The sequence below is a fragment of the Pinus tabuliformis genome, chromosome 6, assembly GCF_031772625.1.
Source record: "Pinus tabuliformis cultivar Carrire ecotype Pingquan chromosome 6, CPIR1, whole genome shotgun sequence".
Taxonomy (NCBI): domain Eukaryota; kingdom Viridiplantae; phylum Streptophyta; class Pinopsida; order Pinales; family Pinaceae; genus Pinus; species Pinus tabuliformis.
The window spans coordinates 58,363,179-58,435,267 of NC_142292.1; the positions used below are offsets into that span (position 1 = coordinate 58,363,179).

General features: G+C 38.4%; 1 protein-coding gene across 1 annotated transcript; it reads left to right on the top strand.

The window, feature by feature from the left end:
- The first annotated feature begins 2,482 nt into the window (after positions 1-2,482).
- On the top strand, positions 2,483-47,422 carry LOC149257209 (glutathione S-transferase L3-like). Its single transcript, XM_089460424.1, has 11 exons — positions 2,483-2,697; positions 2,798-2,852; positions 38,390-38,531; positions 44,850-45,012; positions 45,128-45,188; positions 45,287-45,370; positions 46,368-46,466; positions 46,697-46,808; positions 46,917-46,993; positions 47,084-47,191; positions 47,327-47,422. The coding sequence occupies exons 1-11, from the start codon at positions 2,483-2,485 to the stop codon at positions 47,420-47,422; spliced, it is 1,212 nt and encodes a 403-aa protein (XP_089316550.1).
- The last annotated feature ends 24,667 nt before the right edge of the window (positions 47,423-72,089 follow it).

The window sequence follows — 72,089 nt, forward strand, 5'->3', positions numbered from 1 at the left end:
AGAATTTTTGAGTTGGAAATAATTAATTCCTACTTGTCTATGGTTGTACTTTTCTATTTGAGGAGTTTGTTCCTATGTAATAGCAATTTAGTTTCTCCTAGTTTACTGTGTGGGTGAGAGAATCTCTCAACCACACTACTGTACGTCTAAGATAGCATTCCTATCTTGAGACTATTGATTGTATAAATATGTGTGTAAACAATTAATAGAATACATTTTTATTGAGTGACTGTATTTTATCTTGGTATCAGAGCCTGTGAGGGCCTGGCCCCTCCTAGGTTTGGCCCCTCCTGGGCTGAGGGAAAATAAAGAGTTTAGTATTTGTTTGTCCATCATCCGCTGTTGAGACCTGTGGATGTGTTGAGCGAATAGGCAGACTTGCGGCGAAGAAGGATTTGTTTGCTTCCATTTGATTATCTCGGCTTGGCGACTTCGGCCTCGCGCGCTGGCTCGAGCATGCCATCGATCAGGGTTTCGAATTCCATGGAGACGCGCCGGGAAATAAAAGATATAATAACAGTTCCAACATCGAAAGTTGTGTGGGTAATGAGCGAAGGGTGCAGATCGCTGCCAGCTTGCGTGAAGAAAAGTTTTGGGCTTAGCAGGTTAGCAGCCATCGGATCGAATCACATGTCGGTCTGCACAGGAGGCTCGTGAATTCGGTGAGGTTAACTCATTGAAACCTGCATTATTGGTGGAAGGAGCTAGTGGTGAAGTGCCAGTTGTCGCCTCGGAGAAGATGAGACGAACTTCTTGTACAATGACTTGTTGAGCGAAGAAGGTTGGAGTCAGAGAAACGTATTCGAAATATCCATCCGTTCGTCGAGTCGATTCTATTCCAGCTTGTGGACGAGTGGATTTAGTTTTCAATTAAAATTGTCATGGATCTACTGAGATCTGTGGCATGGGAAAGGACGCCAAGCGGATTGTTGTTGAAGATGAGGTGGTGCCCAAGAAGGATCTTCCCACCATAATTTTGAACTCTTCATTGTTCAAAGTCAAAGTCATTATGAAGCTGCCTATTATCTTTATGCTAGTGCGTGTTTTGCAGAGCGTTGGTGTTGGGAGAGGTCGTCGACTTAATGGGTTTGATAATCCAGCTGCGGCTGATGCTGAGAGGAGAGAAGCCTGTCAAGAAAGTAACAGTGTGCCAGTATGTCGAGCTTACGCGGGTTCCCGTTTCGGAGATCTGCGTGGAGCTGCCGGGTAGAGAGGTCTGAGATTGGCCTCAAGAGCCAAGTATTGAAGCTCTCGGTACACGCATCCACACTGAGCGCAAGAAGCAACAGATCGATGGGTTTTCTGGTGCACCTGGAAAACTCACATCTGCTGAGAGTCGAGACGACTAGACATGATATGGTGTATTGGGAGAGAAAAATGGAGTCGACGAGTTTGGTGTCAATCTCTTTGGCACAGTAAACATCAGGTTGAGCGTTCGATTTCCCCATCAACATGGGAGTCAGGCCGCTGAAGATCTCGCCAGATGTATTTCATTTCAATTCTTATGGAAGAGATCCTAGTTGTGTTGGACGAGGGGTGAATTCTTGGCCTGCTGCCAATGGGGATGCGGCTGTGGCCCTTCCTGGACCGAGGGAGTATGTGTGTTTGTTCTACCTTATGCACAGTGCTGTGGAGGCCAAGTGACTACTTCAGATATGTGCCTTTTTGGTTGGTGGTTTTCAAATGGATTTCCTCGTCCTTTAGCTACAGATCAGGTGCTGAGGGGACTCGATCTTGGGACTCATCGGCTAGTTCATGGTCCTTTCCCCGCAACAGATCAATGGAGGAAGGAAACAGAGAGACCTCGTTCTGGAAATGGTGGGACTGGAGTTGGGGATGGATCGCCTCTGCAAAGAAAACAATTTGCAGAAAAATGGTGAATGCTCGGGAAGAGGATCTGGTTTTGGGGTACGATACTTCCAGCTGGAGACATTCATTCCGGAAGCTGAGGGCGCATCTGAGGAAAATGGCAGACAAAGGGCCAGCATCGGCCGTGACCCAGAAATTGAAATTCAGGTACGATGCTCTGAGCTATGCCCAGAATTTCGATGATGGCGGATGGCCAGATCAAGAAGCTCAGCCCCAGAGCAAGAAAGGGTCAGATCCCCCTGGCAAGCAGTCCTCTTAGTCTCTAGATCTGTATATTTGGTACACAGTTTTATCTGCTATTGTGGGCGCTCTTATTGGAGCAAAACAAAGACTTGGAGAGATACAGTCATTAGAGACAGTCCGTAAGCGTTTTGAAAGCTTTCCAGAAGCTCATCAGTGGTGCCTTCGCTTGGGACGCAGAGTCGTGGTGAACCCGCTTGCCTTCGTGGGTACGTGAGAGAGATGATTTCTGTGTCAGGAGTGCTAGCTGCGTGAGATTTGTGGGCAGTGTTCTGTTGAGTAAGTTTGGAGCAGCCTGTGGTGAGCTGCGTGTTCGTGAAGAAGCGTGGAGCGATCTGTTGTCAGTAATCTTACATGGATCAGATCGAACGCAATGTGTTGTGATCTTGGATCTTCCCACAACAACAGTGTGGACAAGGTTTTGGGTGAGCTGCTCAGAAGCGGGGGATTCGGTCGGGTTTACAAGGCAGTTTTTCCCAGCGATGGCTCTATTGTGGCCGTGAAATGTCTTTCCGAGAACGGCGAGCACAGCAGCCTGGAGAAGACCTTTGAGGCCGAGCTCGCGGCTGGTGGGCAAGCGCTGGGCAAGTGCCGACTGTTTTAGACCATGTGGTGGCTGCATAGGTGGCTTGGAAGCTGCGTGGGTGCAGCAAAATTCCGTGGACCTGTTTTTTGTTGGGTTTTGCAGCTTGAAGAACGCTGCAAGAACGCCGTTGAGAGGAGCCGGTGAATGTGGAGCACAGGTCTGACTCCTGGTGGCTCTGCATGGCTGCTAGTGTTTTGACCACGGAAGAAAAGGATTGGATCGTGAAAGGCGGTCATTAGAGTCGATCTGAGAGATCGTGATTGTGGCATGTATGCGCCCAGCGTGGTGAAAATTGCGTGGAGGAGGCCGCGTGGTTGAAACCGGCGAACCTTCCCGAAGTCTATGCTGCAGCGATTCAATGGACGATCGCGGGCTAAGTGGTTTGCTGGTGTGGTGGTCAACCCGCAGTGGAAGTGTGACTGCGGGACTGCCGAGAGATCAGTGAGTGCAGCGTTGATGTGTCGACAGAGGTTGTGTTTCCACTGTGTCGCCGGAGAGTACTGTTCAGACGCGCCGGTGTCCGAGTCAACGATCTTCATCTAAGCATTCTGAACGAGAGGCAGATTTCTTTTTCGTAGGTCTTGGAGTGGCGGTGCTGCTGCTGTGTTTATGGAGTGGCAGCCCAGCGTGGAGAAGATCTTTGGGTCCAGAACACTAGAGAAATTAAATTTGAAAAGTTTATGTTGTATTTTCTTGGAATCATGTTTAAATATTATTGAGCCTTATTGAGCCTAGCTAACTCAATGTAGGCAAAGTTATTTTGTTAGAATTCGCGACTCTAACGAATGACAGGTTAAGCATGGAGTTCCAAGAAGCTAGTTGACAAGGATGCCCAAGATGTGAACAATGAACAGATGAGGCAAAGCAGCGGCAACAACGTTTATGGTGGACAACAAAGTGGATGTTTGTTTGAATTAGTGTGGTTTGTGGAATAGACTCCCTAGCATGATTTTGTAATAGTCATTGTATGTACCCAGAAACTCCAAAATGTGGAATCAGATGTAAGATTTTTAAAGGCATCTGAAAGTTCGTGGTGATCTTAAAACCACTTTGTAATGGTTTATGGTTAGCCTGAAACCATCTTTTGTCACTTGAAAGTGAGGGTTGGTGGTGAGCCAGAAACCATCTATATAGTCTTTGTGACTGAAGTGCCTTTGTGGCCAGCTTGCCTTTGTGGCTGAATGGTTGGTGGTGAGCCAGAAACCATCTATATGGTCTTTGAGGCTGAAGTGCCTTTTGAAGCTAGCTTGCCTGTGTGGCGGAATTGCCTGTGTGGCTTAAAGTGCCTTTGTGGCTGTGTGTACACGAGAGCTTTGTGCTCGTAGGAGCAGGTGGACTGCAGAACACCTGGCTCAGACTCAGATGATTTTCTCTGAGTAGAAGGGGATTGGCATTTTTCGCGCTAACAACAATGCCAGGAAGGCCAACTGGCGCGTCTGTTAGGCCATTAATCGCGCCAATGGGTGCGGGTTTTTTCGTTCAGGATCGCGTCAATTCACCTTCAAGGGGATCCGTGGGATCGGAGAAGTTGTGGATCTGTCCTAGGGTGGCAGATTATGCTTTTGGAGGTTTTGTACATGCAATTCATGTGATGATGGTGGATTTGACTATCATGACAAGTAGTCATTAAGGGGGGAGTTGGAAATAATTAATTCCTACTTGTCTATGGTTGTACTTTTCTATTTGAGGAGTTTGTTCCTATGTAATAGGAATTTAGTTTCTCCTAGTTTACTGTGTGGGTGAGAGAATCTCTCAACCACACTACTGTACGTCTAAGATAGCATTCCTATCTTGAGACTATTGATTGTATAAATATGTGTGTAAACAATTAATAGAATACATTTTTATTGAGTGATTGTATTTTATCTTTTTGTTCAGAGTCTAACAGGTGAAGTGATAACTTGGTTCAGATCACTCGCTGCAAATTCCATAACCACTCCTGATGAGATTTACCTATCCTTTACCAATAGATGGGAGAAAAAGAAAGATCCCTTGCACATAATAGCTTAATATGATACAATTAAACGAGGTCCTCAAGAGACCGTTTTAGAATACTGTGTGAGATTCAACAATGCATATAATGCGATACCACAAAACTTAAGGCCTCCACCCAACCTTGCCTTGTACAAATTTCCTGATGGTTTTGACCCTGATATGGCATATCAGTTGAAAGAAAGAGCTCCTGAAACCCTTGAAGACGCGCAAAAGGTTGCTGTCACGGTAGAAGCCAACTTAATTGCCAAAAGAAATAGAGCCCGAATGGAAAAGAGAACCACCTTTAAGGAAGAACCCTCAGCCTTCGACCAGAAGCTTGATGCTATCATCAATGGCCTGCAAAGACTAGGAGAGAGGGTAGAAAATGTGGAGAGAAAGGCATCATGGGAAGGACAGCAGTCTAATCCCATAAGAAACCCAAATTTCAGAAAAACGCAGAACACAAATGCTGGTAGGTCTAACCAAGACCATGACATAAGACCCCCTTTTCAAGATAACTATGTAGAAGGATCTACTTCTAGTCAACCCATAGAAGACGATCATATGAATTTAATGGATCTAAAGGGTGAACATCAAACTTTCCTGACACAAGAAGACCAAAATGAGCATGACTGCAATCAATTTCAGACTAAATTTGGTGAGTCTTTTGATTTTAAACAAGGTTATGATACTGCTGTGTATGAAGTACACAAACAGTATAAGCTCAGAACTAGGACCATTGACATCTCTGAGCCTAGCAAGACAAAGGAAAGTAAACAGCCCAACAAGATTAGAAACACAGCTGTTGTAACCCAACCAGCTGATACAACTGCCTCAAACTCAAATCAAGTGACTGTAGAGGACATAACAGACACGCAGCCTGCTGTTGAGTAGCCTCAGCCACCTCCTCTCTCAAAACAAAATTCAAACAGCGTCCCAAGAAGTACTCCTGAAGTTGCGAAACCGCAAGCAAATATTTCCCGTAACACTGATAAACAAGAGCAAGTCGCTGAAAATTCAAGTGAAAAGGAAAAAATTGCCAATGCCAATACTAAGACTCCTTTGGAGAAGCCTTTTAGTTTAGAAACAGAGATTGGAAAACTCAAGATAGCCATTCCTCTTTCAGAATTGGCTAGACACGATGTATATAGGCAACAGATTCAAAGGTCACTGCAACTCCCAGAAAACAAAGATGATGTAAATATTTTGGATGATTTCCCTGAACTATTGTTTGGGCCAGAAGTTAATGGAAAGTTAACACAAGGACCTGTCCCACCCTTTTATGTCAGTCTTCATATACATGACAAAGTTTTACACAACGCTATGTTTGACTCAGGGGCATCGCACAATATTATGCCCAAAGCAGTTATGGAAAAACTGAATCTCGACATCACAAGACCTTACAAAGATTTATACTCATTTGACTCCAGTCAAGTGAAATGTTTAGGTCTCATTAAAGATCTATGTGTCTCCTTAGTTCAATATCCCAACAAGACCATCCTCATGGATGTAGTAGTGGCTGACATCCCACCAAAGTATGGTATGCTCCTCTCGAGATCATGGGGAGAAAAGCTCCAAGGATCCCTTCAATTAGACCTTTCCTACGCTACCATTTCAGTCTTTGGGCAACCAAAGAGACTGTACAGAGAAACGCTGATGAAATATGTAGTAAGTAGTGAAAGCAAGCCTGAAAATTTTCCCATTTATTCAATTCATTCCGATATGGATTCTTTCATTTTATTCAATGATGATTCAAATCTGCCCACTAATAAGGAGCCTTTGGCTCTAGAACAACAAGTGCACATCAATGAAGAAATGGTTGCCCATAATATAGAAATTGTCAAAACAGTAAATGCAACGAGCATGTTACAAGAACCTCCCCAAACAGAAATTTTAAATCTGCCCAACCCTGATTCAGATGACACTCCTAGCATTGTCAACAAGCAAGAAATCACATGGTTCTTAGAGTTTGATGGTTCTGTCAACAAGTTAGGAGCAGGGGTAGGTGTCTGGATTCACAATACACATGATAACCATGCAGAAGGACATGCCTATAGACTGAATTTCAAATGCACAAATAACATGGCAGAGTATGAGGCTCTGCTTTTACGCCTTAAACTGCTAAAAACTCTAGGTGCTGTAAAAGTGTCTATCTTAGGTGACTCTAATCTAGTTATTCAACAGATGAAAGGTAACTTTGTTACCAATGACAGCAGAATGAAAGCATATAGAATTGCTGCTACTAACATACTCCAGGCATTCACTGAATTCAAGCTGGACAAGATTTCCAGAAATCACAACATTCATGCACACAGCCTAGCCACCTTCGCGAGTACATGCAAGCTCCCTTTTGACCCGAATCATCACTTCAAAGCCGAAATAAAACATAGGCCTACCATCCCAAATAATGTCAGAGACTGGCAAGTATTCGAGAATGATGCCCAAATTAATAATTTCCTTACCCTCGAGCATGAATTTTCAAATATTCACATTGACATGGATGCCATGACAGATTCTGAACAGTAGAGAAATGAAAATCAGCAAGTTCTAACCGCTGCAACAGTCAAACAGATTCTGAAGCCAACCATTTTTGACAATGAAAACATTGAACAACTGAAGCAAACACAGGCAGAAGAAGTAGACAGAACAGAGGCAGAGGTCATTGACTTGAAAGATAATTTTTTGCCTGCTGGATTAACTCCGCTAGAAGATATGTTTGACTCTAATGACGTTCCCAGAAAACCAAAACTGCAACCAATAAACACAGAAATCGAAGAACACAACATTGGGACACTAGAGAACCCAAAAATGATCAAACTGTCCAAAAATTTGCCACCTGATCAAAAGCCCAAGTATATTGACTTATTCAAAGAATTTCAAGATGTATTTGCTTGGAGCTATGAGGATTTGAAATCCTATGATACATCAGTGATTCAGCACACGATCCCATTGAAGCCCAATCAGAAGCCCTTCAAATAGAAATTGAGAAGAATCAACCCTGTGCTGCTTACCCCGATTGAAAAAGAAGTAAAAAGGATGTGGGAAGCAAGCATTATAGTCCCTATCAGATTCTCTGAGTGGGTGTCCAACCTAGTGCCTACAAGAAAAAAGACAGGTGAAATCAAACTTTGTGTAGATCTCAGAAATTTAAATCAAGTCTCCTTAAAAGACCACTATCCCTTGCCCAAAATGGACCACATATTGCAGAGAGTAGTGGGAGCATCTAGAATTTCCCTGCTAGATGGTTTTTCAGGTTTTAACCAGATACTTGTTCACCCAGACGACCAAGACAAAACTGCCTTTACCACACCCTGGGGAACATTTAAATATGTAAATATGCCATTTGGACTTAAAAATGCTGGTGCCACCTTTCAATGAGCAATGGACATTGCATTCGCCAAAGAATTACATGACTTCCTAGTTGTGTACCTTGATGATTTAACCCCATTTTCAAAATCTGATGAAGAACATCTCAAGCATCTTAGACAAATTTTCATGACATGCAGGAAATATGGCATTTCCTTGAATCCAAAGAAATCCTTATTTGGCCTGGAAGAAGGAAAATTACTCAGACATATTATATCAAAGGATGGGATCAGAATTGATCCTAAAAGAATACAGGCCATCCTCCAAATTCCACATCCGAGAAACATAAAAGAGCTACAAGCGTTCCTTGGGAAAATTAACTTTTTGAGAAGATTTATTCCAAATTTAGCTGAAATAATAAGACTGTTAAGCAACATGCTAAAGAAGGATGCCAAGGTAAGATGGTCCCTTGAGGCCAAGCAGGCATTCGAGAGTATCAAAACTGCATTAACCCAAACTCATGTTCCAACCAGTCCACAGTTTGACAAGGATTTTATCATATTTTCATTCGCATCAGACCACACAATTGTTGTTGTCCTGTTGCAAAAGGATGAGCAGGGAGCTGAAAAGCCAATTGCTTTTTTCAGCCGAGCCTTAAGAGACACCCCTCTGAAGTACCCAATAATGGAAAAGCAGGCTTACGCACTTATTAAGGCCATCAAGGATTTCAGAGTGTACATTTTATATTCACACGTGATTGCCTATGTCCCACACGCTGTTGTTAAAGATATATTGACTCAAGATGGATTAGAAGGCAAAAGAGGTAAGTCGATTGCAAGTATCCTCGAATATGACATTGAAATAAAACCAACCAAGCTGATAAAGGGACAAGGTTTAGCCAAGCTGATGTCCGAAACAAACTTTCAGGCCTTAGACATTAACCAGCTGGACAATGAACCGGAGTTGGCGACTCCACAGATCAGTGAAATATTTCTGCAATGCCCCTGGTACACTGATATTTGCTTTGTACTGTTAAACCTGTGTGCTCCCCCAGGATTGTCCAAAACAAAGAAAATATTTTTAAAAATGAAGGCTTTGAGATTTTGTGTTATAGATGGTGCATTATTTTGGAGAAATCATGAAGGTATATTGTTAAATTGTTTAACCATGAATGAAATTAACAATGTCATGAAAGAATTCCATGCAGGTGATTGTGGAGGACATCTCTACTGGAAGTCCACAACAGACAAGATCTTGAGGGCTGGTTTCTACTGGCCCACTCTTTTTGCAGATGTAAAAAAGTTTTCCATGACATGTCACAAGTGCCAAATTTTTTAAGGCAAGAGAAAATTGTTTCCCCTGCCCCTTAAACCCATCTCCACCGAAAAACCTTTTCAACAATGGGGTCTTGACTTCATTGGAGAAATTCATCCCTCTTCCTCAGGCTAGCACAAATGGATCCTAACAGCCACCGATTATTTCACCAAGTGGGTTGAAGCCATTCCCTGTAGACAGGCCAATGATACCATCATCATCCAATTCCTTGAATGCAACATCCTTTCCAGATTTGGCTGCCCTGAGAAAATCATCACTGAAAATGTCGTTGCCTTTAAGTCCAAAAAGATGATCAGTTTCTGCCATAAGTTTCATATCACCCTAGGCCACTCTACAACATATTACCCTCAAGGTAATGGATTGGCCGAATCATCTAACAAGAGCCTCATCAACATCATAAAGAAAATGATAGAAGAAAACAAGAAAATTTGGCACAAAAAACTCGTGAACGCCCTATGGGCAGACAGACTTTCAAGCAAAAGATTAATTGGAATGAGCCCTTATGAGCTGGTATATGGCATGGAAGCTAGATTTCCTTCATCCCTGGGCATTCCTACTATCAAGCTATTACAGGAAATTTAGGCTGAACCAAATGACATTCAAAGGAGAATTAATTAGACAATTCACCTTCAGCAAACTAGAGAACAAGTCTATGACAGAGCACAAATCTTACAAGAAAAGCTCAAAAGGATGTTTGATAAGAGAGCCAAAGCTGAAGATTTTAATATTGGTGACAAAGTTTTGAAGTGGGATTCAAGAAGAGAGGACAAGGGCAAACATGCCAAGTTTGACTTTCTTTGGAAAGGTCCATTTGTAATTTCTGTTGTTCAAGGAAACAACACCTATTTTCTCATATCTATGGAGGACAGCACTGTTGAAGAAGGCCTTGTGAATGGCAGGATGTTGAAACATTATCACGATCCTTGTTGTTGAAATGATGCAAGTTCTATAACTATCTTTGTACAATATTATTTGTATATATCAGCACTCAGTTTAAATTTTTGTAAACAGGCCGATTGTTAAGGAATAGCAGTAAATTTGGAAAGGACGCAGCCGATGCAAATTCTTCAATCTCAAAAGCATCAAAACAGAGCAAGAACTTTCAGTTTATATCAGCATAGTTGCTCAGGCATTGTACATAAAGATCAAGCGCGCAGAAGAAAGCAGGCGTTGTTGTGCATCTCACAGAAAGCTCTGTTGAGGAGGAGTTGTTCGTAGCTCAAAGTTAATATTTATAACAGCCAGAACAAAGAAGTTTTCCGGTCCACAGCAACAACAGAAGATCAAGGCAGTCTGACCTACTGTTCTTGACTTTTCGCAAGGAAAAGCCATCCCCAAGTGGAGCCACTGTTAGCCTCCTGTTGCAATAGGGTATCATCTTTCATGATTGACATTTTTACATGCCAAATATGTCATACTTTGCAAGCTGCAGTGTTCCATATTTCTAGAAGAGACCAAAGAAGAAGCCATGAAGTATGCTGATCCAAATGACACTGCTGCATTCCATTTTGATGAGTTGTTCCAATTTTGAAGAATTTCTTAAAGGGAGGTCCAAACAGTCTAATCCTGGTCTCCCTAAGTTTCAATTTCCTGTTGTAGAATATAGAGAATGATATCTGTCCAAACAGTCTAAGCTTGGCAGATTTGTAGTTAGGTAGAGAAACTAAGGGACCCAGCTGTTTAATCTGGGCCCTGGTAGAAATAAGTGTAGATTTAGATAGAAAAAAAAAAAGATTTTTTGCAAACATGGGTCTGCAAGTCTAAGTGCACCCAACACAAAAAGAAGAAAAAATGTTAGGACAGTAGGCTGAGTAGGTAGTTGTTTGGTGGCAAAATGATAATTGATGATCAATTTTGTATCTCACAATGTCTTATCCTTTCAGATCATAGTTATCAGGCAGTTTTGAATTTAAAGGAGGTACTCAAGCCAGAACTCACTAACCTCCCCTTCTTCTCATTTCCCCCAAGTCACTTACTAACATCCCCCAAGGGGTCAAGGTCTGCTTGAGCCCCTCAGTTTCATCATTTCCATGACATTCGCCTTGGTGAGGATCTGCTTCACTCAAGGACTGCTCACTCATCATCTCTGAGCCTTCTTTTTCCCAACATAGCCTAAGGTCTCATACCTTAGCGCCCTCTTTTCATTTCCATATTAACTATTAACTTTATTATATAACTCCCTAACAATTTTCCCCTTCCCCTATTAAAATCATGTATATAAAACTCCCCTATGTAAATACCCCTCCCTGGCAATATAGCCATATTTACATAAGTTCGGGAAATCACAGTCCATCTGGGGTTGTCTTTAGCCCATCCGAGTCATTAAGGAGCTAGTCTGACATCAGGTCAGCTAGTAACCGCTTCCCTAGCCCTAAAAACCCTCAAAAACCTTCAAAAAACCCATTTTTGCACTTTTTTCCCAAGTCTTGTGCATAAAACACTAACCCCGCTTGGCAAAAACCCATATTTCGCCCCTATCCCTAAAACCCAAGTGTAAATATGCCAACCCGCGCTCATAATATTCATACAACACGCCAATCCCGTCATTTCCCTATGTTTAAACCCACTGCCGCGATATATTAAAAAGGGAATATTCTCGCGAATATCCCACCCACTAACCCGCCGTCGCTACCCATCTACCGCCAGCCGTTAGATCTGGCCCGCCACAGATCTACGGTGGGCGGGCTTTTCTATATGCAACACGCCCGGGCTTTAGCGTCCGGGAGTTCGGCGGTTTTGCCGCCGTACTCCCGCCACGCGTCAAGCTCTGGGGTGTGGCGGAGGTCCCCCTCACGAAACCACCATCCCCGAAAAGCGGTGCGCCACAAAACCGCTTACCACCCATGACGTCACACCCCACGTCACCCCTGCACAGTCCCTGCTTACGTCACCCCTTTGTCCAGTCACCCGATGAGTCACCTGCCTGCGTGGCCTCCTGCCACGTCACTGCCACGTGTCCCTGCCACGTCATCGTCCGTACATGATGACATCATGCTGACATCATCCCGCCACGTCGCCCTGCTGACATCATGCTGACGTCACCCGCCATACAATGTCACATCATGCTGACGTCATGCTGATGTCATCAACACTTTTTGGGCGCAGAGGCGCGAAAGTCGCACTTCGGAGCCCCGGAATCCAATTCTGAGGTAGTTTTTGATGAGCGATTTGCGCGCGCAAATCGCTCATCACAGGATTTTTTAGGCCGAAATGGAGAATCTTTAGGGAATCTTCTCGTCATGCAGCCCCAGGAAGTCCAAAAAGGCGCAAAAATGACCCGTTTTCTTCACAGAGCATACCAAAAGGAGTAGAAGACAATTCCAGATGATATAGAGGCCGAACAGCGGCCATTTACTGGTGATTAGACCCACAAAACATCAGATCAGCAGTCTAGATTTTGTCAAAGAGTACCAGTGGAAGAAAAGATGCCAAAGAGTATCAGCAAAGATTTGTTTAGGGGCTCGAAGCACCTGAACATTGATGAAGCCCCCAGAAAGTCAAATCAATAAGCATCAGCCCATCCTTGCCTTCAAATCACCATTAAGGCATTCAAAGCACCAGGACAACAAGGAAGCAGAAACCCATCCATATTTATTTCAGAAGACATTGCCCCAAGGCACCCAGGACTACATCATTTATTCATTTCTTTTTACGGCTGCCCCCAGCGCAGCCTGAGACTCTTCATGCATTTATTTCAGATAGGAGTAGGTCAATAAATTATTTTTTATGACTTGATTAGGTCAAGATGTAATAAAAGCAGTAGATAGAAAGTTTTGCCCTATATATACCACCCTCTGTATAGTTTTAAGGGTTGGTAAATTGAGAATTCTTCACTAGAGACTCGCTGTGTATACCTGAATTTTTCTGTAATCAAAGATTGCCGAAATCTTGGAGAGCAAACTGTCTGTTGTTGATAAATGCTTTGGAGACTAAAGATGGAATTCTTGTGCTGCGGCCTGAAGCAATAAGTGCCTCCTATCTCTGTTTATGTGTTTGCCATTATCTAGATAGCAGGAAAAAAGAATAGCCTAGAATTAGTTTAAATACTCTCTATGCTCAATTTCTGCGGTTTCTTGATGTTTTCCTCTGAATGAATTGGTTATGAATATTGAATTCCTTCTGGGTCATTTTTACCCTAATTCACCTGTGTTGGCCAATTATCTAGGGATTCTTAACTGCCCCTAGGTAGTGCCCTGTTACTTTCTCTGCTAATCTGTTGGAGAGATTCTTAACTGCCTCTCTTTCTTTAGCATTCATTTCATCCTTTAAACCTGAAAATTGCTTCGAGCTCAGCTATCTTGCTCCATGTTCCTCACTATTATTAAGGAAACGCACCAGCAGTTCCCTTCCTCGACTCCATGCCCAATGGTTTGAAACATTCAGACTATACTCTGCCTCTCTACCTGAAAGTGTCAATTTTCCCACCAAAACAAAACAAAAAACCCTCTGGACCCGAGACCTAGCCTAAAATCCTTTCAAACAAAGCTAAATCTAAAAGAGAGAGCCCTCTGTGATTGCAGGTTGGCTAGAACCTGCAGTCCAAAGTTGGTTTGTGGTTACCTCGGCCGTATCCCTTTCTTAACCTTCAGGGACAACCTGAGTGATAACAGTAGTCACATATCCTCCCCTTCCTTGATGCTTTTTATGCTTTGAAAGAAAATTCTTTGTGAGTTGAGTTTCATGTTCTCATTTAATGTGAAATAACAATTCCATGAAGCTCAACCATTTTCAAGTCATCCAAGTCTTCCAATTATTCTAAGTCACTGACTTTGGCATCAAAGCTGTCTGGAAGTGATCTTATAATTTTTTGGAAAATTGTCTTCTCTTTAATATCTTTGCCTATTCCTTTGATAGAATTGACAACTTCATTTACCTGGAGAAAATAAGAAGCAGTGTCTTCTTCTTCATTCAATTTGAGACTCTCAAACTGCCTTCGAAAAGTTTGGAGTTTTTCCTTTTTAACTTTATCATCTCCTTCATAGATGCTAATGAGCTTATCCCACATCTCTTTAGCTATTTTAATATGAATCACTTTAGTTAATTCTGAATATGATATACCACTTGCTATATAATTCAAAGCCTTTACATTTACCACACATGCTTTCTTCCCATCAAAATTTGTTGGTAGATGAGATGGGATCTTGTATCCATTTGTCACATATTTCCAAACTTCAACTCCAAAAGGAATTAACTAAAATTCCATTATGACTTTCCAAAATGCAAAATTTATTCCATCAAATTGGGGAACCTTAACATCCTTACCGTCCATTGTGACTCAAAAATCCTTCTTCCAGTTTTTAGGTTGTTCTTTGAAGAAGTTAGCTCTAATACCAATTGTTGGAAATACTGGGGGGGGGGGTGGTGAATCACTATTTCTTTCCATTGTCATTTTATGCTAGTTAATGTTTTTATCATAAAATAGACCAAAACACAAGGGATAAAACAAAAAAAACAGTGAGGACTCCAATCCTCTACAAGATACTTCAACAAGAAAAGTTGTCTTCAACAATGTTCCAGTAGAGCTCCGTCGGCGCTTCAACAATGCCTCAAATATACCCTTAATAATGCTTCAAGGGTGCTCCAATAGATCATTAAAGGGATTCCAACATACTTCAATCAAAGCTCCAAGAAATGCTTCAAAATATTTGTCCAAGAATTAAGGTCTTCCTTCAACTTTCCATGGGTTCGGATGTCAAGATTTTCTTTAGGTCGAGAGCTACAGGACACCTATTCAATGGGTCGAGGGCTAGTTTTGTCACGTGACTAAAATACCTTTCCATAGGGCCGCAGTTATAGGTCTAGTACGAATAAGTCTAAAAAAATCCTCCACTAGTCTGAATATGTTCTCCTTTAACAAGGTCAAGGTCTCTATTATCCTTACTAGGTCGAGGTCTCTAATATCCTTACTAGGCTAAGGTCTCTAATATCCTTACCAGGCCGAGGTCTCTACTATTCTTACCAGGTCGAATATGTCTGCTCCAAGAACTGAAATGTATGCCCAAACAAGGTGTATAGTCTCAAAAAAGAAAAAAAACTCCAAAAAGGTGTTGATTTATGCTTTCAAAGAGGTTCAAATGTGATTCAAGTAGGTTGAAGAATTTTGTTCCAGAATGAATCCCCAAACCATAGAAATATATCAGCAAATACCCAAAATAAACTCCTTGATCCCTCTTCTTTTCTCCTTAGTTCATGAGGTGTGAAATCCTTCTTTATCTTGCCTCATATATGAATTCTTATATACTTTATTAACCGAGTGGATGGATGAAATGGAGAGGTTTTATGTCAGTTTATACTTGTTTAACCCTATTATGAATGGGCACATCTTTTGGGGAGCATGACTTATGTACATGTAGGCTTGACAAAATATGGGTCTTCAACATGTAAATTCATTTTCTTTCCAGTGAAGAGGAGTTATGGGGCAAGTAGATGCTTGTCGGAAAGGGCTTGAAGTCCTCTACAAGCCTATGATAATTTCATCCTCAGCTAAAGTCCCTTTGACATCAATAACAATTAATTTCTCAAATAGTAAAACCCTATTATTCATTGAAAATTGGATAGCCATGTGATCATGATGAAGAAGACTCTAGAAGAGTCAATATTGTAACTCTATTTAAGAGTTGGAGTCAAACCTAACCACCAATAGGCTATCGAGATGTGTTATGATCGGGCCACTAGGAGGAAAAGGGGTTCAATTCTTTTCAAGGGAATTTTGTTCCATAGATGAGCAGAGTAGCTAAGAGGGATAGGGAGAGAGCACACAGAGAGGATTTGTGCACTATAGTAGCCCATAGGCCATAAGCCTTACTTATTTGTACTTACAACCATTTTTTATTTAGTTAAAGAGAGAAGAGCAACCTCACCTTCTAGTTGGGTTTTCTCCTGAAGGGGTTTCTCAAGATATACCTTGTGTTAATTTTGGTTTGTGATGTTTTAATTCATTGTTCTATATTTTCTACACAATTATAATTTACATGCATATACAATAAACAATAATTTATAGATCCAGAAATCTAAAGAGAAATAAACCCTCCAAGTGTAGATTTTAGTTTTTTAACTACAATTTTATCAAATCTATTATGATAAACCATCTAGTGGAATATCCACAACATTTTATGAATCATATTTGTATTAGAGCATATTTCTTTGGATATATTGTAGATATTTGTAGGGGATATTTATTTCTTATGCCAAAAGTCATAAAACCCAAGTCATGGTTGATGGAGTTGTGAATAACCCTCCTATTCCTACAAAGGATAGGATTTTACAGCTGGAAGCACAAGTTGCAGATATAAATAATGAATGAATCTCCTCATGATGGCCTTGACCAACAAGCTTGGGATATCTGGAGAAGATGGGGGTTCAAATTCAGAGGTCTAATTAGAGAGGAGATCAGGAGACTGGGAAGAAACAAAGGAAGTGAAGAAAGAATTTGAAAAAGATCAACCTAGTTCGAGTGTTGTGAACCATTCATTGTCCTTGTTCAAAAACATAAGTGAAGGTTGATATCAAGCCATATCAAGGTGATATCAAGGCTCTGAAGCTAAATCACTCGTTGCAATAATCAAAAAATTATTTCAGTATTCATCATATAGAGGAATAACAAAAGATTTCATCTACACGGCTAAAATTAGAGGGTCATGCCCTGAACTGGTGGGAAATGCACACGTAGACCTTGAGTTTGGAGGGAGATTCTCTAATGACTAAGTGTGAGGACTTTAAAGCCCTCACAAAGTCACAACTTTACCCTATCAGGTAAGTTGAGGACTAATGGATCTAGTGGCACTACTTCAAACAAAAGTAAGAGTAAATTGTATAGGAGTACACCATAAAATTTAGAAATATGGGCATAATGTTGGGTATCTCCCCAGAGCCCATATGTACTCCTCAAGTATCTAGGGGGTCTACAAATCCAGTTGCAAAAGCAAGTGATGTTTTTCAATCTCAGATAGATGGAAAAAGCTTGTGTATGAGAACAATACTTGGAGAACATAGACCTAAATAAAGGGAAATAAAGTGGATCAAAGTAGAAGGAGCACCAGGTCACTTCTAAGAAGGGGAATAAGTGGAAAGGAGGAAAGATAAAATTATGAAGACCACAACACATTAGTGAAAATATCCTTGCAATCATTGCAACATTGATGATCATACAGAAGAGAAGTTTTGGAAGTTGCATAGAGAGCTTAACTTGAAGAACAAAAAGAAAGATTATAAGAAGAAGAATCTCATGGCCATTGATTTCGCACAACTAGGTTGAAAGCAGTGTATATGTGGATGAGAAGATATTATGTACATTAGTGTAGAAGGAGGTAAATATAAGTATCCTTCAACAATAGGAAGAGAACAAAAAGGAAATGATCTTCCATATAAATATATAGGTTAAAAAGAATAAGGTTGATGGTCTATTTGACTCAGGATCGCAATCTCTTTGTAGTAGATTTGGTCAAAAAATTGAGATTGAAATTTTGCAATCATCCAAGCCCATATCCATTGGGTTGTGTAAATAAGTATTCAAAGATAAAGGTAACCAAACATTGAAAAAACAGATTTGCTATTAGTGCTTATTTTATTGATTAAGTAGAAATATATCTTGTTCCCCTTGATGCATGTGGAGTGGTATTTGGAAGTCCCTATATGTACATGTGAGATTCAATATTCATTCAAAGAGCCAACCAGTACCACTTGATCAAGGATGGAAAATAATTCACCATTAATGTGCACAAAGGCAAGTTGAAAATGTCACTGGTAAGTGACAACCAAGCCAAGAAACTAATTAGTTCTAGCAAGAAGTATGTTTTACTAATTTTAAGAGAAAATCATTCTATAAAAGAGTCAATAAGAGCAAAGGCATCCGTGGAGGGGTGCACTAAGAAACATAAACAAAAATTGGAAGAGTTTCTGCATGAAGATAGGGATGTGTTCTAGGAGCCTAAAGGGCTAGCACCCAAGGGGGAAGTGGAGCATGAGATCCAGCTCTTACTAGACTCCCCATTAACAAACAACGGGTCGTACAGGTCATCTATTATAGAAGCAAGTTAGGTGAAGAATCAGTTGCAGAAGCTACTGAAACAAGTTTTCATTCTACTTAATACATGCCCATGTGGAACACTCATAATCATTGTGCCAAAGAAGTATGGGATTTGGTGAATGTGTATAGAGTTTAGGGAATTGAAAAAATATTCTCAAGAATAGATACCCCCTAGCTAGAATAGATGATTTGTTAAATCAGTTGCAACAAGAGAAATACCTAACCAAGTGTTGGGTGTCAAACTTGCATCTTCCCTATACACCTTTTTAGCCTTTTTTCATTTACTTGGACCTCCTAAGCTACCAAATCATTGCATATTAGTTTAAAAAGAGCATATAAAATAGTTTCCTAACTATGTCTTGTGTCCGTTGTTTGATCTAGTTTTTTTCTCATTCAGCTGTGGAATCTTGTCACTTTCCACAGCCAGTGCAATATTCCGCAGCCAGTTCAATATTCCGCAGCCTTTTTGTTGAAGTCTATGCTACAAGTGTCTTCAGGCGAATCCGACCACATGGGAAAGTTGCAATTGATGTGGACATGGACTGTGTCCTATTGGTTCAGTCGAATCCCTCACAGAAGGCCGTGGTCAAATATAGTCAATCGGTGGTCAACCTAAGAGTCTTACGGTGGCAGAACTCTGTTTTTTACCATGTGAAGACTTGCATGGCCGTTCCTAAATCTCAAGAGACATGTTAACACCTGTGGACTGCTCCACGAACTGAATCTAACAGCCACCCTCCTTGGATTTAGTTTTCACGGCTACCATAATGCTAGATTTCTGGATGTGGTTATTCACGTGTCTTTTTATCAACGCAGATTTTAGGAAAGTGGTTATGTCATCCTCTGTTATAAATAAAGCGTTCTCATATGCATATTAGCTAGCTTTTTGAATGTAATTTTGATTGTTTACGAGCCCACTGTGCCGTGAATTTATCCTTATGTTATGACTGCATTTTAATACATGAGAAGACACTGTTTATAATCTCAATTCATGGTTGATTGCTGATTGGCCAAGGTTGTGCAGAGGGCCCCTATACACACCAAGGTTTTGTTAACTACTGTATAGTTTCATGCTTTATTTCTTTACGTTCCTGATGCCATAATTGTTTACTTGTATATATTGCACTGCTTATGGTATTCATGTCGATTGTTGTCCATAGTTTTTATGCTTTCTAATGCTGTTAACTGATCAGTGTCTTTGTTTCAGGTTCTAATAGGCAGCCCGGGCATTTTCACATAGCTTTATAATGACTAATGACATGGAATTATCTTGTCCTTCTGCTGATTTATTTTCTTAGTTCTAATTCCAGCACTGTTTATTTCTTTCAGTTTTGTTCATTTACTTTTCTGCAAGATAGATATTAGATTACTCATGTCATTTTCAGTTACCTCCTAAAGCCAGAGCGAGTCAAATGGTGAGGGATTGAAGTATGAATGCGTAGTTTAATATTAGTTTATTTTTCTACAAGTTAGTTATTGAATTGCTCATGTCATTTTCAGTTACCTCCTAAAGCCAGAGCGAGTCAAATGGTGAGGGATTGAAGTATGAATGTGTAGTTTGATATTAGTTTATTTTTCTGCAATTTAGTTATTGAATTTCTCAAGTCATTTTCAGTTACCTCCTAAAGCCAGAGCTAGTCAGATAGTGAGGGATTGAAGTATGAATGCGTAGTTTGATATTAGTTTCATTTTATGCAAATTAGATGTCAGATTACGCAATTTGTTTATGATTACCTCCTAAAGCCAGAGCGAGTCGAATGGTGAGGGGTCAGAATATGAGTTGATGTAATATTTGCTTGCAGTTTTTGAATTTCTTTGAGTTCAGTTTCTTTTTATACAACAGCAAGGATACTGGGTTTCATAGTCACTAGCTCACTGTTTGGTTTAATTAGAATATTGGTACATTTTTATTTTCTCTTAGGAATTGATTTCACCATTGTAAGTTTTAAAACCTTTTTGAAAATTTTGAAGTTTGGAAATCATTTTAAAGGTCACCATTGCCTTGAACACTTATATCCATACTTGAATTTTAGAATTTCCATCTCACATTAGGGAATCAATAAAAGATAAACCCAAAAACAAACCAAAAATAAAAAACGACAAAAAGTAAGAAATCGGTTATCTTGCATATATAGTGCACCTCACTTCAGCAGTTTATGACTCCCGGATTGACAATTAATATAGCAATTTAGGACACCCTAAATTGACCAAACATTTTGGCGTTGTTGCTAGAGAAGTGAAACTAGGTAGCTAATTTCTTAAAAAAAAAACAAGAAAATTTCAAGGAAGGTAAAAATTGATAACTTCTCAAAGTATGCTCTCCTCTTGCACCTAGTGTGACCTGGAGGATCAGAAAAGAGAGTTATTGGTTCAATAATTTCTTGAGTATGCTCTCTTCTTGCACCTAGCGTGATCTGGAAGATCAGAAAGAGAATTATTAGCCCAACTTGAAGAAAAATAAAAAATGACATGCATAGAGCAAGAGATTCTAGGGGAAGGTTTATAACTAGGGCCAAGAGTTTGATTTTTACAACTCCATATACTTCAAGGTATAGACAAGATACACCTCCATCATCTCCAACTCACACTCCTAGCCTTAGGATTCCTGGAATTCAAGGGGCAGCAGCTAAATTAGGAGACTCTCCCACACTATCCACCAAACCTGAGTTAGGAAAAGAGCCTTTCTTTACTTCTATAGGAAAACAAATTGTAATCGAGGAAGTAGAATCACTTGAAGAAGAAGAGGGAGAAATTCCTCCTTGTTCGCCATTAGTAGAAGAACCAGAGGACTCTGAAATCTCTGAGGAAACTATCATGACAAAGGAAGTAGTAAACGGATTTGGAGGAGGTAGAGGTAGAGGTAGAGGTAGAGGAGGAGGAAACAATGGAGGAGGTAGAGGTAACAACGGGGGAAATAGGGATGGAGATAACTCATTTGGATTTCCTATAGTTGATGAGGAATCTCGAACAACAATGAAAAGCATCTCACCATCTGTCCTCCCAAACTTTTATGGGTTGCGAAGTGAGGATCCTCAAACATTTCTATTTGAGTTTGAAGTCGTGTGCCGAACTTATGATTATATGGAAAACTCTCAAAAACTCAAATTGTTTCCTTCAACATTGAAGGGAGCTACTCTAAAATGGTTCATGGGATTAGTCATTCAATCTATTAGGACTTGGAATGATATGAAACAAACATTTTTGGATAGATACCTGGACTATTGTATGCCCACCAATCATAAGGATGAGGTATTCAAAATGGTGCAAAAAGAAGATGAAAACTTGGAGGATTTACTTGAAAGATTTCAATACAACCTGAAAAGAGCAAAAATGAATAACCTAGATGAGGAAACCTTGAAAGCCCTTCTATTAAAAGCCATTAGAGATGAATGGATAGATATTTTGAACATGATAGGAAAAGGAGATATATCTCAGCTTCCACTTCATGATATAGCAGAGCTATATGTCCATCTCTCAAGGGGAAAAGCTAAAACTGGAAAAGGGCCTAGAGATCCTTCTCTCATTAGAGCAAAAAAATCTGCAACTGGATCAGTAAGTAGGGCTGAGATTGGTAACATGCTTGATGAGTCCAAAATTGATATTTTAGGGAGACTCAGTGAGCAACTAGACACCCTTAACATACAAAACAAGCAGAAAGTAGAAGTTGAAGATTTGGCCATCTTTTGTCCAAAATGTAGGAAGAAACATGCTCTAAGGGAATGCCCCTTGGATGCAAAAGTTGTAGAAACATGTATGATTTGTTCAGAAAGCCATGAGACCAAGGATTGTCATTTAATTCCTGGGCTCAAAGTTGTCTTTCAAGAAGACCCAAATTCAATTGAGCCTCTCTGTTTTGTTTCAAGGAGACCTTGACAGGGGCAACAAAATCAAGGGTTTAACAACCCCACAAACTTTCAACCCCCACCAAATTGGAATCCTTGGCAACAACCTTGGTCCCAACCTCAAAATCCATTTCAATCATGGGTACAAGGTATGCAAAATCCTTATGGGAGATTTGCTCAATTTTATCAATATCCTGCATCTTTTCAAAATCAACAAGCTCCACAACTTCCAAATCAAAATCCACAACTTTCATTGCCATTTCCACAACAACAACAACCTTCTCAACAAAATCCAAATTCCCAACTCTTACGTCCATTCCAACAAAAGACAAATCAACTACCTTCCCAACCATTGCCAAATCCCAATAATAAAAATCCTCAAAATGCTTACATGGTAGAAGGACAACAATTTCCTACCTATATGATTGTTCCTCTCAATGATGTACAACTCAGATCTGGTAGAGTTTTAGAAAAGCCTTCTATAGATTCTCAAAAGCAAAGCATTTCTGAGGAAGATTCTCTTGAAGCCAATAAAGGGTCTGAAGCATCTCTTCAAAACCCAAGCACTCAAAAAGAAAAATAAAAAGAGTCAACCCCCACAACTCCTATAGTTGAGCAACCTGCATCTTCATCCACACCTCCTTTTCCTGAAAGATTACAAATTGACAAAGGAGTGGAAAAACAAATCTTGTTGCCTCATTATGATTTTCTAGATGAATTAAAGAATGTCTGTATCAAGATTCCCTTGCTACAAGCCATTAGAGAGATCCATATTCTAGCAAAAACAATAAAGGAGTTGAGTCTCAAAAGACCAGGAAGGAAACCAAGAGATACAAGAAGAATCCACCTGGTAGGAAAAATTGCAAATATCATGATGGGAAAAATTACCATGCAGAAGTATGTAGATTCCGGTAGTCTAATTGTCAAAACACATACCAATGGGGTAGAAATTCCAAATACTTTGATTGATTTAGGGGTTGCTATCAACATTATGAGTAGACAGACTATGGAACAGCTAAAACTTCCTAATCTTCTTTTTACATCTACTCTACTACAACTTGCAGATCAATCAATTATCAAACCAGATGGTGTATTAGAAGACATTTCGGTCTCCTTAGATTCTTGGGAATATCTAGTAGATTTCATGATTTTAACTCCCAAGAGTAATCTAGGAGGGCACCCACTCATCTTAGGAAGACCTTGGCTAGCCACAGCTGATGCTTTTATCAGTTGTAGATCTGGGGATATGTATATTTTTTATGGTAATTCGACAAAGAAATTCAATTTGTATCCTCCAGCGAAAGAAATTACAGAAGTAGGAGATAATGAATGGGTCGATGATGAGGACACTATACAACCTGTCTTTACCATTTCTGAAATCAGTGAAGATAGTCAAATTCTGAACACATTAGAAAATTTTGAAACATCTTCAGAATATGACCACACACAATTTCAGTTAGATTCTGACATTGAGTATCTATCATCTAGACAAATGTCTCTTTATTCTATGGAAGAGTTTGGTAGTTCTGCCATTGAGATTTTTCCAGGTAAAACATTGAATATCAACAAAAAATTGGAAAAATCACAACAGGGAGAGCTAACCAAAATCTTGCAAAAAAATTCTACTGCATTTGCATGGGAGTATAGGTATTGACCCTAAGACATGCATTCATCACATCTACATTGAGGAAAACAATAGACCAATCAGACAACTGTTAGGTCGTTAATATGCCATTATTATTATCACTTTTCAACACTTATTCCACCCATTTCTACCATTCTTCATCATGTCATTTATTATAATTTATTATATAAATCCATTTTATGATGATTTATGCTCTTACATTATTTATTCTCATTTATTTCTAATAAATTAATGATTATGCATTATTTTACCAATGATAGTTCTAATAAGTTGGTTATAACATTATTCACCATTTTTAGCCTCCAAAGTAACCTCCAGATTGAAGATTTGATTTTTAAATCTGTCAACTCAGAAATTCGCTGGTTTAAGGAGTGACAGTTTTGTGGTTGAGATTCTGAGCAAATGAAGACGAATTTGGAAAATCCGGAACATGGGTTTTGTCCAGAACGGGCCTAATTAACTTCATAAGGAACAGTTTGCCCAAATTCAGCTTGTACAGGGAGAAACGCAGGGTTCTTTGAGCACGATTTTCTCAGATTTGCAGTTGCGGCTGCCCTCCAAATCTCAGCTGTAAACCCAAATTCGTCTTGCTTTTGTTGAAGAGATGAAGTTAGAATCAACCTAAATTTGTAGAAGAATCATGTTGTAATTATCTATGCTCTGATCTTCCTCTATTTAAATGAAACCAAAGATCAGAGGAAGGGGGACTGTTCTTGTAATTTCACGGTTCCAGAACAACTGTGATCATTGAGTCTCACTGAGACCTGACTTTGTTATGCTTTTGTTGATGCAATTAATATAAAATACTCGGTGTTCGTTTCGTCTCTGTGTCTGGAGTAACTTAAGGCAGTGTTCCATTGGCAGCTAAGGGCCCGGCTCCGAAGGACACTTGCCTTTGTATTATTATACGGTGATTTGCGTGTGGTTTGTTTATTTCTATTATTAAGTAATCTGATACATTCTTTATATGATACGCTATGATTCTGTTATGATCAATGAATGAACGATTTCTCCATGTAAGAACTCTGCACTATATAATTTAATTCACACGGGGTCGAATTGTATCTTTATTCAGCTATTTCTGTAACAGAGTACTGGTATGAATGTTACTGTCATTGGATTTATGTTAAAACCATATTTATGGGATTCGAGAGTAGCATCATTCTGTTTAGAAACATAGTTGCATCATTCAATACTCTCAGATTGCTATATTAATGTAAATCATGTACATACGGGTGATAGTTGTTGTTTCGTAATTCATTAAGGATTGTTGTTCCATTTGATTGTTGTTGTTCCATTTGATTATTGCTGTTTCATTTTACTGCTGTATCATTTATTGCTGTCCCATTTCCATTTCGCTGTTCCGTTTTACTTTCTGCTGATTTATTTACTTGCCTTTGTTGCTTTGGTGTGAGAGAAGGTCCAAGGCTGTCGTGAGCCTTAGCAGATGCTACCACGCTCCCAGATCCATGGTCCATACTCTATTCCATCAATTTCTAGAGGAATGAGTTATTGCTACTATATCCTCGATTGATGGGTGTTTGAATGAATGATTTAGTTTCTTGCTGCTCCAATTAGATTTTGTTTCAAGCATTCATTTACTTTTGGGTTTTAAGCTCTATACTGCAAAACATTACTCTTGAGTAAATAGCCGCCTCAGACAGAGTACACTCTTGAAATAAAAAGTCGTCCCTGGGTTGATAATTAATGTGAGGTAATTAGGAGTTCACAAGACACCTTTTTATCGCTCCACATTTTGGCGCCGTTGCCGGGGAGAGTGTAGCCATTTCTAAAGAGTAGTGTGAATCTGATGAGTGCCTGCTAGGGAAGAGTTGGATCTTAAAAACGGAAGGTAAGAACCTGCGTACGGAGCATGTAAAAGCCCTGCTCCCCCGTCCGCTTTCCAGCAGGACTGTTAAAGAACCTAGAGTAGAAATAGATGTTTGAATTTTTGTGTGAATGATTAGGAAAAAGATAGAAATTTTTAAAAAATGAATCACGCAAGTGGTGATGTAAGCACCACCCATTTCACTAACTGATTGACAGGAACATTTGAAGAAGGAGCCTCGAAGAAATACATGAAGAACATCTTAAACTATGGTAAGAAATGGCTCACGTTTCTACTTTTGAATTTCCTATCAAAGATCTAAGAGTGACACAAATGCACATAATTCCCCCATCTTTACCAAATTTTCATGGTTTAGCAAATGAAGATCCACATACATTTATGTTTGAGTTTGAAATACTTTGTAGAGGATATGATTATTATACTAATGATCAAAGATTGAAAGTGTTTCCTCTTACTCTAAAAGGAGCAGCTCTCCGATGGTTCATGAGCCTAGGTGGGAATTGCATCCAATCATGGGAGGACATGAAGAACATATTCTTGAAGAAGTACCAAGACTATTGCAAAGCCAATGAAGATATTTTCTATATGATACAAGGGGAAGATGAAAGTTTGGAGGACTATGTAGATCGATTTCATTATAACCTTCAAAAATCAAAGCATAAGCATTTGGAAAAAGAGATCTTAAAACTCCTTCTTAAAGGAATCAAAGATGAATGTTTAGAACTTTTAAATCTGATAGGAAAAGGTGATGTTTTTCAGTTATCATATGATGATGTTTGTGAGTTGTGCATAAGGTATTCAAGAGGAATCTCCAAGGCTGGTAAGAATCCTAGAGATGTTTTTTCTTTGTTTTCCAAATCTGCTACAAGAACAGGAGACATGAGAGCTGAAATCAATGATTTACTTGAACATTTTAAAATTGATTTTATTAGCTCTCTAAATGAAAAATTGGATGTTTTGCAGGTTCAGAAAAATCAAGAATTTGATGAAGTGTTTTGCCCTTATGACCGAAAGGAGCATCTCATAGATACTCACTCTTCCTTATCTAGGATGGAAGTGGCATATCAAAGAGATGGGAAAGCTGCAACAAGGCCTATAGGTATGGTTCAAAACACTTTTTCTCCATTGTCATACTTGCATAATCCATTATGGAATGCTAATGTGTTAGGGCAGCCATGTCAATTTCAATATAACCACCTATCTTGTTTACAAGTGGGGCATGGTTCATCTTATGATGGCATGACTACTCTCCCTCATCTTGTAGCACAAGCACATTCTCCATATTTTCCACCAGCTCTTTCACAACACCTTGCTTTCCCATCAAAACCATTCACACAACCCAATCAACCACATCATCAAAATGCTCCATTCCATACACATTTTCCTACTCAACTAATTCCACACCCTCACCATAATAAACCAGTACAACATGTTTACAATGTTGAGCTGGCAAATTTACACACCCTTCCCACCCATTCTATCTCACATGTGTTATTAGAGAAAACCTACAATGAGATTCAGAATGTTTCAAATGCAAAAATTGCAGAAGCTATGGAAGAAAATGAGGTTTCTTTTACTATGCATCAACAAGCTATTTTAAAAGCCCAAGAACTTCATGATATGATGGCTATGCAAGATCAAAAAAGTAAAGGATACATTGAAGATTGGTTTCACTCCATCATTTGTTTGCAACATCACTCCATGCTTCAACAATTTTTGATATCATTTTTTCAAGGGAAGATGGCTTCTTATACCCTAATTTTCATTAATATCCATTTTTCAAATTGGGGTATGTGTATACATGAAGCCTTATTTCGAAAATGGCTTCACTAGAAATACTCATACACGTAGTCATATTCATTTTTCAAATCAAAATAGGTTAGGGTAGAAAATAAAATAAAATAAGGACATAAATAAGTGCATTTTGCTCTTTTGTAAAACTAGGGTTTTTGTTGCAACATGCTATGCAAATCAACATCGGTGATAATTTTTTTATAATTTGTGTATGTAGATGAATCATAATGGAAATAATAAGTTCTACAAACACTCATTTTCATTTTTATCACCAATTTGAAAAAATGCTTGAATTTCATTTTTTTAGCTTGCGGGCTTGATGAACTTTATGGAAAAACAGTCGGGACAGTCATGTTTTGAGGGACCAAAAGTGAATATTTTTAAAACCTGTTTCTACCCTAAGTAGCCCTTGATGTCTACTTTCTAACCCAATTTGAATCACTCAATTTGGATTTGAAACGAAAAAGTTAGAACCAAAACATTGACCGGTTATCTAGCGGGCAGCTCAGGAACAGAGTTGGGACGGTCAGTTTTTGGAGGCCTAAATGACCATATTTTTAAAACCTGTTTCTATCCTAAGTAGCCCTTGATGTCTACTTTCCAATCCAATTTGAATCACTCAATTTGGATTTGAAACGAAAAAGTTAGAGCCAAAACATTGACCGGATGTCTAGTGGGCAGCTCAGGAACAGAGTTGGGACAGTCAGTTTTTGGAGGCCTAAATGAATGAATTTTTAAAACCTGTTTCTATGGTAGATTCCCCTATGAATCTAGTTTACAATGCAATTGGAATCACTCATTTTCGATATCTTATGGGGAATTTATGATTAAAATACTGACTGTCTACCGTAAATCAGCACCCTTAAAACTATGTCTTTCCGGTTGTTCCTTAAAGTATTTGACCTATCAATTCTTCTTGTCTTCAAAACCTGTTTCTATTGGAGATCAATAAATGAATCTATTTTCATTTCCAATTTGAATCATTCGAATCTGACATCAAACGAAAAAGTTATGCTTGAAATATCAACTGTTGGTCTAAGCCGGGTAATCGAAAATGACTCTATTATGCAGGTTGTTCTAAACAAATTTGACATATCATATCATTGAATTTTTAAAACCTGTTTCTACTGGAGATAAACCTTTGAATTAACTCTCATTTGGCTTTGGAATCACTCAATTTCGACAAAAAACAAAGAAGTTGTGATTAAAACACTGCAGGTTAGTATGATTGGCCACTGCTCTCCCGCAGGTAACAAATAAATTTTACTTTGTTATTTTCTCTATGGATTTGTTATACAGAATAACTACTTGTTGTTTTTTACATAATTCTTGGATTAAGGGAGCCCGTACACCTCTCTTTCTTCATGATTTAATGCTTTATTACAGGTAGATACTCGTTTTTTGCAGGTCCTGGGAAAATAAAGAAGGTCAATTTATGGACGAGTGATTTTTCAAAGAAGTTTTTATAAAACAAAGGAATTTTATCCAAATCATTATCCAACGGATTCATAATAGAACAAATAAAGAATTGATTTCAATTTCAAGATTCATGTCTTGTCACTGCTGCCAAAACATTTTTCAAAAAGATCATTTTTTTACATAATATCATAGCTGTTGTAACTCAATTTACATATTATAATTTTTTTTTTTTTTTTCTTTAAATAAAATGTTGTTTCTTTTCTAATTTCTTTTATATTTTGTGTTTCAGGTGTTGCTTCATTCAAACTGTGACCCATCCTCAGCTTCAATACAGTGAACAGCTAACTCATTCTTTGTGTGTTTGCATTTTATGGTTGTGTATTTTGCTGTTCCTTTTCTAAAGGAACAGCATTTGTGAGCATTTTTGTCGTTCCTGCTGTTCCTTTTTCAAAGGGACATCATTTTCGTTTTGCTATCTATTTTCGAAAGGAATAGCACTGTTTGGATCAGTCATTCATTTTGTTGTTCCTTTTTCACAGTTCATTTTGTTGTTCCTTTTCGAAAAGGAACAGCTGCTGTTCCTTTTCGAAATGGAACAACACTTCTGCACTTGCACATTGGGTGTGTTTTTGCTGTTCCTTTTTCAAAAGGAACAGCATTTGGCATGTTTTTGCTGTTCCTTTTTTTTCAAAAGGAACAGCAGTTCGTGTTTTTGCTGTTCCTTTTTCAAAAGGAACATCAGTTTGAGTTTTTGCTGTTCCTTTTTCAAAAGGAACATCAGTTTGAGTTTTTGATGTTCCTTTTTTTCAAAAGGAACAGCAGTGCGTGTTTTCGCTGTTCCTTTTTCAAAAGGAACAGCAGTTTGAGTTTTTGTTGTTCCTTTTTCAAAAGGAACATCAGTTTGAGTTTTTGCTGTTCCTTTTTTCAAAAGGAACAGCAGTGCGTGTTTTTGCTGTTCCTTTTTAAAAAAGAACAGCAGTTTGAGTTTTTGCTGTTCCTTTTTCAAAAGGAACAGCAGTTTGAGTTTTTGCTGTTCCTTTTTTCAAAAGGAACAGCAGTGCGTGTTTTTGCTGTTCCTTTTTCAAAAGGAACAGCAGTTTGAGTTTTTGCTGTTCCTTTTTCAAAAGGAACAGCAGTTTGAGTTTTTGCTATTCCTTTTTTTTCAAAAGGAATAGCAGTGCGTGTTTTTGCTGTTTCTTTTTTCAAAAGGAACAGCAGTTTCGCGTTTTTGTGTGTATTTTTGCTTTTTTTTTGGTATGCATTTTCTTTGTTGTTCCCTACACAGAACACCACTTTCTTTTTGAGTGTTTTTGCTGTTCCTTCAAAAAAAAGCAACACTTTGAGAGTATTTTTGAGAGCAACCCTTCCTTTCTCTTGTGGGATTATTCATAGTTCAGCTCAACCACATTCTCCTGATTCTCTTTCATGGCATGAAGTACACTATTTTTATGAGGACAGGAATTATGGATTCTTTTGAAGCGAGTTATTATCATTTACGTTATGATCTTTAACAGGACAGCTCCTTGATGTTAGATTCTTTTCAAAAAGGGACACAATTATTTATATATTACTTTACTGCATTGTTTTCTGTTGTACATGATACTGATTGATCATCTTAATATCATGTTGGTTCCACCCTTCCTGGTTATAATCTTCTCTGTCTATAATAAATGAGATTATGGGTATATTTTTTTATATATTGACATGTTCAACTTCTTCCGCCATCCCTACTCTTAAGGAGTACTGAGCCTCCCTCTTTTTATCATAAAAATGTGTAATAACAACAAAATTTTGTTCGCAGATGGAGGATAGGGGGTCTCATTACGAGCCAGCCTACCATGTTCATAAGGCTGTAACAAAGTGACATTCCCATTATGGCCACCACACCAGGGTTATGATCCATTGGATAGCCAAATTATCCTTGGAACAGGAGGTCTCATCACGAGCCGGCCTGATCACTTTTGCTACATCCTAGTGAATGGCAGTGTGGTTATCTGGTTACCACGCCAGCACACTGATCTCTTCTGTAGAACAACACTGAAACTCTCTAGTTATAAATTGAGGATTCTGGCTCATATGGGTTAAAAAGAAACCCTGCCGAGGCTATGGACGCCTGCTGGCAGCAGCGGCTCTGCTTATGGTATTGAAGTTATATCTTATCGTCAATTATTATTATAATACCCTTTTCTTATTTTTCTTTTTATCAGAGAAGTTATTTCCTTAACTTTTTCCCTGTTTTGAACCTTTATGCATGAGAAATTGTTTTATGATCAATCACATCATTTTCAGCTAGAATACCGTCAGTAAAGCATCTTTTTAGCATATTGTTGTCCTTTTTCGTTTTGTATAAACTATCATCAATCCAAAGCGTCCTATCTCTTATTCATAACTATCTTTACACACTTTGCTCTCAATATAACCATAACTTTCACCGTCCTATCATTCATAAGTGTACTCTGCCTCCCTTACTGATATATTGTTCATTCCATTGCCTTGCCGTCAGCACCACCCCCTTTCATATGCTTTATGGTTATGGAACCCATTTTCCAATTGGAGGGGGAATGTATGCATTATGGGATTGCATGCGATATGATTACTGCACTTTGCCATACCTTGTTGATTTGACAACATATTAGTATTGCATGTATACATAAGTTTTTCTAATTGCAATTTTGCATGCATCTTATCTGTTGCTATTCAACGCTAACACTATGGATTCAAGCACATTGTATGCAAAATAGTGCTTTGTTTACAGGAGAACAACAAGTATGAGCAAAATTCTATTCGTAGCATGACCACACTATTGCACTTTACAGTAGCGGCTTGTGAACGTGAACAATTCTTCAGACATGATGTGCTTCCCTGGATTCCACCTTTTGCATCACTTTCAGCACCAACTTTGCCTACATCAGCTTCAACAACTATCAATACATATATGTCATTCCACATTTTTCTTTTGGAGGTAAAACTTGAGGTAAAATTGCATAGTTTTCTAATTTATTATAAATTTAGGAGAATCTAATGAAAATCCATTTTGAGCATTATTTGTCATCCTTCATTTCATAGTTTTTACCACTTCCCATTTTTCAGCAGCATATCATTTCCGAGTGTGGGGGAGTGTTCCTTCATTTCTTTCTTCTAACCACATCATTCATATTATTTATCATCCATTTCTATTCTTATTCATTCTCAACACCTCCCTTATGCCATGTTGTTTTACACCAAGCATAGAATTCCACAGATAGTAGCTACCACCTCTATTTGTTTTCTAGCATCGCATGAGGGCATGCTAATTTTTCAAAGAGGGGGAGGAATTGCTACGCATGATGGATGTTTTCTATTTTCTTTCTCATTTAAGGCATACAATTTCACTGTAGAAATTGATTTCCCTAATATTTTTAAAACTATGAACTCCATTCTTGTGATATCTAGGAAACACAGACATACTATTAAAATACACATACCTAGATAAATTCAAAATAAATTGGTTCATAAAAATTTCAGAAATCATGCACTCTCACCTACAACCATTTTGTTTATATCTCATGATCCGTGCATCAAAACAATCCGATTTTTGGATCATAAAGGCATTCATATATTATAAATTTACTTGCCAAATTTCAACAAAAGCTGGGTTGTAGTTTTTGGGAAAATGGTTAATAAAGGTTGTTGTTATTTATATTATATTTTGCTGCAACTTAATTGTTATGCCTTCATCAAGATTCCTAAAATTGAATATTCATTAATTGAGGAAGAATTCATTTGTTCTATCCATTTCATGCACTGAGATGAACATATTTATTTTATTGCTTGGTTAACACATGGGTTTTTGTCTTTGGGTTGCATGAGGACATGCAATATATTCAGTTTTCGTTGCATGAGGACATGCAACATATTGAGTGTGGGGGTATGTTGGGTCGTTAATATGCCATTATTATTATCACTTTTCAACACTTATTCCACCCATTTCTACCATTCTTCATCATGTCATTTATTATAATTTATTATATAAATCCATTTTATGATGATTTATGCTCTTACATTATTTATTCTCCTTTATTTCTAATAAATTAATGATTATGCATTATTTTACCAATGATAGTTCTAATAAGTTGGTTATAACATTATTCACCATTTTTAGCCTCCAAAGTAACCTCCAGATTGAAGATTTGATTTTTAAATCTGCCAACTCAGAAATTCGCTGGTTTAAGGAGTGACAGTTTTGCGGTTGAGATTCTGAGCAAATGAAGACGAATTTGGAAAATCCGGAACATGGGTTTTGTCCAGAACGGGCCCAATTAACTTCATTAAGAACAGTTTTCCCAAATTCGGCTTGTACAGGGAGAAACGCAGGGTTCTTTGAGCACGATTTTCTCAGATTTGCAGTTGCGGCCGCCCTCCAAATCTCAGCTGTAAACCCAAATTCGTCTTGCTTTTGTTGAAGAGATGAAGTTAGAATCAACCTAAATTTGTAGAAGAATCATGTTGTAATTATCTATGCTCTGATCTTCCTCTATTTAAATGAAACCAAAGATCAGAGGAAGGGGGACTATTCTTGTAATTTTACGGTTCCAGAACAACTGTGATCATTGAGTCTCGCTGAGACCTGACTTTGTTATGCTTTTGTTGATGCAATTAATATAAAAGACTCGGTGTTCGTTTCGTCTCTGCATCTGGAGTAACTTAAGGCAGTGTTCCATTGGCAGCTAAGGGCCCGGCTCCGAAGGACACTTGCCTTTGTATTATTATACGGTGATTTGCGTGTGGTTTGTTTATTTCTATTATTAAGTAATCTGATACATTCTTTATATGATACGCTATGATTCTGTTATGATCAATGAATGAACGATTTCTCCATGTAAGAACTCTGCACTATATAATTGAATTCACACGGGGTCGAATTGTATCTTTATTCAGCCATTTCTGTAACAGAGTACTGGTATGAATGTTACTGTCATTGGATTTATGTTAAACCATATTTATGGGATTCGAGAGTAGCATCATTCTGTTTAGAAACATAGTTGCATCATTCGATACTCTCAGATTGCTATATTAATGTAAATCATGTACATACGGGTGATAGTTGTTGTTTCGTAATTCATTAAGGATTGCTGTTCCATTTGATTGTTGTTGTTCCATTTGATTATTGCTGTTCCATTTTACTGCTGTATCATTTATTGCTGTCCCATTTCCATTTCGCTGTTCCGTTTTACTTTCTGCTGATTTATTTACTTGCCTTTGTTGCTTTGGTGTGAGAGAAGGTCCAAGGCTGTCGTGAGCCTCAGCAGACGCTACCACGCTCCCAGATCCATGGTCCATACTCTATTCCATCAATTTCTAGAGGAATGAGTTATTGCTACTATATCCTCGATTGATGGGTGTTTGAATGAATGATTTAGTTTCTTGCTGCTCCAATTAGATTTTGTTTCAAGCATTCATTTACTTTTGGGTTTTAAGCACTACACTGCAAAACATTACTCTTGAGTAAATAGCCACCTCAGACAGAGTACACTCTTGAAATAAAAAGTCGTCCCTGGGTTGATAATTAATGTGAGGTAATTAGGAGTTCACAAGACACCTTTTTATCGCTCCACAACAACCTCAGAGAAGGACGAATCCAGACCTTAGGGAGATAGTGAAAGAAGAGCTCCAAAAACTACTCAATGTAAACTTCATTTATCCAATTTCAGATAGTCGATGGGTTTCTCCTTTGGTTGTAGTACCTAAAAAGAATGGTAAATGGAGAGTCTGCATTGATTACAGGGAATTGAATAAAGCAACTTTGAAGGATCACTTTCCTTTGCCCTTTATAGATTAGGTATTAGATACTCTAGCAGGCAAAAAGTACTTTTCATTTTTGGATGGTTTTAGTGTCTATAATCAAATTCAGGTATCACCTGAAGATCAAGATAAGACCACATTTACTTGTCCATGGGAACTTTTGCTTACCGAGTGCTTCCTTTTGGATTATGTAATGCACCCGCAACATTTCAAAGAGCAGTACTAGGAATTTTTTCTGATCTAATCCAAGATTGTGCAGAGGTTTATATGGATGATTTTACAGTTTATGGTAATTCATTTGAAGAGGCATTAGAGAATTTGGAAAAAGTCCTTATAAGATGTAAAGAAACAAACCTTTCATTGAGTCATGAAAAATTCTTTATGATGTTTACTAAAGGTATTGTTTTGGGACATCACATTTCAGGGGATGGGATTAAAGTTGATAGATCAAAAGTTGAAGTCATCTCCAAGTTGCCTATTCCAAATTATCAAAAAGATGTTAGAAGTTTTTTGGGATTTACTGGGTACTATAGAAGATTTATAGAAATTTTCACCAAAATAGCATCTCCACTCTTCAAATTATTTACAAAAGACTGTGAATTCAAATGGGATCCTGATTGTCAATTAGCATTTGAAACTTTGAAAACACGAATATCTAAGGCACCCATTTTGAGAGGGCCAAATTGGAAACTTCCTTTCCATATTTCTACAAATGCTTTAAATACAGCTCTAGGAGCTGTGTTGGGTCAAAAGGATTTAGTTCCTTATGCCATTTATTATACCAATAAAAATTTGACTCCCACTGAGTTGAACTATACTGTGACTGAAAAAGAGTTCTTAGCTGTTGTTCATAGCAATCAATAAGTTTAGACATTATATAACAGGCTATGAAAATTTTGTCCATACTGATCATTCTGTGATTAGATATCTAATAAACAAACTTGTTACTAATGGCAGAGTTACAAGATGGCTCTTACTTTTACAGGAATTCAATATTACTGTGTTGGATAGACCAAGGAAACAAAATACAGTAGCTGATTTCTTGTCTAAGATACAAAATACTAATGAAGATTCTCCTGTAGAGGATAAGTTTCTAGATGAATATTTATTTGCAGTAACTACGAAGACTCCTTGGTATGCAAATATTGCTAACTATTTGGTTACAGGGAAACTACCTACACATCTATTTCCTAGTGAAAGAAGAAAGATTATTCAGGAGAGTTCAAATATTCATGGATTTCTAACGAATTGTTTAAAACAGGGCCAAATTTTGTGATCAGAAGATGTGTTAGGGAAGATGAAAGTGCCTGACATCCTCAAGGCATGTCATGATGAACCATGTGGTGGACACTTTGCTGACAAAAGGACGACCTATAAAATCCTTTCTTTAGGATATCATTGGCCTTCCCTCTTCAAAGATACAAAAGAATATGTCAAAAGGTGTGACAGTTGCCAAAGAGTAGGGAACCGACTCTTTCAAATGAAATGCCATTACAACCACAGGTACTCATCGAACCCTTTGAAAAATGGGCTTTAGATTTCATTGGACCCATTAATCCACCATCTAAACAAAAGAAGTATATATTGGTATATACTGATTATGTCACTAAATGGGTAGAAGCCAAAGCATTACTTTCTGCTACTGAAAATTCAGTTGTTAGTTTTCTTTATGAGGATATTTTACTTGCTTTGGTGTCCCAAGAGAAATTGTGATAGATCAAGGAAGTCAATTTACATCCAACATGATGGAGAAGCTGATGCAAGAATACAAAATCAAGCACAGAAAATCTAATCCTTACCATCCGCAAGCAAATGGCCAAGTGGAGTCTACAAACAAAGTTATTGAAAGCATCATCACCAAAACTATTCATCTACACAGAAGAGATTGGGCAGAAAGGCTTCTTGAAGCCTTATGGGCCTACAGAACTACATGGAGGAATACAACAGGACATTCTCCCTATGAACTTGCTTATGGGAAAGAAGTCCTGCTCCCCATTGAGTTTCAAGTCAAAACTTTCAAGATGGCAGTTCAGTTGGGGATGAATCTATCAGAAGCCCAAAAGCACATAATGGAGCAGTTGAATGAGCTGGATGAGATCAGATAAGAAGCAATCGTAAGAAATAATCTAGTTCAACATCAAAGAGCTAAGTGGCATGACAAATACATCAAAGAGAAAAAGTTTCAAGAGGGAGATTGGGCATTACTATTTGATTCCAAGTTTAAAGACTTCAAAGGAAAATTTCAGACTCATTGGCTTGGGCCATATGAGATTGACAAAGTCTTTAACAATGGAGCGGTAAGAATCAAGACCATCGATGAATTTCAAACTCCTCTTATTGTGAATGGCCACAGATTAAAGATTTATCATAAGCCACTCTCAAAAGAGGAATTTGTCAAAATGTTTCAAGAGAATTCTGGAATAAAGCTGGTCAAGAAGAATCATTCTTCTCCACTAGCCTAGCCTTTGTTCCTTTCTGTTAAAAAAATTAAAATGTATAAGCCTGAAAACCAATCACTGATTGGCAGTCTTATACAGAAAATATAGAGTGAAAATTAGGAACACCTGACACCCTATATTTTCCAAAAAAAAAAAATCTCTCTTCCTTTCCCATTTTCACTTCACTTTATTTTCATCCACTCCATTTCATTTTCATTCCACTCCACTCCATTTCATCCATTTCATCAATAAAAGTCTCTTTCATGACCATTTCCATTCAGTTAGTTATTATCTAAATATCTTTATTTAGCCAAGTGGTTGTTGTGTCAGTTTCCGCAACTGGAATCAGTTTCCGCAGCCATAAGCAGTTTCTGCGGCCACCACTCTGTTTTTCAAAATTGACAGTCAAGATGTTAGTTCAATAATCATGAAAATGCAGGTATGACTAAGCATATATTATGAAGACATGGAGCATCTAAAGGCATCAATAAGGAGCAGTTGATTAAGGGCTAATGGACAACAAATGGAAAAGATTCCAAGGTATGAGTAAAAATTTCTTTCAAATAGCAATCAAAGGAACAATTTTGCATAGTTATTAAACCTTAAAGCTCCACTATATGCAATTATTACCATGATAGATCCATTACCATTCCATGACATTCCTCTATGAACCATGCATTTATTCCCTAAATGGTCTCATGATTAATTTTTGGGTTTAACTCATAGTTGACTGCACTTTCACAGCACACTTGTAATCATGAGATGTCACCTATTTAATTACGGCTCGTCTCCACCGCATAATTTCCATAGCCATTTCTTAAACGTGTTAACATCTCCTATGCAGCCATTCAGTTTAAAAATTCCAGGTTCACTTCACTCCCCTGCCATTTTATTAAAGCCATGGCTACATTACCACCTCGTTCACATACGTCTTCACTCCATTTCGTGAACTCACCTCAGCTGCCTGTCCTCTGTTTCAACTTACAGTCCCTGAACACTCCCGCTACCTGTTCTCCATCTTCCATTTTCAGCCACTGTTTTCTTCTCCATAAACCCTGTAACCTAGCCGTCTTACCTCTGCTAAACCCTCACACGCAGTTGAATTTCAAACAAAGGAAAGGATGGGTCGGTTATTGAGGGCAGAATCGGAAGGGCCCAAGTTCTTAGAAGGATACCCTTAAGTAAAAGACTTGCTGAAGAAGGAAAAATGGCTACGTTTCATTCAAAAATTTAAGGGCCACAATAAGGAGATAACACAAACTTTTGCAAGGTCTTTCAACGACCAGGTGGTGGAAATTGGAGACCTTAAGTTCACAATCACCGAAGCATCCATAGCAGCTGCAACAGACCTACCCCGGGAAGGTGAATGCTGGTTTAAAAACAAGAGTTTGGACAAGCAGGCATGGAGAGTCATATTACGTAACCCAGGTATGGGCGTAACTGTATTCACAAAATGAATTCCTGTTCATGCATTTAAAAAAGAGTGGGCCACCTTACTGTTAATCATTCAAAAGTTCATTACTTGTGAAGGCCGTTTTGGAGCAATGTACATGTATCATACTCGGTTATTGATGAACTTCTTAGAGAACCAAACCCTTAATCTGCCCTACTTCTTATTGCTGAGCTTGAAAAAGATGTGCACAACAGTCCAAAAGAACATAGAAGACATAGAACCTCATTTATATCATCATGGGCTTGTGAGGATTCTAATTGAAGACCAATTGAAGAAAAACAAAGATACCTGGGAATGGTTTTTAGTAAGAAACTACTTTCAAGAGCCATCTGAGGCACCTGAAAGCAGTACACCAAAAACACCAAGAAGGAGTAGGAGAAAAGAGAAAAGTGCAATAATTCAAGACTCTCCTATTAGAAAAACTAAAGAAGTTGGTCAAAAAGAGAAGGAGGAAAGAACTAAGGATATAAAACAGAGGAAATTGAAAGGAAAAAGGAGCATAGAAGATGTCTACCAATCACCAGAACCATCTGTAGAGGAAGACTATCAAGTGTTGTCTGAGAGACTAGTGCATCTTCGAAAACAAGCTGCTACAGCCAAGAAGAAAGAAAAAGGAAAACATAGTATGGAAGAAGAGAGTACTAGCCCACAGTATTTAAGAAGAAGCAGCAGGCTTAGAGGAAAGTGGAGGAAAACAAAAGTAAAAGGACCCCACTTCATTGACTTGGGTGGGGAAACACCCGAGAAACCTCCAGCTAGCCATAGCCCACCTCATCCTTAGCCAAATATTGAAACCAGTCCTCCAGATGTTGATATAAGTCCTTCTCGGCCAGAGTTAGAAATCAGTCCTCCTCCTCAACAAGACTTTGAGGTCAACCCAAGGAAAACACCCGAAATAGATCCAAATCAGCAAGAGGTGTATGATTATCTAGAATCCTTAGAGAAGACAGCTGCAGGCCCGAGCACGTCATCCACTCTGCCTCACATAGCACAAGAAGCACAAGTCCAATCATTGAAACAAGAAGTGTTTGAATTGGAGGTTTTAAACAGGCACATTAAACAAGAAAATGAAGCATTAAAGGAGCAAAGCAAAATGGACAAAATCATTCATCATAGTACTATGTTAGATCTGGGACTGTGGCAGAAAAAGAACAAAAAATTAAAGAAAAGTGCAGGAATTTGAGTAGGGAATTAATCAATCTCAAATTCAGATGTTTGATAAGGAAGCCCAGGATGGTAGTAGCACCAAGGAAAAAGAGAAGAGGACTGGATGTACTGGCAGACACTTCAGAACACATGGACTAAAGAGGGGATGATCAAAATTTTGGTTGCATGAGGACATGCAACACCTTCACAGTGGGGGTATGTTGAGTCCCAAACTTGCATATTCCCTATACACCTTTTTAGCCTTTTTCCATTTACCTGGACCTCCTAAGCTCTCAAATCATTGCATATTAGTTTAAAAAGAGCATATAAAATGGTTTCCTAACTATGTCTTGTGTCCACTGTTTGATCTAGATTTTTGCTCATTCCGCTGCGGAATCTTGTCACTTTCCGCAGCCAATTCAACTTTCCGCAACATTTTTGTTGAAGTCTATGCTACAGGTGTCTTCAGGCGAATCCAGCCACATGGGCAAGTTGTAATTGATGTGGACATGGACCGTGTCCTATTGGTTCAGCCGAATCCCTTACAGAAGGCCGTGGTCAAAGATAGTCAAGTGGTGGTCAACTTAAGAGTCTTGCGGTGGCAGAACTCTGTTTTTCACCACGTGAAGACTTGCGTGGCCGTTCCTAAATCTCAGGAGACGTGTTAACACCTGTGGACTGCTCCATGAACCGAATCTAACAGCCACCCTCCTTGGATTTAATTTTCACAACTACCATAATGCTAGATTTCTAGACGTGGTTATTCACGTGTCTTTTTATCAGCGCAGATTTTAGGAAAGTGGTTATGTCATCCTCTGTTATAAATAAAGCGTTCTCATACGCATATTAGCTAGCTTTTTTAATGTAATTTTGACTGTTTACGAGCCCACTGTGCCGTGACTTTATCCTTATGTTATGACTGCATTTTAATACATGAGAAGACACTGTTTATAAGCTCAATTCGTGGTTGATTGCTGATTGGCCGAGGTTGTGCAGAGGGCCCCTGTACACACCAAGGTTTTGTTAACTACTGTATAGTTTCATGCTTTATTTCTTTACGTTCCTGATGCCATAATTGTTTACTTGTATATATTGCACTGCTTATGGTATTCATGTCGATTGTTGTCCATAGTTTTTATGCTTTCTAATGCTGTTAACTGATCAGTGTCTTTGTTTCAGGTTCTAATAGGTAGCCCAGGCATTTGCACATAGCTTTATAATGACTAATGACATGGAATTATCTTGTCCTTCTGCTGATTTATTTTCATAGTTCTAATTCCAGCACTGTTTATTTCTTTTAGCTTTGTTCATTTACTTTTCTGCAAGATAAATATTAGATTACTAATGTCATTTTCAATTACCTCTTAAAGCTAGAGCGAGTCAAATGGTGAGGGATTGAAGTATGAATGCGTAGTTTGATATTAGTTTATTTATTTGCAAGTTAGTTATTGAATTGCTCATGTCATTTTCAGTTACCTCCTAAAGCCAAAGCGAGTCAAATGGTGAGGGATTGAAGTATGAATGCGTAGTTTGATATTAGTTTATTTTTCTGCAAGTTAGTTATTGAATTGCTCATGTCATTTTCAGTTACCTCCTAAAGCCAGAGTGAGTCAAATGGTGAGGGATTGAAGTATGAATGCGTAGTTTGATATTAGTTTCATTTTATGCAAATTAGATATCAGATTGCTCAATTTGTTTATGATTACCTCCTAAAGCCAGAGCGAGTCAAATGGTGAGGGGTCAGAATATGAGTTGATGTAATATGATTTAGTTTACTTTGCTTGCAGTTTTTGAATTTCTTTGAGTTCAGTTTCTTTTTATACAACAGCAAGGATATTGGGTTTCATAGTCACTAGCTCACTGTTTGGTTTAATTAGAATATTGGTACATTTTTATTCTCTTAGGATTTGATTTCAACATTGTAAGTTTTAAAACCTTTTTGAAAATTTTGAAGTTTGGAAATCATTTTAAAGGTCACCATTGCCTTGAACACTTATATCCATACTTGACTTTTAGAATTGCCATCTCACATTAGGGAATCAACAAAAGATAAACCCAAAAACAAACCAAAAATCAAAAACGACAAAAAGTAAGAAATCGGTTATCTTGCATATATAGTGCACCTCACTTCAGAAGTTTACGACTCCCGGATTGACAATTAATATAGCAATTTAGGACACTCTAAATTGACCAAACACCAAGATGGACTTAAATTTTGGATATCACAAGGTTCAAGTTAGACAAGAAGATATCTGGAAGACTACCTTCAAAACCAGACAAGGTTTGTATGAGTGGTTAGTCATGCCATTAGACCTATGCAATGCACTAGATACATTTATGGGGTTAATGAATAATATAATGTGCCCTTTTATAGATTAATTTTTTATTTTATATTTAGATGATATACTATTATACAGTGCTACTTGGTGCTCCAACCACCCAAAAATTCCATAAAGAAGCAAATATTATAAGCTTCACAATAGGTGTCTTCTAATCCTAAGAAAAATAAAAAGCTACTTCTAATCATTGTTGAGTAGGTTATGAAGGCATCAAGGGAAGAAGTATTGAAGAAAGAAAATTCTGACAAGGCCACCACTATGTATGAGCAGGTAATATTACAGGAGGAATGGCTACAATTTGAAAAGGTGTGAGTAGAGAAGGAAAAATAAGCTCAACTTCAACAAAAATAGTCATTACACATCAATTATTCTATCATCAGCACTCTATCATGTCCAAACACTTCCAGGATTATCCCCTTAGGATTCCTATTCAAAACTCCTCCTGTTACAATTCTAGGGGACACCCCATCTCACATTTGACTCAACTGCTAGAAACATTGAAGAAGCACACGTTGCTAGAAAATATTATGAAGTGTGAGTTTCCACGACAGTATTTAGTGTATCTGGGATATGTGATAGGAGGAGGAGAGATAAAAAATAGATCTTGCCAAGATGGAGGCCATCATGAAATGACTAGTGCCTATTAATATTTTTGAGGTTAGGAGTTCGTTGGGGAAACACTTTACTAGAGGAAATTCATAGCCTCGGTTTTAGAGGTAATGACATCTTCCATGCCATAACAACATGTAGTAAGAGTTTCCAATGGTGAAAGGGTCAATAGAGGGCCTTTGAGGAGCTAAAGAAGAAGATCATTCAATTACTAGTTCTTGCATTACTAAAATTACAACAACCCTTTGAAGCAGACATTGTGAGTAGGTATGTTATGGGGGCATTCTTGATGTGGGGAGGGAGGCCTCTATGCTACCCTTATGAATTATTTTAGGGGGAAACTATTAACTACCTTACCTACGACAAGGAGCTCTATGCCCTGGTGCAATTTGTAGAAGTGGAAACACAATCTAATTGGAAAGGAAACAATAATGCAAACAGATCATAAACCAATACAATACCTATGTTGGGCCACTAATTTGTCATTATTAATATCACTTTTTAACGTCTATTTCATCCATTTCTACCATTCTTTATCACGTCATTTATCATAATTTATCATATAATTCCATTTTATAATTATTTATGCTCTTATGGATAAATACTATTTTTCTCTTTTATTTTTAATAAATTGATGATTATTATGCATGAAATTACCAATGATGGTTTATTAATGGATTTGTTGTAACATCACTCATGATTTTAGCATCCAATATATTTTCTAGATTGCAAATTTGATCTCCAACTCATAATTACGCCGTAAGGCGTTCCCTCTAAAATGAACTCCCCTCCATGCTACCGGGTCTCGACGTGGGCCGTTAGATGGATTGTTAGACGATTAAATAATCTCCAACCATTAGATCATCAGTGAAGAAACACCGCAACAGAGTCGTTCGCCCTGAGGTCTCAAGCGACACAACGAAATTTTATGGGTATATCGAAGTGGGTGGTGGTATTCAGACCATTTTTGGTTTGGATTCTCAGATTTTTAGAGCCCAATCCCCAGTTTTCTGATTCTGGTTCTCACATTTTCGTATCTCTATCTTCTTGTCTGATTTGGGTCAGCAACGGTTTTTGGTGTGGGAATAAAACTTCTGAAGATGAAAATCAAGGCATATATTCCTTATTTCAAACTCGCATTTGAGCGTTTCTGTATACATGTTGGAGGGGGGGTAGTCTTGGATGGGTTGGAGAAGAATACACCCTATCGGAATGGTCTACTTTGTATCTATTTCAATATTGAGGACCAGGCCCTGAACTGGATCTGTTAGGGGCATTTCCAGTGAAATTGTGGAAAAGGGTTTCATCCGGATTCGAACTCCAGACCTCCAAGATGATGCACATAATGTTTTACTGCAGGAGTTGTTGTTCGACGGCTGGAAGACTCAATCATGGCTTGGTTACTCGCTTACCCTTCTTGTTGTATTTCTTTTTTCTGTATTTCATGAGTATATTGTCAATCTGCGGTCTCGTTTCAAGGGGATTTTCCGAGTGGTAAAGCTGCCTCGGACCTCAATGCTCCTCTGATTGGAAGAAACCTTAGAGCACTTGGATTTAGGGTCATGGAATCCGCCGTTTTTGGTCTGAATGCAGGGTTGGGATATTTGCTCATGTTGGCAGTGATGTCTTTCAATGGGGTTTTTTTATAGTTGTGATCCTGGGGTTTTTTGTTGGGTATTTCTTCTTGCCATGGGGAAGGCGAAGAAGAAAACATTGAAAGTCCATGTGGGTGCTCGTGAACTTCATGATCATTGTATATTGTTGTTTTTTTTTTATGCTTTCGGTTGCGGGAGACATGACCCTATTGTTCGAGGGCTGGAAGACTCAATCATGGCTTGGTTACTCGCTTATCCTTGTTGTTGTTTTTTTTTTTTTTTTTTTGCTTCTGTATTTCATGAGTATATTGTCAATCTACGGTCTCGTTTCAAGGGGATTTCGAGTGGTAAAGCTGCCTCGGACCTTAATGCTTCTCTGATTGGAAGAAAATTGGCATCATTGATGGACTATTATGGGTTGCGGAGATTATCAGTGGAAACATCGTAACTTTGTCAATATTCCATGGTAATAGGAAGCATAGAGATCTAAAGGAAACAATCATGTATGCAGTAAGGTCTCTCAGAACACTGCAGGGGGTGGTTTGAAAACGGCTATGATGATTACCAGAACACTGCAACCAGGTTAAGATGGCAGCACTGTAAGTCACTACATTGTTTGATTATATATTTAATTTATTATATCCAAACTTGTACTCGATTTACCAAAATATTTTCTGTGGCATCGTGTTGCTCGACTGCGACTATGCAATTCCATCCATTCTCACATCCAAATTGGAGCCTCATCCATTGTTTGATGGAACAACCAGGTGGGTAGCTAAATTTTTATCATTATTGTATCTAAATCATCACTTTTTGTTGGAATGTGTATAGTATCATACTCTGTTTAGCGATTAAATACTGAAATTGATCTGGGGTTTGCAGATTGTATATCAGTGTGACATGCCCATATGCCCAGCGAGTTTGGAGTGCCAGGAACATCAAGGTTTTTATCATGCTGATCCCCTATTTTGTGAGGGTAGTTCTTCTATTGATATAAGATACCATTATGCAATTTCTGAAACGATTGAAAATAAAATGCAGGGTCTTAGTGAGATTCAGATATTTATGATTGATTTGAAAGACAGACCAGCATGGTACAAGGAGAAATTTTATCCTCCAAACAAGGTTGGCTCTTGTTTCTATGTTTATCTAATTTTATTTTATTTTTAGTTACTCAAGGGCAGTTGGATCCGCTATTTGGGTCATGGTTTGATTGCTATGTAATTAGGGCCTGTAGTGTAAAAACTTTGTTATTAGTTTATCCTCCGAACAAGGTTGGCTCTTGTTTCTATGTTTATCTAATTTTATTTTTCTTTTAGTTACTCAAGGGCAGTTGGATCCGCTATTTGGGTCATGGTTTAATTGCTATGTAATTAGGGCCTGTAGTGTAAAAACTTTGTTATTAGTTTCTTATCTTGATCCAAGTAGATGCAAAAGAGAAATTAGATGGGTTGGTCCTCGTTTTACCTTAGCTCAAGTAAAAGGGAACACGCTTGCACATTAACAAGCAGTCTAGCAACCTTTTGTTAATTGATAGAGTATTCTATTTGGCTTAGTAGATTTGATCTATAACCAAGTAAATTGGGGTGGGGATCATAGGGTTATTGCATGAGTTGGATAAGGTTATTACCTTGCCAAATTTGGGGTCTATCTTGCCACAAACCCAAATATTTTAATATATGTGCATTGTGCTGGCTACAAATTAGTATGTTGTCAGATGCAACTTGAATTAATAAGTGATTTATGAGATAACATACTATTGCTTAGGGTTCAGATGCAACTCCAAGCTTAAGATCCACACACTTCTCACTGTGTCCTGATAGGTTTGAAGCTTAGAGTTCAAATTCTACTCCAAGTTTATGAGCCATCCTCTCACTGTTGCTTGAGAGGCCGCAATGAGTTTTTGAATAAGAAATACCAACACAGATTTGGGATTGCTTTTAACATTCCTAGTCAGCTAGGAAGACCTATTTCTTGTGTGTTTTTGTGTGATCATCACTAATATTTCAAGCAAGGAACGTGCAGAAATAGAAGTGCCAGATGTCAAATGTTACAAAAGGGCCAAATGTCTTCAAGATATAGAGCAGAACTTGCAAATAACTCACTATTTTCAATTTTTTAGGTTCCTTCTCTTGAGAACAATGGCAAGGTCACAGGAGAGAGTCTGGATTTACTTGAGTATCTCGAGAACAAATTTGAAGGACCTAAACTTTTTCCCACGGTATGTGTTACCCTACCTAAATATTTTTAATTTAGGTCATTAGCTAAAACAAAGTCTCTCAATGGTCAGGCACTTCGTATTTGTCAATTTTAGTTTATAATGTTGAAGCCGTTAGAGACTTTTTCAGGGAAGTAGGGTAGGGTTGGAATTTGAGTTTTAATACCTTTACGAGTTATTGTCTAGCTTTAGTACCAGAGTCTATGCTCTATAACTTTCTTGCCATTAAACAGGATCCTGCGAAAAAAGAGGCTGCAAATGAGTTACTGAAGTATACAGATACTTTTACAAAAAATGCATTCATCGCTTTGACCAAGCCGGATTCTGAGACTGCACAAGAAGTTGGTAAGAACAATTTTTCAGAAGCCATCTCATACATTTGAATAAGATGTCTTATATTCAATGGATTATGAAGAGTGTGGATTAATATAAATGCACTTCCCATCATGACAGGGCCTGCTCTTGATTATTTGGAAAATGCTCTCGGAAAGTTTTCTGACGGGCCTTTCCTTTTGGGTCAATTCAGTGTGGTACGCCATCTTTATATGTTGTTTTCCATTTGACCTTATATTATATTATGATCCCAATTGACAATTTAGAGATGTATACCATCACTGCAGGTTGACATTGCATATGGTCCTTTCGTTGAAAGATTTCATGTTGTGTTTCCTGCATTAAAGAATTATGATACCACAGCTGGTAGGCCGAAACTATCGAAATGGATTCAGGCAAGTTAAACTTCTCTTTTATTTGCATTACTCCCTATTTCCAGCGGGGTGCAAAAATGATTGGTTTTCGATTTTTATAATAGATTTTGTGCTTATGTGATAAAAATGCTTAATAGTATTCTTCCTTGAATACAAGAATTACATAAGATTGAAGGATGTTATGCTCTTAACCTACAAAATGATACCCAAATACAGAATATGCGAAGAAAAGATACCCAGAACACAGAATAGCAATGATTTTATTATTCGGAGAGTAATGTTCACTTGCCTCTTCGAGGGGGCAACCTCCAATAGAGCAGAGCTCGACTACAAAATAAGACATGATGCTCCTCGCAGGGAGTCTCTATCCTTTATATATGACTCATACATGCAATACCATGGGCCAATACCGTGCGTTTTATTAATACCATCTATCTAGTACTACGGCCCATTTGCAACTAACTGTGGTTCCGTCATTAATTGCGGATTAACCACTTACAATTATTGATATGGGCTTTATTGACTCTTGACTATGACGTGATCCCATTACATAAATAAGGGGGTTAGGGTGGGACCCTAACATGCCCTCCCCCTTAAGACGAGCCTTGTCCTCAAGGCTGAAGCTGCGGAAACTGCTAAAGAATAGTGGCTGGTTCTCAAGTTGCATCTTCCGGAGAGGTGTCTTTCCATTTGACGAGGACTTCCTTAATCATGTGGCTGCGCAGTTGCTTGTCTCGTGTGTCTAGGACCTGTTCGGGTTGAAGCCAGATGGACCCTTCTTCGACCAATTCAGGTAGACTGGTCTGAATTCTACAATTGTTCCCAATCACTTTCTTGAGGCATGAGACATGGAAAACTGGATGGATTTTTGCAGTAGGTGGCAAGGCTAACTTGTAGGACACTTCTCCAATGCGCTGAAGTACTTGATATGGTCCGTAGAATTTGGGAGAGAGTTTCTAACACCCCTTGTCCTTGAGTGATGTTTTCTTATATGGTTGTAGCCGTAAAAAGACCTCATCCCCTTCTTGAAATTGGCGCTTTGAGCGATGCTGGTCTACCTGTTGCTTCATGCGGTTCTGAGCTTGATGAAGATTCGCTCGAAGATGGGCGAGCATGGTTGTGCGGTGTTGTAGGAGTTGATCCACTGCTTGTACTTTTGAGCATCCCTTGAGATACGAAGTAGGTGAAGGCGGGAGTTGACCATATATTGCTTCATAGGGAGTCATTTTGGTGGTGGCATGATAGTTGGTGTTATACCACCATTCAGCCAGAGGTAACCACTGTACCCAAAGGTGTTGCTTTTCTGAAGTGAAACACCTAAGGTAGGTTTCTAGACATTTGTCGACAGCTTCGGTTTGACCATCTGTTTGTGGATGATAGGAAGTACTGAGTTTGAGTTGAGTGCCTTGTATTCTAAAGAGTTCCTGCCAAAAATTACTAGTGAAGATCGGGTCGCGGTCGGACACAATAGAAGTGGGCATGCCATGCAATTTGAAGATCTGATCCATGAAAGATTGAGCAACCAAAGTTGGTGTAAACGGGTGGGGTAGGGCGCAGAAATGAGCATACTTGGACAGTCGGTCCACAACCACCATGATGACTGACTTGTTCCCTGACTTTGGAAGACCTGTAATGAAATCCATAGAAACCTTCGTCCAAATTGATGCCTGAATGGGCAATGGTTGTAATGTGCCTGGTGTGTTGACGGTTTCCCCTTTTTGGCGTTGACAGAGATCACATTCTGCTACGAAAGTAAGGATGTCCTTTTTCATGCCTGTCCAAAAAAATGATCTTCTGGTGCGAGCATATGTCTTCTGAAAGCCCGAATGTCCTGCAATGGGAGATGAGTGCAATTCTGCCAAAATGCGACTTTTGAGGGTGGATGTTGGTGATATTACGACTCTGTCCCTGTAGCGAAGAATATCATCCTGCCACGAGTAGCCCTTGGTGGAATTTGGATCTACCTGCAATTGAGAAATGAGTTGGGAGAGCCCGGGGTGTGAAAACCATTCCCTGCGAGCCTCTTCAATCCATTCTGGAATGGGGAGGGAAATTGCTAGCAGAGTACTTTCCTCCTCAAATTGGCGAGATAATGCATCTGCTACACTATTGTCTTTCCATTTCTTGTAAATGATCTCATAATCATATCCCAACATTTTGGCTAGCCATTTATTTTGTTGTGGGGAGGATAGGCGTTTCTCCAAAAAATATTTAAGACTGTGATGATCTGTGCAGATTTGGAAACGTCGCCCCAAATAAGTAAGGTCGCCAGGTCTCGACTACATGTAAGATGGCCATCATTTCCTTCTCGTAGGTAGATTGGCCTAGATTCCTCCCACTGATTTGTTGGCTTGTGAAGGCCAACGGTCACCCTTCCTGCATTAAGACTGCCCCAATACCTGTACCTGAAGCATCACATTCAATGACAAAAGATTTGGTGAAGTCAGGTAGTGCTAAGACTGGAGTGGAACACATGGCATTTTTTAGAGCTGTAAAGGCCTGTTGTGCTTCCTCATTCCAGAAGAATGAATTTTTCTTTAGGAGTTGGGTTAGGGGTTTCGCTATGCGACCATAGTTGCAGACAAATTTACAATAATAGCCTATGAGACCCAAAAATCCTCTCAAGCTCTTCAAGGTCTTAGGTTGAGGCCATTCCTACATTGCCTAGATCTTTTTTGGGGTCCACCTTGACACCTTCACGCCCCACAATGTGGCCCAAATACTCTACTTCTGCCATGCCAAATGAACACTTGGACATCTTGACAAATAATTTATGCTTGCGGAGCAATTGTAAGAGTAGATCTACATGCTGAAGATGTGCGGCCCAAGTGCAACTATAGATGAGGATGTCATCGAAGAAAACAAGGACAAATTTCCTGAGATATGGTTTGAGAATGTGGTTCATAAGGCTCTGAAAAGTAGAGGGGGCATTACAAAGACCAAATGGCATGACCAGGAATTCATAATGGCCTTCATGAGTTCTGAAAGCAGTCTTGGGGATGTCGACTTCCTTCATGCGAATTTGGTCGTAGCCTGAGCGAAGATCCAACTTAGTGAAGAATTGAGCCCCATTGAGTTCATCTAGCAAATCATCAACCACCGGGATGGGAAATTTATCTTTGACTATCAACTTGTTGAGGGCCCTGAAGTCGGGACACAACCACCACTCCCCATCTTTCTTGAGCACCATGACCACTGGGGATGAATAAGGACTAATGTTGGGACGAATGACACCTGCTTCCAAAAGTTCCTTGATGATTTTTTCTATTTCATTCTTTTGGGTGAACGGATATCTGTATGGGTGCACATTTGGGGGTCGGGCCCCTGGAACCAAGGTGATGTTATGATCATGTTCCCCTCGCGAGGTTGGAAGCTCACGAGGCTTGTCAAAGACCGACAGATGGTTATTTAAAATCTGTTGCATCTAAGGATGAATTGGTAGAGGCTTTGTTTCAACTGCCTGGATGGCATTAAATTGAGCTACAACTCCATGATTGCCCTTTTTTAACAATTTTTCCATCCTATGCGAGCTGATGATGGAGGGGGCTCCCGCCTGGAGTCCACGGAGGGTATGTGTGTAGTTGTTCTGCTTAAAACTCATATATAACTCCTGGAAATCCATTGTGATTGGCCCAAGAGTGCGGAGCCATTCCACGCCGAGGACAATGTCGCAACCCCCCATGTGTATGGAAAACATGTGGGTTTTCAACTGATAATCCCCCATTTGAAGTTTGACATTTTCACAGCGGCCTTCACATTTCATTGTGCCTCCATCCGTAATTTGAACTTGGAAGTTAGAAACTGCTCGTAAAAAACAATGCACTGCTTCTGCGACTTTCTGATGGATGAAATTATGTGTACTTCCACTATCAATCAAGACTACTACTGGGCGATGTTTAATAAAACCTCTGATTTTGAGAGTTTGAGGGGAAGAAATCCCTGCCAAAGCATACAACAAAATAACTGGTTCGTCAAAGACATTGTCCTTTTGGTTGTCTTCTTCTAGCGGCTCCTGTTCCTCCAGTGGTGGATCTTCCTCTGTTGAGCTGTAGTCAGTGGCATCAATTTGAAAAAATTTGGGCTCCTTGCATTTATGACCTGGGGAGTATTTTTCATCACAGTAGTAACATAGGCCTTACTTTCTTCTTTCGGCCATTTCCACAGGTGACACCTTTTGGACCTTAAGTGTTTGAGTCATGTTGTGAGCCTGTGGGGGGCGACCTTTAGCGGAGAAATTTGGGCGACTGTATTGGGCTGCTAATGCACGTTCCATGTTACGAGCTACCTTGCAAGCCTCCATCCATGTGGGAGGGTGGTGCAGTAGGACTTGGGCTTTGATAGCTTCTTTAAGACCGCTGATAAAACATTCCGTGTAGAACACATCTGAGAGACCCCAAGTGCGGAAGGCTAAGGCTTCAAAAGCTGTAATATATTCATCCACTGTACTAGTCTGTCGGAGCTTAGTAAGACAACCCAAAAAAGATGATTCCTAGTCAAAGCGGTCTTGAAGAGCTTTGGTGAATTTGGTCCAAGTCCTAAGAGGTCCAGTGCAACGCTGATGCCATTCCCACCATTGCCAGCTTTCATTGTCCATGTACATGCTCCCCAACATAAGCTGAGTCGCATCATCGAAGATGTGATTCAGTTTGAAATACTGCTCCATTTGTGCTATCCATGCCGACGGATGAGAACCGTAAAATTTATGCATATCCAACTTGGGAGGTCGGTGACTGGGTGGTGGGTGGGTGTGCCAGACATGAGGAGAGTGGCTAGACTCACCCTCATTGTGTTCAGTGCCATTATACTCCTCCTCGTGGGCTTGCTCCTTGCCCTTCGGGACTATTTTCTCGACCATGCTACATAGTCCGGTAAGCTGAAGGTGGAGGTTGTGCATTGATTCTTCAAGTTTGTCCATCCTTTCATTGGCCATCGCTTGAGCTCTAGTTTCTACCATACACCAACCGGATTTTTTTAAAATTGGGACCGCCTAAAATTTTTCACTAAGAAGTGAATGGTACCATTGTGCTCAGCTCATCGTCCTGATTCTGATGGGCTAGATCACCAATAAGCACCCCTTCCTTATCAATACTGCAGTGGCCAATTCCTCAAAATGTTAATGCGGCCAAAAGTCCTGTGAAAGTTATACCCCGGTATAGGAACCCTTCACAACGACTCCGATCTGGTGGATCTAAGAGATCTGAATGGTGGATCTGATGGCGGAACAGACTGCTTCTGCGGATCTGATGGATCTAATAGACCGGAATGGCTGATCCGCGAACTCGAGACTGTGGGACTGATGTCTACTGCTGCTGCACCCCTTTGCACAGGCGGATCTAGAAGAGATGCTGTGTGATCCCACGATAGAAAAGGAAACTATGGTCTTGAGGAGTGTCAGGTGCTATAGATCGCAATATACATAAGGGTCTGGCAGTAGTACTCGGCCCAATGTTTCGGGGCTTTAACTAAGGAGGATCGACCGTACCCTTAGTCGTACAACCCAACTACCCTATCGTACGGGTGAGTAATCTCCCCGAGTGTTGTTCTCGGTGCACTGTAGTCGCAAGACGGCCGACGGTTTATCTATGGCGAGGTTTCAAGGGAGCCTAGGGGGATTCCGATATATCCAGAGGGTACGTGGAAGACAATCCATGCGCGGTTCTGTCTAATGCGCTACTACTCAAAGGGGTACCCACAGGGGTTACAAGGGAGTCCAACAGACGTGGCCACCTCTTGTATTTCCTGCGTGCATGCCTCCCCAAATCCGCAGGTTTATGCGCTCAACGACAGATCCCGTGGTTTAAAGACACCGGGACATGTCTCTAACCAAAATTTTTTTTTGCTAAGAAATGGAGATCCCACCGGCCTTGGAAAGTGCTCTGATACCACTTGTTATGCTCTTAACCTGAAAAATGATACCCAAATACAGAATATGCGAAGAAAAGATACCCAGAACACAGAATAGCAATGATTTTATTATTCAAAGAGTAATGTTCACTTGCCTCTTCGAGGGGGCAACCTCCAATAGAGCAGAGCTCGACTACAAAATAAGACACGATGCTCCTCGCAGGGAGTCTCTATCCTTTATATATGACTCATACATGCAATACCATGAGCCAATACTGTGGGTTTTATTAATACCATCTATCTAATACTACGACCCATTTGTAACTAACTATGGTTCTGTCATTAATTGCGGATTAACCACTTACAATTATTAATATGGGCTTTATTGACTCTTGACTATGACGTGATCCCATTACATAAATAAGGGGGTTAGGGTGGGACCCTAACACAGCAACACTAATTTTCATGATCACTCACTCAGTGATTGATTTTTCCTCAAAACCCTGTTTTGAGGAAAAATAGAGTATTTTATATTTTTATGCATAAATCTGATGTAATTTCAATTTTTTCATATGTAAGCAACTTCAGTGGCAACCCTGGTCACCTTACCAAGCTTCTGCAACTCCATCCCCTGCAAGGAAAACAAAAATTTAAATCATTCAGTTCACCAATGGAAAAAGTAAAGCAAACTGCTTAAAAACAGAGTTTGAAAGGCAATGTCAAATGTAAACATTACAAAAGTAGGTTCTATGAGTGAAAAATCAAAATCTTTTGTATAAAAATAATTTCTTGTGTTTAAAGAACTCATTTGCATCCAAAAGAGAAAGTGGAACTTAGAGCAAAGTCGTGGAGAGAAAATCACAGCAAACGGTTCAAGTTTCAGGGGCGCGGCGCATTGAGTCGTGGGCGCGGTGCATAGAGCTGGCACGGTGCATTGGGTCACCCTCCATAGTGGAGAAAATACACTGGCACGATGCATAGAGCAGGTGCGGCGCGTTGGGTTTGTGGCACGACGTATAGAGCAGGCGCGACGCATTGGGTTTGTGGCGCGGCGCATAGAGCTGCAAGCCTAATTTCACCCACAAAATTCATCCAAACACTAAATTTTCTTGATTGCCACCTCTCCAAGTAAGTTAAACGTTCTTCTAATGCCAATGAATGTATGTCTCTAGATGTTTATAGATATTAGTGAGAAATTTTTCAAACCCTACCTCCTTGCAAATTTTTCTCAAAAATAATTGCTTAGGGTTTACATTTTGAGTTTTTGCCGTCAAGTCCATTTCATCACTCCCTGACCTTTTGATTCCTTGAGATATTTTTCACTTTCATCCACTCATTCCCTAATTCCCATATTCCAAAAGTTCCCTAATCCCCATATCCCTAATTCTCATTATCCCAAACCCTAGCTACAAATTCCTAAACCCTAATTTCTATCCCTAAGCCTACATACTATTCCCTAAACCCCCTATTCCCAAAAAACTTGCCAATATCATTCCAAAAACCCCTCATACCCTCTCCCTCCACAGTCCTTCATACATTTTCATACATTTGGCAGCAAAATCTAAAGACACCTAAAGTTAGCTAGCTAGCCTTTGAACTACTCTTGCTATGCAATTGCAAAGTAGATGAATGCTGCTTCAGTCAATCTGGGTTGGTTTATGAATTGAACATCTGACTTACAAACATTGTAAGCATCATTGTGGTAGCTCAATAACCTCTTGAGATCATACCCATATACTTTGTTTTTACTGTCCATCATAGCTCAGCTGAAATAACTGAACTTAGCTGCAAATTTTGAGCAAAAACCAAACTCAGTTTCGCTCCTTGGTCCATCGCACTGTCTGTAACTGGTAGCCTATATGAATCACACCTCCCGTGTGTTGCAGGTGAGATACATCCCTGTTTCCCTGAAGGACAGGTGCAATGACTGAGTGATATTATTTCTCTCTTTGGAATTTGGTTTTTTTCTCCTTCTTTTCAGCTTTATTCAGTATTTTTGCTCCTTATGATCAGTATATCATTGCTAAAGCCTCCTTCCTTTACATTATTCTGCCTCCATTGATTAGGATTTGTAAATGTTTTTATGTATTTTTCCATCATTTACTGTCCTCCTTTGTTGAAAGTAGCTTAATCAAACTATCATTTTTGATGCAAAAAGTGTCGTAACTGTCATTTTGAGTCAAAAAAGAAGAGTGTCGTAAAGTCTTCCTCCTCTAGATAGTCGATTGTACTTTTGTCATTGTATTTGATTTGAATTTTTAATATTTGAAGTGTCGAAAGCAGTTTTCCATTCGAAATCGAAAGTGTCGTTTTAGTCTTCCTTTCATTTTGAAAAGAAATTGTCGAAATGTCGCTTTGAAGAAAATAGTTCAGATCTGTACTTAGTTTCCTTTTGGGCATTCTCACATTAAGGAAACAAAAAACAAATACATGCATTTGCATTTGCATTTAGACTGTGTGCGAAAGATGATTTAGGAAAAGTGCATTTAGTGTGTGCTCTTTGCTCTCTGTTGAAAGAATCGTACTCTTCTTTCCTTAGTAGCTAGGATTTTCATTGATAAACAAAAATAAATGACTGTTTATCATTTTAGATTGCATATTTAGGAATTTTACATCTACATCACTTGGTGAACCTTGAAAGGAAAAATTCTAAAAAGATCAACTCTAAAATAAATCTCAATGAACATAAAAATGCTTTGGAACCTAATGCAACACGTCTAGAAGTCTAGACTAGAGACATGTTCCGGCGTCGTAAAACCTGGTAACTATCGTTTTCATTGAAGGTTGGGTGATTCCTCCTCTTTGATACGACAAGTGTCAGTATGGACTTGTGCTCCCCATATCGTCGAGTATATATTGGGAGACCACAATAGGATGATATCCTTTATCCTTAGGAAGCTATTTCTGTCGCCCTATCGATCACAATGCACTGAAAAGAGCATTTGGGAAGATTGACTGCCGTACGTAAAGTCCTTGGTAATTTCTCTTTAATTTACGACCAAGGTGTATATTGTAGTTTTGCAATTGGCTTGGTAATCCCTCTGTCTAGATTTCCAGAGTAGCCACTTTCGTTCCTTTTCGACCCCTTAAAAAAAAAGGTCCATCTGAGCACTTGTCACTTCAGGTTCATTAAAAATCGAAGGCGACTAGAGTCATCTTTAGCATTTTCTCAACTCTTAAAAATTGAACAAGCAAAGTTGTGTCAAAGCATCATAAAATTTATTTAATACGGAATAACATCCCTATTCCTTCGTTGATATTAGGTTGAGATAAGGGAATCCACCAATCAAGGAACCCCTCTTGGAGGGAATGCTAGTCCTTTCTCTTCTTGGGGAGATATTGGTGCTCCGTATATGGCTACATTGTCCCTTCCAGGAATCACAATTGGCCTGCTAGTATGGATATTCTCGATCTCTGTCGTTCAAAATACCGTGATTCCTCAGCAATAAAATCATAAACTAGATGATACTAAAGTGGTCCCTTCACCTCCTACTTCATTTGTTTCTCCCTCCCCTTCTTCCTCTTCGCTTGGTGAAACTAGTGATACTAAAAACCAAGTAGTTGAGAAGAAGAAGAAAGGGAAGGAGAAGAAGCTAGTTAAGCAAGGGGGCAACAAAGAATCATTCGGTGAAAATTCACACATTAAATCTCCTAGATATCCTTATCTAATTTTCAAAGAAAACCATTTTCATTGAGATTGTCCTTGCATTCTGTGGATCTTGAGAGAATGGTCTCCCCGTTTGCACCAACCGGTGTCATCAACCTCTGGCAATCAGGTTGATAGTGCACCATCAACTAGTGAAAATGAAAGTCCTGAACAAGAAAGAAAGGTCAAAACTCCATGTCTACTATGTGAGGGAGACCATTCACCTTTGTCTACGATGTGTAGACGAAGCAAAGGAAAGATTGTGTCCAGACAAAAGAGAGAACCATCCTACCTAATCTCAGTAGTTCCTTAGCTTTAGTGTAGTTAGCTTTGTAGTTTGGTCATTTCTAGCTTACATAAAAAGGTAATGAGCACATGTTATAGTAGAGTTCAAGCTCATTAAAAAATAAACCTACCAATGAGAGACATCTTTAAATGACTAGCATGAGCAATGTTTCTGGAAGGTTCAAGCTCGTTAAAAATAAACCTGCCACTGAGCATAGTTTCTTTCGATTCAAGCTCATTAAAAAATGAGTCCACCCTCAGTAAATAACCTTTGTGATTGCCCTACTATCAGCCTTTTGAGCCTTGGTTCTGTTCTTACCATCACCTCCATTCTTTTGGCTGATCATACACTTCCAATTGATTGTTTACCCTTTTGAGGAACAGCTGTGACGAGTGGTTCTATCAGCCACCCTCTTCACACTGCCATGTTATGAGAAGTTGAAAAATTACCTGGAACTAGTTGCTAACCAAAAACACCACTCGTTCCTAAAAAATGAGTCTCTTTTAAACTCTTTTTAGACACGTTAAATATAAAAAGATTATCGAGCTATTGGCCTTTACAGCTCGTTAAAGTAAGGGGAAGAGCCATACCTCTTGTATTTTAATCTTTTTGGACCTAAGGGATTATCCCACAAAAATATCGAGCGTTTGTCTTTTTCAGCTCGCTAAAACAATCGAAAAGTCATCCCTTTTGTATTATTTTATAATTTTTCGGACTTAAGGGATTATGCTACGAAAAAGGACTTCTGGAGTTTCCTTTTCATCCCTTTTCAAACTCTCTAAACATGAAAAGGACTGAGTTATCTTTGTCGTTAAACTCGTTAAAACAATAGCGACAAACTTGTCCACCCAGACAAGAACGAGTTTCACTATCGCTAGAATCGCTAAAACATAGTGACACATTTTCCCGAAGGGCAAATTATAGAACAAGCATATGTTATCCTCCTCAAGATTGACAAAAATAAAGAGGTATTGGTCAGCAATGACTGGGGAAAAAGGGAAGAAAACTTGAAGAATTTTATTAGTAGCAGGTCGCTCTTGAACATGACACTTTCACTCCACCATGATCGAGTCGGGTTGGGTTATTCCGTTCACCGGTCATATCACCATTGGTCCTTCATACCATCCATATTTTGGGGTTAATGCTACCAATCCATCTCAGTGTTGCCAACATGTTCAAGAGAAGTCATTCAGAGAATTCACCATCCAACAAACACCTCATCCACTGCAATACCTTCACCCATCATTTTTCATGACTGCCATTCCTGAACCTTATATCACCAGATCGTTTTCACCTCCAGAAGATCTTTTTGTTCTATTTCACATCGTAGATGTGGGATACATTAAGGCCCTCCTACGGTGAGTCACTTCTTATCGACATCAGCTCATTATCCAAGAAGTTGACTTAGAAAATACCCTTTCAGTAATTTGAATTGCATGCCTCAATGGGAAGTTTCTCACTTCCAGCGACAGGTTTACATCAATGGCCTTCGACTGAAAGATTTTGCATGGTGTTTGAAATCAGATCATATATTCACACCACGTGAATTGTACTATAGTACCTTGAGGGTCATTATCATTATCGGTGATTCCTCTTGCACTTGTTAATAGCTTACGTTATTGGCTAGTAATCAGGTGATGTCTTTCCATGTTTGACTTCAGAACATATTTTCACATGGATTTACTTGTACATCGGGTGAAGATTGAATGAGTTTGAAGACCCCGGATCTAGTTTCATCCATCCAAGCTGCAATATGTTCAGGAAAATAAAGACATCAATTGTACACAGAAGCTACACAGATATTCATCTAAGCCAGGAAACATGACTCTTTGTGTGAAGAATCACCAGTTTGCAATAGCGGACGATTGTCTGTCCTATGTACATGAAAATGAATTTATAAAGCTGAGCATGGGAATGCCCACCTCAGCTAGATCATGAAAATAATATGATGATGATGTACTGTATTATATCTTATACAGGTCACCTTCCAGTTCAAATGCCTCAGATACTCATGATAAAGCATTTCACCCGACATCAAAAGATTTACGACCTCATGCTTTAGGGGGCAACTGTTATAGACATATTTGGGCACTGCAACCCCAAACTCATATGTCCATAAACCAAGGGCTCTTTAACCCCTAAAAGTGTTGTTTCATACCCTAAAGGATCATGGTCAACTAATTACATCATTTCCCAGAAGTTCCACCTGAAAAACCACTCAGAACAGGCCAAAACTAGACCATACTAACAGCTCCAGGGTCAAGGTGTGATGCATACTGGTTGCTGCACTAGCCAGGTGCGATGCATACTAAAAGAGCCTTCTGTGGGGTGCGATGAGCGAGAATAGACAAATGGCAGAGATAGTTTGCTAAGTGGATGATCATGGAATCTTCCAGAAACTTCTCATATGACACTTGCCTCTCTGAATTCGCCCAGGGATGAGTAAGAGATCAATGAAATTTGCAAGTGGAACCAAGAACTATCAATGGAATGACACTAATCAAAAACCCAGAGCTGACTCACACCCTTGCAAGACATCTATAAATGGATCCCTCATTTGAGAGATCTAGAGGCTGGAATTTTGTATTTTGTAAGGAAGTGTTGTTGGTTTATCTGTGAGAAGAAACATTGTATTGTTGGGTGATCTTGATTTTCATGAGGTGAAGAGGGCTTTGATGCTGGGAAGATGATGCTAGATCAGACAACTAGGTTGTAATCGTCTCTTCTACTATTAATAAATTTCTCTGAGTTTTCCTCCATATAATCGTGTATTTGTGAATCTTTCTATTTGTGAATGCAATTGTATGGTCAATGTATTTTTGGTTCTCCATTGTTTATGATATTATATATTGAGATGCTTTGATGGTGTTTTGTTACTTTGACTCTACAGGTATTCTCTGGAGCGGGACAAGTAGGAGAGGAGTGGCAAGCTCTATCAAGGGAGAGAGAAATCAAGCAAGGAGCCAAGTGGAAGATCCAGGTTGGTCCCCTTTGCTTCTCTCTTATTTGTCATACATAAAGGAAATCGTAAATTGCTTTGATTGTTTGTTTCTAAGATAGCTACCCATCTTAGTGGGACTAGCAGATCGAAAAGACACTAGTTTTCCCGGAAAAAATTGTAGAAACAAAATCCTTGTTCCTTTAGTAAATGAAGTAATGGGAATTATCAACTCTTGGTTTTTTTTTTCAACACATTTATCAGGAAAAAAATGAACAAACAGACTCCCTTTCTAAGGAATTCATGTGTTGTTTGGGAAATGGAACTTTTCGGAATCCATGAAGGGAAAGTTATATGAATTCTACCACAAACCATTAATGAGTCAAGCTCAGGTGTTAGTTTTGGTTGCAGATTCTCAATCATCATAGCATATTTTTATTTTTTTTAGCAATGGTTTTTTGGATCTTTTCAAACATTCAAGGAACAAAGGGCTATGTGTCCCTATGTATTTGCTTTTGTTTATAGTTGTCCCACATGGAACAATGTAAACAATTTTTTTAGATTCACCTTAAAATTTGTAGGTTGTAGCAGACTAATCTTATTTTCTTTCAATGGGCAATTTTATCTAGTTTAGTTAGTCTATTAGTGGCATGTATATGCCCATAATAGATGCAGCAGCATGTATGTACAAAATTTATATCATAATGCTAATGAGATAACTTATGAATGTTTTCCAAGCTGAACCAAAAAAAAAAAACATCTTTAATAAATCAATCAATATAAATTGATGCATCTCATTTATAAAAATTTATACCATAAAGTTTTCAATGCAAAATCAACCAAATTTTTAACATTAATGATATGCATGTCAATTGGATCCAATTCAAATAATTGAAATGAGGAATCTCTCCACTCAAGTTAAAATTTTATTTTCTCTTCATGAATAAATTATTAACTTGAACTTCTGAGAAGATAAATTGTTGATGTGATTGAAAAGGTATCATTAATCTCATTCTTATAAAGATAAGACAAATTATACTCTAAAGAACAAAAAAAAACACAATCTAAATAAATCAATTAAAAAATTATATATATTAACCATCATTAATTAAATGTTTTAACTAACGCACTTAAATTAACTAATTGAACACTTAAATTAGAAAATTTATAATAACATTAAACATTAATTTTACAATCATTGAATGCTAAAATACAAACACTAAATAAATGATAAAATTGAAATAGAAAACAATCACAAAATAGAAACACTAAATAGATGATGAAATTGAAACTGAACACAATCACAATGGAGACATGTTTTATGATCGAACCCTCTTTACAAACTAATATTAGCATCATTTGTTAATAAATGCAATGACCCTTAATAGAAAAATGTGATGGCCTTAATTTTAGGCATTGTTTAAACAATGTACATTTTAGAGTTTTTAGCCCAAAACAAATGGTGCAAATCTTGATTTGTATTATTTAAAAATGATTATTTATTACATATGTAGAATCAAAACCTTAAAAAATATTGGGATATTTAGATTATGTAAAGCTCACAACTCAAAGCTGTGATTCCAACAAATATCTACTAGATTTTAATCAAAATAAACTAAAACATATACCTGAAAACCCTTCCAAACATATAATAAATAAACTACTAACTTAAATTTTATTCATTCATATTTTTTCTCAATTTCATGAAAAACAACATTAATATATCAATGTAATAAACTACTAGACAAATTTCGTAAATAATGGAAAATATTGGCTACAGTGAGATGTAGGCAGATGAGTACAGAAAAGTAAACACACAAAGTTGCAACACATGGTGTCCCTGCATGGTACGAATCGTGTTTACTCATGACTCATGGACATTTTGGATATAATTGGTTTAGCTTATTAACGCAAAAAATTACTTCCCAACACATTTTAACATATTCCCCTACGAAAAAGATAACAAATTCACATTTAAAAATAGCCTTTTGGTAACATCCTAAATCGAAAACAATTTATGTTTTTCACACTTCACAGAACAATATGGAGAAATAGAAATTTACCAAAACGACAAATGATATCACATACAATAGAGCGATACATATTATATGTTGGACTTGCAGTAACAAATCTATAGATATCACATATAAAGTCTCCAAAATTAAGGCATGGCCAAGGAATTTTAACACCCAACCACATACAGGTTCAAGAACAGTGCAAATAAGTACAGACACAGGTACATGAAACACGTACAAGCAGTGATACGATACCCATGATCCCTCTGCCTTTAGATAGCCTCACTAGGATATAGAAAATCAAGTTTAGCGGCCTCAGGTACAAATAAAATACATTGCTACAATAAGCTACATGAATCTAAAAAGGAAACAAATGTATACCAATTTCAATGTGATGGATCCAGAAATATCAAATCAAAATAATCTAGTCACATAAACCTTAACTCTGAAAATCTATATACATTATTAACACAATTTCATTACTTACCATACTTATGCAATTCAGATAAGAAAAGGCAACAAATCTATATGCATTGTTGGCACAATTATATTACTTACAAATTTGTTGACACAATTGAATTACTTACTTGATCTTTAAAACCTACATTTAGGGACATAACAACACCCCATCTATTTCATGTCGAAGCCATAGAAGTAATATAGAATCCCTCTTTCCACTTTTTGTTTATCCATTTAAATGTAAAAGAATCGTTGAACTTTTAAGATTGTTGTGTGTACTGAGTGCCTATAATACACACAAGATAGCTTAAAATTAAAGATGTGATCCAGGTCCGGGTGTGATGAAGGACCCTTCCAAGACCTTTTACTTTCGTGATGTGTTCAATTGCATTTAAAAGAACATAAATGAATACATCTGCATGATGTAAAGAAGAGGAACAAAACAATCATCAGCAACATAAAAACATAAACGTTGATAACGGAGTTCATCCATGAGGGACTACGTCTCTGAGCCCTGGTGTCAAGATGGTGTAGGCCGCTGAATTAAATGTTGTCAATAGTGATGATCTACACAAGAGGTGATGTCTCGATCATACAAGGAACATGCCCTCATGCAAGAGTGGCTCTAAGAGAGGTTCTGCTACAGGAACTCTCAGTCAAAAGACTCCTATCAATAAGACATAAAACTCATGCATGATGAGCATCCCGCCAACATGGCATAAAAGGGATCTCAAAAAATACATGCGTGGCGACACATGAGTATCCCATCAACATACAACAAAGGGATCTCAAAACACAACATGATGAATCATGACAACAAGTACATCACATAGGCGATTCCGCGTCACATCAAGCATGAATCATAAAAATGAGTAAGAAACAAGATCCCACATCAAACATCAACAAGGATCTATGCAACACAATGCATAAAGAAGAAGTACATGAACACAACATATACCTCACAACCAAGGGCCATCTGAAGAAGCAGATGTCAAATTGCTGAAGTTGTTCGGACCCTCGATGTCACAGCATCAATTGCATGACTGCTTGCACATGGATGTTGACACCTCCATTCCACTTAGAAAAGTGGTTGAAGAATAGAATGAGAGAATGAGAAATCTGAACACACCATCAGATTTGTGGCATTGAATACTGCAAAATCGACTGTCCAAAATCTGAATTCTGAGAAGTTGAGAATTTGGGGCTCAAGGAATATTTTAGATTCCCCCTAGATTCCTCAAAGATTCCACTCCATGGGTGGATGGGAAATCTGCAACTCCAAAGGTGAATCTTTCTTCTCCATTGTGATCCCTGCATAAAACCATGAAAAACGACTGTAAACTTGACTATATTCCGACATGGAGAAAAATTACCTCCTCAGGAAAATTGCAAGGATCATGGTTCCACTCCCTATTTTTGCAGCAATCATGGTTCCATCCTCACACTAAAAATGGCCGAAAAATGCAGAACTCTGATGGAGACACGGACAGTGCCATTGCGTTCGTGGTGTCGAGAAGCATTGAAACCATATAAAATTTGTTAAATTTTGACAAAGTGAAATTTTAGCCCACCTGAAAAATTCTCAATCATGGTTCCACTTGCATTAGAAATTAATTAAAAATTAACTCGTCTCGAAATGCATGCCCACTCCTGGTTCCTCCATCCCTGGGTGCACTAGGAAAATGACGGGTTTATATTAAAATTTCGGGCGGATATTTCAATGTGGAAGCTGTTGGCACGTTGGTTTACGATCCGTTTATTGGGGAGGAGGTCGGGCGGTCAAACCCCGCCCCTTCCCATTTTACATAACTTTTAAAATTAACTAAAAGTGGTTGGGTTGGGTCCACCCACCATACCCACTATATGATGGTTATGAGGGCGGAGGGGGTGATGGGGTTGGTGGCCCCCACCCCCTTTTTTTTATAATTTTTTTTTATTACATAACAAGAATCGTGCATTTTCTAGAAATTCGTTTTTGACCATAGGGGTCATTTTAACGAGGAATTTTTTTTTCTCGAAATCTGGCCGGAGTTGGCCAAAATCCGATGGCCGAGTTCTGTCCAAATTGTGGCCTCCTTAAGCCTTCCCAGTGATAAAAAAGTCAACCCAACTTTGATTGCTTCTAACTTCCTCATTCAGACTCGGATTGATGAATAATTCACACCACCGCGATCAGGAGGACGAGATCTACGCTCTGGTCCTAGTTCGAGCATAATCCAAAAATTTTGATTTTTGAGCTTTCCTGAGTCCTCTTTGTCCCGTGTGTGTCTCTGGAGCCACCTGGATAAATCCTTCCCACTGAGGAGATTTTGGTCATCCAAAAGCATGAAAAATAATCTGCAACTTTTGTGTACCTTGTCCACATCACAAGTGTCCTGAAAAGGTCTCGCTTCCATCTCCTTCATCTTTGTTCTTCGGAGCCTTAAGTGATGAGCCGACACCTATAACCTCTGCAACCTATAGAAAATTGTTTCGCAAATTACATGTTTGACTTTCATGACCAACTAATGACCCAAACGTCCCACACTTTCCACGAGCTTATAACACAAACTCAGTGGTCAAGTTTACAACAAGATGGATGCAATACCCCAACTAAAAAAACAAGACCAACATATCATTGTTGCTTCAACAAGTGATGGAAAACACATCATCACTACAACATATGATTTACAAATATAAGGCCAAACATTATTGTTCTTCTTTAACAAGTGATGTAAACACGACATCACTTTCACAGTGCAACATGCGACACCAAATAAGACCAGACATCATTTTTGCTTAATAAGTGATGGTAAACACATCATCACTTTTACATTTTAAAATGCAACAAATGATTTACAAAAGCATGACCATGAAACGACAACATGTCTAGAAACCATTTTTCACTTATAAATATGAATGGGTCACCTCCTTGTGGTGGTTTTGCTTGTCGAACCACTACTTCACCTGGTTCATACACCGACGCTTTATATTTAAGGTGCTGCTTTGGATGGATCCTCCAACAAGTGGCTCTTTGATGGCCATTTCTATTGCAATGACTGCAATAGGTTGTATTCCTCCATATCTGCTTAACATGTTTCTTTACATGCTGTTGAGAGGATCTTTCACGCCTCGTCCTTTTGTGTGCTACCATTCTTTTCCAACACTTATAAAATGTATGGTTATGTAATCCACAAAAGGTACATGTTTTTTGATGCCATGTTTTATGTGCATCATTTAAAACATGATTATAATCGAAATGAACATTCGCATGTCGAAAGTAGTTATTCCTTTCCTTACTGTTTTTAATGTCATCATAGCGATGAGATCTTGCATCAACTCTTTCCTTGCAATGGAAACTACGATGGGATGATGGGGATGTGTTCCCATCATTCTCTTTCCTCGACCATTTTGACGACGTCTTGGACGAATATGACACCTTCGAGCATTCTCCTTCAGTGTATCTCGAGCCTACAAATTGAGGTCTTTGCATAACCTCCAATGGTTGCATTATGCCTTGGTTATTAACACCAAGTTCTTCTTCCTTCGCATGCTTCGTCCTGGTAAGGAGCCTCACGTTTTTCCCTGTAATTGGGATCTCCAAATATCCAATGAAAAGCATACTATGTGAAGATGAAACCGAAAGGAAATCAACATCTTTTACCTCCTCTGTCGATTTGGAAAGAACTGATGAGGGCTGCTCATCATCTGTTGTTGGTGGTTCACTAGCTGTCTTGGCGCATTCCCCAACTTCCTTCCTGACATACCCAAGTCCTGCTTGACGAGGTAATTCTTCTACTTTGATGGGGTTGACAATGCCTTTGCCACTAATTCCCAAGCCTTTTCCTTCATACCCTATTTTCTTCAATAGTTTGGAGCCAATTCATGTGGTATGATTTTCAAAAACAACGAAATCATCATCCGAAAACATACATGAAGATGGAGAACTACTTTTTACCTCACATGGGTCTCGCTGTAGCTTTTCCATGGTCTCGTCCTTTTCTTGCAGTTGTCGTAGCAAACTTTGTTTTTTCTCTTTCTCTTCATGTAGATGCATCTTCAATTCAGCATTCTCTCTTTGAAGATTATGTTCGTTTTGCTTCAGTTCTTCCATGTCCTCTTCTGTGGCTTGCAACTAAAGCTGCAATCGCTCCTTTTCCTCTGTCTCTTTCTGTAGAGTTTCATACATGATTTCCACTCTTTTGGAAATGTTGAGCATGGTCTCGTACATCGCTTTTTCATCCTTTTTCGTTGCACATTCCATTGTTCACACTGCAACTCACATCAACGCAAAGACTACTTTGATACCACTTGATCTAGGTCTGGGTGTGACGAAGGACCCTTCCAAGACCTTTTACTTTTTTGATGTGTTAAATTGCATTTTTAAAAGAACATAAATGAATACATCTGCATGTTGTAAAGAAGAGGAACAAAACAATCATTATCAACATAAAAACATAAATGTTGATAACGGAGTTCGTCCAGGAGGGACTATGTCTCCGAGCCCCTGTGTCAAGATGGTGTAGGGTGCTGCATTAAGTGTTGTCAATAGTGATGATGTACACAAGAGGTGATGTCGCGATCATACAAGGAACATGCCCTCACACAAGAGTGGCTCTAAGAGAGGCTCCGCTACAGGAACTCTCAGTCAAAAGACTCCTATCAGTATAACATAAAACTAATGCATGATGAGCATCCCACTAACATGGCATAAAATGGATCTCAAAACAAACATGCATGGCGAAACATGAGTATCCCATCAACATACAACAAAGGGATCTCAAAACACAACATGATTAATCATGACAACAAGTACATCACATAGGCGATTTCGCGTCACATCAAGCAGGAATCATAAAAATGAGTAAGAAACAAGATCCCACATCAAACATCAACAAGGATCTGTGCAGCACAATGCATAAAGAAGAAGTACATGAACACAACATATACCTCACAACCAAGGGCCATCTGAAGAAGTGGATGTCAAACTGCTGAAGCTGTTCGGACCATCGATCTCACAACATCAATCGCATGACTTCTCGCACATGGATGTTGACACCTGCATTCCACTTAGAAAAGTGGCTGAAGAATAGAATGAGAGAATGAGAAATCTAAATGCACCATCAGATTTGTGGCATCGAATAGTGCAAAATCGACTGTCCAAAATCTGAATTTTGAGAAGTTGAGAATCTGGGGCTCAAGGAATCTTTTAGATTCCCCCTAGATTCCTCAAAGATTTTTCTCCATGGGTGGATTGGAAATATACAACTCCAAAGGTGAATCTGACTTCGCCATTGTGATCCCTGCGGAAAACCATGAAAAATGACTGTAAACTTGACTATATTCTGACATGGAGAAAAATTACCTCCTCAGGAAAATTGCAAGGATCATGGTTCTGCTCCCTGTTTTTGCAGCAATCATGGTTCCATCCTCATACTGAAAATGGCCGAAAAATGCAGAACTCTGATGGATAAATAGGCAATGCCATTGCTATTGTGGTGTCGAGAAGTGTTGAAACCATATAAAATTAGTCAAATTCTGACAAAGTGAAATTTTAGCCCTCCTGAAAAATGCCCAATCATGGTTCCACCTACATTAAAAATTAACTCGTCTCGAAGTGTGTGCCCACTCCTGGTTTCTCCATCCATGGGTGCACTGGGCAAATGACGATTTTATATTAAAATTCTGTGCGGATATTTCAATGTGGAAGTTGTTGGCACATTGGTTTACGATTTGTTTATTGGGGAGGAGGTCAGGCGGTCAAACCCCACCCCATCCCATTTTACATAACAACTTTTAAAAGTAACTAAATGTGGTTGGGTCAGGCCAGCCTTGGGTGGCCCACCCACCATACCCACCATATGATGGTTATGAGAGTGGAGGGGGTGGCGGGGTTGGTGGCCCCGACCCCATTTTTTTTTTATAATTTATTTTGTTACATAACAAGAATCGTGCATTTTCTGGAAATTCTTTTTTGACTATAGGGGTCATTTTAATGAGGCAACAAATTTGCCCGAAATCTGGCTGGAATTTAGTGGCCAAGTTATGTCCAAATTGTGGCCTCCTTAAGCCTGCTCAGTCATAAAAAAGTCAAACCAACTTTGACTACTTCTAACTTCCTCATCCGGACTCGAATTGACGAACCGTTCACACCGCCGCGATCAAGATGAGATCTACGATCTAGTCCTAGTTCGAGCATAATCTAAACATTTGATTTTTAAGCTTTCCTGAGTCCTGTTTGTCTTATGTGTGTCTCTGGAGCCACCTGGATCAAGATGAGAGCCCTCAGCTATTGAACCATCAAACTTTGGCAAGGGAAAACAATTACAGAAGGTTACCTTTAGACATGACTACCAGGGGGCTCCCATTGTTGACCCTCGCAATTGCACTTATGTAATAGTTGTTCTCCCATTCTTCCATGATCCATTCCTTCAAAAATATTGTAAGTAATAATAAGTACCACCATAATGTGAAGACCATCAATAATTCTTAGCAAGTTATCACATGCATGTACACATCTTATTTGAAGCACATAAAAATATAACCTTGTAAAGAAATCACTGAGAAAGCTAGTAAATTTGTGCAGTGAATCCATTTCTTGCATCCATAATAATAGCCCACAGATTCGAGCAGGAAGTTATGCTACTTATAGAAATACCATCTTTATTTCCTTTCCCAATGTGTTGCACAAGTCTTGCATTAGTCACATTATAGTGGTATCTCGGCACAAAATATAAATAACTTTGATTTTAGAAGTTAACAACAAGATAAGTGTATATAAATAGTGTATTATCTCTAATTTAAAGCATCATCACAACTTAATAGAGGGAAAAAAAAAGTATCCAAAATTTCCAATGAATAAAGGAGGAAAATCTCAAAGAATATTTATATATAATCAAATTGAATAATCAAATGACATAGTAAAAACATCAAGTATCAAAAAGCGAAGAACAACATATTGCTAATAAACCATATTAATAACCTTGTCCCAGACATATACCTTTATTTCATTGGTGACTGAGCATCATAAACATTAATCCCCTGTGTGGCCCCCTTATCACGCTGAAAATTCTTCTTACACTGCTCAACATCATCTTCCTTCAGAGTCAAATTTTGGAAATACAGTCGAACCTTCTTCTTATGCTACTCAACATGATCTTCCTTTAGAGTCAACTTTTGGAAATCCTAGTGGATAAGTATTACATAATTAAAAACACGTTAGAGAGCTTCCACCGTGCACTTCAAAGATAGGATTTCCTACAAAAATCGAAAATCATTTAGAGCTTCATCAATGTTAATTGTCCTCATATTTGGACTTATGATTCCATCAAAACATGAAATATATTTAGCATAATGAAACTCTTCATCAAATTCCAAATTCACCACATCTTGTAGAAATCGTTTAAAGGGTAGCGGTAAATCACAGTTGTTATGAATATAATTCATATAAGAATAATAAATGTAAATATAGATATAATAATAATAAATAGTTAGTTAATTAGTAATGAAGAGGCATGTCTTAGAGACACGACCATTCATGAAAGGGCACCTACCTAGGTATATAAGAGGGCCCTCATTGTAATCATTTCACACATCTTTTATACATTCAAATTTTTTTTATATAAAATTACTATTTGAATTACGATGGATACTTACATATTTAGAACAAAATATGGGGGAAATGAGGAATAAATACAATCCTTCAAGGAAGAAATACAAAAATATGTGAATTCCCTAGAAAAGCTTTCTAAAAAAATATGAAGATTCCAAGAAATCATGAAAATAAAGAGAACAATTGTGTTGAAACTCAATCACATATTGGGAGTGTTTTATCATAATTGGAGAGAACAAATATTGAATCACTGAACCATAATCATGATTTTTCATCCACATCATCAAGGATTCAATTTAGTACCAAGGAACTATTTCATTCTGAAGATCGATATGAGAAACTTTGATGCTAACAATCCTAAATCATGGATATTCCAAGTGAATAATTACTTTGATCTACACCAAGTGACAACCTCAAAAGGTAAATATGGAATCCACGTATTTAGAACAAAATCAATTTGTATAGTATTAATGGATTTGTGAAAGGAAAAGGGATTCTATTGTATCCTTGTCCATTTTTATGGAGGAATTGTTATCTCATTATGGGCATATTAAGATGAAATACATTATTTATTCAATTGGTAATATTCAGAAGAAAAAAAAAAAAAAAAAAATCCAATTACAAATCACATTCAATAGTTCCAAAAGTTGACTCTTAGGGTAAGAACATTTTCAAAGGATAATTTCAAAAGTGAGAAAATTGAGCTCTTAATCTCTAATAGCATGGAAAATTTACTCAAAAAGGAACACCATTATGTCATTACAAATGTTCATTAGATGTTCAAACATTTATATAATATGTTCTAGTGGTTCTCCAAAAATTAATCAACAATCATTCTAATGCATTTGGAGAGATGCTTAATGGTCTTCTGCCTTCTAAAAATCATGACCATGCAATTGATTTGAAACCTAGAAGTATAACACCTAACTTTAGCCCTTATAGGTATCCATATGCACAAAAGAGTGAGATTGAGCATATGGTTCAAGAAATGTTAGAGATTTTCATCATTCAACCTAACCAGGGTGCTTTCTTTTCCCTAGTGGTGATTATTATAAAAGATTATGGTTCATGGGGTATGTGTCCTGATTACACAAATATCAACAAAATAAAAATCAAAGATAATTTTCATATTCCTATGATTGATGAATTATTAGATTAATTGCATTCAGAAATTATCTTTACTAAGTTGTCTCTCCATTCAAGATATCATCAAATCAGAATGAGGCAAGAACATATTCCCAAAAAGACCTTTCGAACATGTGAAGATCATTATGGATTTTTGTTTATGCCATTCGAAATTAATAATGCACCTTCAACATTTCAAAGCTTGAGGAATTCTATTTTCAAACCCTTAGAAAAATTGTTTTAGTAGTTTCTACAATAAATCTTGCGACGAGCATGTACAACATTTTGACAAGGTCTTAACACTACTAAAAGAACAACTACTATGCACAAATCCTTCCAAGTGTGCCTTTGGGGTTCAAGAAGTGGATTATTTGGGTCGAATTGTATCTCATGAGACTGTCAAAGTGGACCCTTACAAAATTAAAGCTATGCTGGAATGGTCAATCTCCAAACCTTGAAGAAAGTCAGAGGAATCTTAGGATTGAAAAGTTGATATCACAAGTTTATGAAGAAGTATGGTCAAATAGCAATGCCTATAACAACATTATTAGAGAATGAAGCATTTACTTGGACTCAAAATGTAACCAAAGCTTTTGAAAAATTTAGAGAAGCTATGTGTATAACTCCCATCTTGTCCACACCTAACTTGAAAAAAAGCTTCATTGTGGAGTGTGATGTCTCAAGTCATGGATTTGGGACAATTTTGATGCAAAAAAGAAGGACCCTTGCATTTGAGAGTACCCAACTTAAAGGAAATAAAATACTCAAACCCATCTATGAAAATAAACGTTGGCCATGCTACATGCAATTAATAAATGGCGTCCATACATTATAGGAACACACTTCAAAGTGAAAACATATTATGATAGTTTGAAGTACTTCTTGAAACAAATACTAACTTAAGAAAAGAAACAAAAATGGGTTACAAAGATGTTATTTTATGACACTAAAATTATCTACAAAAATGGAAGACAAAATATCGTGACAAATGTACTCTTAATGAAAGAGGAAGACA

Excerpts from the sequence above, each read along its gene's own strand:
- LOC149257209 (XM_089460424.1), top strand. The coding sequence starts at position 2,483 with ATGTGTTGTGATCTTGGATCTTCCCACAACAACAGTGTGGACAAGGTT. Across the intron at positions 46,994-47,083 it reads TTTTGGGTCAATTCAGTGTG|GTTGACATTGCATATGGTCC; the intron begins GTACGCCATCTT and ends CCATCACTGCAG. Across the intron at positions 47,192-47,326 it reads AACTATCGAAATGGATTCAG|GAATTACATAAGATTGAAGG; the intron begins GCAAGTTAAACT and ends CCTTGAATACAA.